This window comes from Leucoraja erinacea, chromosome 18 (genome assembly GCF_028641065.1).
Source record: "Leucoraja erinacea ecotype New England chromosome 18, Leri_hhj_1, whole genome shotgun sequence".
In the NCBI taxonomy this organism is placed as follows: Eukaryota; Metazoa; Chordata; class Chondrichthyes; order Rajiformes; family Rajidae; genus Leucoraja; species Leucoraja erinaceus.
In genome coordinates this window covers 6,854,422-6,926,510 of record NC_073394.1, presented here as the reverse complement: position 1 = coordinate 6,926,510, position 72,089 = coordinate 6,854,422, and the positions used below count along the sequence as shown (strand labels likewise).

At 46.9% G+C, this 72,089-nt stretch overlaps 2 protein-coding genes across 3 annotated transcripts in view; one reads left to right on the top strand and one right to left on the bottom strand.

Annotated features, from left to right (window-relative positions):
• shank2b (SH3 and multiple ankyrin repeat domains 2b) overlaps positions 1–4,498 on the top strand; it is a 463,010-nt gene extending 458,512 nt beyond the window's left edge. The window contains exon 22 of the mRNA XM_055649215.1: positions 3,081–4,498. Within this exon, the coding sequence (XP_055505190.1) occupies positions 3,081–3,654 (574 nt within the window). The 3' untranslated portion in view covers positions 3,655–4,498. The remainder of the gene's footprint in view (positions 1–3,080) is intronic.
• Positions 4,499–28,319: 23,821 nt separating this feature from the next.
• On the bottom strand, positions 28,320–69,890 carry LOC129705600 (src substrate cortactin-like). Of its 2 annotated transcripts, XM_055649213.1 has the most exons (16): positions 69,730–69,890; positions 60,446–60,529; positions 57,760–57,833; positions 55,196–55,325; positions 51,063–51,173; positions 50,182–50,236; positions 46,187–46,297; positions 44,495–44,605; positions 38,321–38,431; positions 36,698–36,753; positions 35,859–35,928; positions 34,661–34,809; positions 33,704–33,871; positions 32,919–33,081; positions 30,702–30,773; positions 28,320–29,087 (listed from the first exon to the last, which is right to left on the bottom strand). In XM_055649213.1, exons 2-16 carry the CDS (start codon positions 60,527–60,529, stop codon positions 28,951–28,953), a joined length of 1,602 nt encoding a protein of 533 aa, XP_055505188.1. In that variant the 5' UTR covers positions 69,730–69,890; the 3' UTR covers positions 28,320–28,950. The 2 variants fall into 2 exon arrangements, with proteins under 2 accessions (XP_055505188.1, XP_055505189.1); XM_055649214.1 differs by lacking the exon at positions 38,321–38,431.
• Between the last annotated feature and the right edge of the window lie 2,199 nt (positions 69,891–72,089).

Below are 72,089 nucleotides of genomic sequence, written 5' to 3'. Positions count from 1 at the left end.
CTGTGGTGGCTTGTTTGCAATCAAGTACAGTCTTTCCGCTGACTGGATAGCATGAAAGAAAAAAGCTTTTCACTGTACCTCGATACACGTGACAATAAACTAAACTAACTACCGTTGCAGAGAATTGTGGACGCAACCCAAACCATCACACAAACCAACCTCCCTCCCATTGACTCCATCTACACCTCACGCTGCCTCGGCAAGGCCAGCAGCATTATCAAGGATGAGTCGCACCCTGGCCACTCCCTCTTTTCCCCTCTCCTTTCGGGCGACTATTTTTGATTGGACTTTATTGGGTTTATCTTGCGTGAAACATTATTCAAGCTATTCCCTTGATCACGTATCTGTACACTGCGGACGGCTCGATTGGAATTGCGTACAGTCTTTCCGCTGCCTGGGTAGTGTGAAATGAAAAAAACTTTCACTGCACCTCAGTTTCCCGACAATAAACTAAACTAAATGATATTGTCACATGGGCCTCAAATTATACAGCAGACCTCATCTAGGCAGTAAACAAATATAGCCATGTTTTGGTGCCGATAAAGTTAAGGGCCTGTCCCACTTACGCAACTATCACAGGCGACTGCTGGCACACGTGATAGGTCACCAAAATTTTCAACATGTTGAAAATTCAGTGACGACCAGAAAGACGCGGCGACTCTTTGGAGAACTCTCACGACCATAGAGGCTGAGAGGTCTCCAATGGTGGTGGGAGGTCTCCTATGGTTGTGATAGGTCTCCAAAGAGTCGTAGCGTCTTTCTGCTCGCCGCTGAATTTTCAACATGTTGAAAATTTCGCCGACCTTTGACGGGTGCCGGCAGTCGCCTGTAAAGGTCGCGTAAGTGGGACAGGCCCTTTACAATGCACTGGTACGTGAACCAATGTCCAGGCCAATGGTGAGTTCAGAGTTTTTATTGTCACGTGTACCAGGTGCAGTGAAAAGATTTTGTTGTGTTCTAACCAGTCAGTGGAAAGACAATACATGATTACAATCGAGCTGCCCACGGCGCAGTGTTCAGATACAGGTATAGAAGTGTGAAAACGCACACCTCCAGATTCACGGACATTTTCTTCCCAGCTGTTATCAGGCAACTGAACCATTCTACCAACAACTGGAGAGAATCCCTGGGCTACCATCTACCTCATCGGAGACCCTCGGACTATCTATGATTGCACTTTACTGGCCTTATCTTGCACTAAACGTTATTCACGTAATTATGTATCTGTATATGTCTCCATTGTAATCATGTATTGTCTTTCCGCTGACTGGTTAGCACGCAACAAAAGCTTTTCACTGTACCTCAGTACACGTGACAATAAACTAAACTAATCTACATTTTGTTCCATTGCGGTTTGGATGAAAATGGACAAAATAAGGCAAATTTAAAGGATTGGACAAGCTAGATGCAGGAAAAATGTTCCAGATGTTGGGGGAGTCCAGAATCAGGGGTCACACGTTAAGAATAAGGGGTAGCTCATTTAGGATAGAAATCATGAGATATGGGAAGAAAGCAGGAATGGGGTACTGATTTTGGATGATTAGCCATGATTGTATTGAATGGCAGTGCTGGCTCGAAGGGCCGAATGGCCTACTCCTGCACATATTTTCTATGTTTCTCTCTTTTTTCCATTTTCTTTCTTTATTTTCTATAACGGCGCCAAAACATGCTGCCTCTTGCATGCGGGATCAGTGGACTAGTTCTGTACACTTTGCTAAACGGGGATACGCTTGGGTATGATGTTACTGCGCTCGAATGCTTGTGCGTATACAGTTCGCACACGTGACAGTAAAAGCCCCCTTGAACCGTTGAACGTGATAAAGGGAATAAGGTGAATAATGTTTAGTGCAAGAAAAATAGGAATATTTTAATAGGAATCCGAGGGGTAACTTTTTTTACACAAAGGGAGCGAGCTGAGAGAGGAAGTTGTTGAGGCAGGGACTATCGCAACAGTTGGACAGGTACATGGATAGGACAGGCTTGGAGGGGAACATGCCAAACGCGGGCAGGTGGGACTAGTGTAGATGGGACATATTGGCGGTGTGGGCAAGTTGGGCCGAAGTGCCTGTTTCCACGCTGTATGACTCGATTTCATTTGGTCCATATCCCTCCAAACCTCTCCTATTCATGTAGATGGTAGTGTAGGCAGGAACTGCAGATGCTGGTTTAAAACAAAGATAGACACAAAAAATGCTGGAGTAACTCAGTGGGACAGGCAGCATCTCTGGAGAGAAGGAATGGGTGACGTTTCGGGTCGAGACCCTTCTTCAGACTGGCAGTCAGGGGACTGGGAAACGAGAGATATAGACGGTGATGTAGAGAGATAAAGATCAATGAATGAACGATATGCAAAAAAATAACGATGTTGAAGGAAACAGGCCATTGTTAGCTATTTATAGGGTGAACCGACCCGAAACGTCACCCATTCCTTCTCTCAGATGCTGCCTGTCCCGCTGAGTTAAGGGCCTGTCCCACTTGGTCAACCTAATCCACCGGTTTGCCCTCGACTCATACTCGCAGCCTGGTCGACACGAGGTCGTAGGAGGTCTTTGTAACTCTCCTTCATGCTCGAGAGTGGTCTTTGCGCACTCGAGGCCTCAGCCAAGTCGCGGCGTATTTTTCAACGTTGAAAAATGCCCGCGAGTAAAAAAAGGTCGCCATGGAAAAAATCGATACTTTTTTACTCGTATGTTTAGTCGTAGTAGGTCGGCATGTTAGTCGTAGATAATCGAGGGTAGTCGAAGGTAGTCGTAGATAGTGTTCATAGTCGAAGGGAGGTCGAAGGAGATCGAAGGAGGTCATCTTCACTCTCCACTATTCGGTGTCCAATTTTCCCCAAAGTTAAGCGTAAATAGTTGTAGCTGGTCTTCAACATAGTTGAAGGAGGTCTTCAACATGGCATTTTTTTTCAAACTCTTCTAAACTCGTCAATTGGGTCGCCCAAGTGGGACAGCCCCTTTACTGCAGCATTTTGTGTCTACCTTCCACGTAAATGTTAGTTCGGGACTGCTCTCTCGTTGTGTCTTCTGCTCAGTGTATAATGCCAGTGACTTCACCTTGCTGTGTCGATTATTCCACAGGGCAGCCGACGGAGCAGTGAGCACCGGCCCGGGCTTGCAACGCAACGCCACCGTCACCTTCACCATCCGCCCGGGCAGCAGCCAACCCATCACCGTGCAGAACCGGACGTCGGACTTTGACAGCATGACCATTTTGAAACGGGCCCCGAGTCCTGTGGGCTCTCCCACGGACGCTGGTCAAGCTGCCCGGCCGACCTCCTCTCTGCCCGCCTCCGCCCTGTCGCCCACGCTCACCGACGGCTTCGGCTTCCAGAGCCCACCCATCCCGGGAGAAGGACACTTCGGCGGGCAGCCGGTTCGCAGTCGGTCCCCTTCCCCGGCCACGCTACAGCAGCCGGCCTCCAACAAACCATTCGCATCCAAGGGCGTCCCACTTTGGACTAAGCACGACGTGGCGGACTGGCTGGACACGTTGAACCTCGGAGAACACAAGGACGCTTTTTTAGACAATGAAATAGACGGGACCCACTTACCCTCGCTCCAGAAGGAGGACTTAATCGACCTAGGCGTGACGAGAGTTGGACATCGAATGAATATAGAACGGGCTTTAAAACAGCTCCTGTCGGACAGGTAGACAGATGCTTTACAAAGTTACTCAAATATCTCTCATTATTTTTGACAGCAGCCGACACTCGCCGTAAATGGCTGGGATATAATGTGCCATTGGACTATTTTTTGAACAGAGAGAAAAAAAAAAGCTCAGCATGGACATATTTTCCGACGAAAGCCGCTGGTACCTTTATAAGCACAACAGGCTGTCAGTATCAGTGGGCCGCCACTGTTTCTCTGCCACTGGCGTGCTGGGTTGAGTACAAAACGAGCGAGCGAAGACCCCTTTTCGCGATGTAAATACACTACAGCATAATAATAATCTATATTTTGAACAATGATCTTTTAATATTGACCTCACTTGGACAGGTGTCGCTATGATACTGTAGTCAAACCAGCAGAGCTGTGTTATATACTTTCTATCTTTGCTAGTACAATATTTCTCCACGTGGATGACATTAATGTAGACTATGTGCAGCAGAACCGTTCAACTCCTCTCCATGCCCCACTCCCCCCCGTCCCCCTTCGGACAAGGAGCAATGCGGACTCATTTTTCTGTTTCTGTTTCTGCTGAGCAGTCTAGCCATTCCCGGTGTATGTGATAAGCGTCGGTCCAGTTCTTTCCTTAAGAGTTTTTTTAAAATGCAGGTTTGTTTCTCGTGTTTTTTTTAACTTTCACTTTCACTTCCCGAGCTGTGGTCGACAGCTCCTCCTGGGAGAGGTGTTGAAACTAACCATTTAACGTCTTCCACTTGTGATTCACCACCATCGGTTACCGAGAGGAATTGGATGGATAGGGCTTCGGGAATGGGGGCTGTAATATGTGCATTCAGTTTCACAGCTTCAGTTCTGGAGCTGGGAGGAGGGAGGGAGGGGAAGCCTGTGTTCGATTATTGGAAACTTGCGAAACGAAAGTGGGGTGGGGGTTGGGAGGGACATCTATGTGTCGTTTTGTTTTAGCTGCTAATTCTTTTTCTACGGTCACACGAAAGCGTTACATGAAAACGAAAGCGAACCTTTTGGCATTCCCAAGAGCAAGGACACTGGGTACATGGTTTTGCACCGCCCACTGCCCAGAGACATTCTCGGGGCTCCGGTGTCAGCGGGTGATTTTAGTCCCGTCCTGATTCCTCCGAGATTGTTCACAAAACCACAGACCCAACAACAACAACTCTCTCTATATCTCTGCCATTTAAACACATTCACTCCTTTCATGTACAGCTCAGTGGTAGAGCATAGATCAGGAGGTCCCTAGTTCAAATCCAGGTTGCTCCTCAAATTATCTTCCAGGTCTGCATTTCTCGTTGCAAATTGTGACTAGGACTGGGCGGGCTCACACCGCGCTTTCGTTTTGTGTACCAATAGCGTGTACAGCACCGAATCTCAAGAGGTGTATATTGTGTGTAACATATAGGAGGACGTGCCGATCGTGTGAGATTTGTGTGTGCACTCGAGTCTATTAAACATCAGCATAGACAATTATATGTGATTGTTAGGGACACTTTAAATTCACAGGTGTTAGAAGACCTAGCCCTGCTCCAAGTATTTTTTCCCCCTGTGTGGTATTCATCATTTTGCTATCTAGCTGATCCACTGGTGACTGCCGAAATTGCAGAGAAAAGCTGCCGAGTTATCCCATTGATCTGGCAATGATTACATCAATGAGCCTACAATATAATTTTCTTTACAAAAAAAACGGCGATTTAATTCTCTTTTCTTTTGATAGAGCGTTAAGATGTATCTCACTATGATTTGTGCAAAAAGAAAAGACTTGTGTTCAGGTTAAATAAAATTGATGTAACCTTTGTGATTTATATATCTTCATCTAGATTCCATGACAAGGTCCTGTAATTTGCACTTTCCCGACTCCTCGATAACTTGTATGGCAACCAAAATTATTATTATTATTATTATACGAGAAATAAATATTATAACGGTGAATAAAGGTTGTGTTCGTGACTATGGAGGTGGCTCCCATTCACCAAGGATCAATACTTTCCGTCTCTCCTCACCTGTGAGGTTCAGACTCCAGCAAACGAGATGGAATTTTGTTTCTTTTTTACTTTATTTCGAATCAAGCCATCTTCTTTCAACATTCCTCTGTGTCTCCAAAGTGCCACATATAGACCTGAGGGGCCTCCACCCAGCCACCTTGCCCTTTCTCGCACTTCCACTCTCTCTATCTCGCTTTTCACCACTTGCCTTCCCCCCCAACATCTCTCCCCAGCATCTCGCCCTCTCCCCCTGCCCCTCTCCTTACCTTCCCTTCGCTCTCTGCCCCCATCGATGGGGGACCTGCCTTTTTACACCTCCCCTCTCTCACACCCCCTCCTTCACACCCACTCCTCTCTCCCTCTCTTTCACTCACCCCTATTTTTTCTCACTGACCCCTTGTTTATTGCCTTTCATTCTTTCAACTTCTCTCTCCCTCTCTCCTTCTCTCTTCTCATCTGTCTCCCACTCTCCTCTCATTCTCTCCCCCTCTCTCATTCCTCTCTCACCCTCTCTCCTCTCTTTCTCCTCTCTCCCTCTCTTTCTTTCTCTCTCTTTTTCTCCCCCCTCTTTATCTCTCTCTCCTCTCTCCCCTCTCTCCCACTCCCTCCCTCTCCTCTCACCCTCTCTCCTCGTTCGCTCCCATCTTTCTCATCTCCTCCTCTTTCTTTCTCTCTCTGTCTCTCTCTTTGTCTCCCCTCCCCTCACCCCTATCTCTCTCTCACACTCCCTGACCCCCCCCTCTCTCTATCCTCTCTCTGTCTCTCTCCTCTCTCACGCTCCCTGACCCCCCCCCCCCCCCCCTCCCTCTCCCCCTCCCCCTCCCCCTTCCCCCCTTCTCTCTCCCCCCCCCGACCTTCCTCTTTGCCCTCTCCCCCCCTCTGACCCTGACTATTACACCCTATGCTTATCGCTCATTCCAACACCTTCTCCATCAACTCACAACCCCACCATTCCCTGCCCCACCTTTTCCCACCAATCCAGCGTTTTCCTGTCTATATTTGCCACACAAGTCTTCAAGGGCCAAGAATTCCCCACCTCCAGTCTCAAGAGAGGCTGCTTCAGGGTGCCATATGTAAACTAAAATCTCAGAGACTTGCTTAAATGACGCACTTCTACCTTCTTCAGAGAGCTGATTAAAAGCAGTGGCTGAGAAAATGTATTCCCCCAAATGGAAAGGAACACACTAGTTCTGGGAGATATCTACTGCTCACTTCAGTTTGGGCAACGCTCCACACTTTAACACTTTGGAAAAGCGGTAACTTGCGGTTTTGACAAAAAGCTGTACAATACTTTAGAAAATAAATGTATGTAATTTTCTGAATGTAAATAAAATGAAAGAAAGAAAAAGAAAAGCATTGGTCTCTCATGAATCGGACAGCAGAAAGTGACGCATGTTATTGAATGTGACAAAGGCGGCCATTCGGCCCATTAATCCCATGCAGGTAATTGCCTCCACTGGAATTATTCCTGGTCCTTCTCAACAGAAAATGAACTAAATCACTTTTTAAATCATATTTAGAGTGGAACTTTGGTGCAGCGGTAGCGTTGCTGCCTCACAGCGCCAGTGACCCGGGTTCGATCCCGGCTACGGGCGCTGTCTGTACGGAGTTTGTACGTTCTCCCCGTGAACTGCGTGGGTTTTCTCCAAGATCTTCGGTCTCCTCCCACACTCCAAAGACGTGCAGGTTTCTTGGTCAATTAGCTTGGCATAAGTGTAAATTGTCCCTAATGTGTGTATGTTAGTGTTAATATGCAGGGTTCGCTGGTGGGCCGAAGGGCCTGTTGTGTTTCCGCGCTGCAACTCCAAACTAAATTGAATGAATCATTCCCGGTCGTTTTCATTATTTCCCCTTTTTGCAAGTAAATAATCAGAATTGTTTTTTAAATCATTCAACAATTACCAACCTACTTTATAGACGATTTTTTTTCAGGTCACCAGCATCCTCTTTCATTTCTGGCTCCATCTCTTTAATGCGTTTGTGAGGCATTCCGGGCGGCACGGTGGCGCAGTGGTAGTTACAGCACCAGAGACCCGGGTTCGATCCTGACTACGGGTGCTGCCTGTCTGTACGGAGTTTGTACCTTCACCCCGTGACCACCAGAGGGCCTGATTTTGTGCTGTACCGTTACCAACTTTATGCTTTAAAGCATTTTAAGCAGATCCCCCAATGTCTCCTTTCAACCCCCATTTGGCTTTCAATGGTGGCAGCAAAGAATTTCATTCATTCCTCTCTTTCTCACTAATTTTCACCCATCCCCCATTTTATCCCTTTGCCCAGGTCTATGGATCTGCTGAGTTACAAAGCCAGATACTGTAACAAACTGTACCGAATCATCCCCATACTTGTACACTCCAACTTCATAAGCTCATAGGATCTAGGAGCAGAATTAGGCCATTCGGCCCATCACGTCTACTCTGCCATTCAATCATGGCTGATCTATCTTTCCCTCTCAACCCCATTCTCCTGCCTTCTCCCCGTAACCCCTGACACAGTTACTAATCAATAATCTGCCAATCGCCACCTTTAAAATATCTATTGACTCGGCCTCCACCGCCGTCTGTGGCAATGAATTACGCAGATTCGCCACTTTCTGACTATAGAAATTCTTCCTCATCTCCCTTGTAAAGGTATGTCCTTTTATTCTGAGGCTGTGCCCTCTGGTCCCAGACTCTCCCACCAGTGGAAACATCCTCTGTATCCAAGCCTTTCACAATTTCAATGTAAGTTTCAATGAGGTGCCCCCTCATCCTTCTAAACTCCAGCGAGTGTCCCTGTGCCATCATACGCTCCCTGCCCACCAGTTTAATCCTGAGTCTGCAACAATATTTTAACCTTAAATCGTAGAGTCAGTCTGCACCAAAACAGGCCTCTCGGCCCATCCAGTCCATGCTGACCATCAAGATTCTATCTACGCTAATCTCAGCTACCAGCATTCAATCCATGCCCAATTATGCATTGAAAATTCAAGCACTAATATAGATTAATTTTAAATGTTGCGAGAGTATCTGCCTCTACTACTTCAGCCTTTAGAGACACAGCGCAGAAACAGGCCTTTCAGCCCACCAAGTCCTACACACTAAGGACAATTTACAATTTTAACAAAGCCAATGAACTAAATAGTTCCATTTACAGTTTTGGACTTTAGTGATACAGTGCAGAACGAGGCCCTTCGGTCCACCGAGTTCGTGCCGTCCAGCGATTCCCCCTGCACGAAGCCAAGAAAAGGAAGCAATACCACAGACACAGTTGCTTGGAGAACATCAAGGACACTTGGAAAAGGGCGGCACGGTAGCGCAGTGGTAGAGTTGCTGCCTCACAGCGCCAGAGACCCGGGTTCGATCCTGACTACAGGTGCTTGGCTGTACTTCGTTTGCACGTTCTCCCCGTGACCTGCGCGGGTTTTCTCCGGGATATCCGGTTTCCGCCCACACTCCCACAGAGGTACAAGTTTCTCGGTTAATTGGCTATATATAATTGTAAAGCATCCCGAGTGTGTGGGGATAGTATTAGTGTGTACGCACTCTGTGGGGCCAAAGGGCCTGTTTCCGCGCTGTATCTCTAAACTACAACCTGGAAAACCTCTCTTCAAAAAACAGGGAGATCAGTATAATGTACAGTATGTAGCTAGGAGGTGTATGTGGATGGCACATTAATACATTTAGTTTTAGTTTAGAGATACAGCGCAGAAAATGACCCTTTAGCCCACCGAGTCCGCACTGACCAGCAATCCGTGTACACTCGCACTATCCTACACACTAGAGACAATTTACAATTTTTACCAAAGCCAAATTAACCTTAAAAACCGGTGTGACGGTGTGGAGGTGTGAAAACGCACACACCTCCAGATTCAGGGACAGTTTCTTCCCAGCTGTTTCTTTGTCAGGCAGCTGAACCATCCAACCAATAACTAGAGAGCAGTGCTGAGCTACTATCTACCTCATTGGAGACCCTCGGACTATCTTTGATCAGACTTTACTGGACTTCACATTTGCACTAAGCGTTATTCACACTATTCCCTTTAGCATGTGCCTGTACACTGTGGACGGCTCGATTGTAATCATGTACCTGTATTGTCTTTCCACTGACTGGTTAGCACGCAACAAAAGCTTTTCACTGTACCTCGGTACAAACTAAACTAAACTCAACATCCTCATGAATTACTTCTGCACTCTTTATAATGTCGCCACATCCTTCCTGTATATAACACTCTACAAGTGCGGTCTCATCAATGTTTTGACCAGCTACACCATGATGTCCCTACCCTTAGACTCCATGCCTCGGCCAATGAAGGCACGTTTGCTGAATGAATTTTTCACTACTGAACCCACCTCCATTACCATTTTCAGGGAGCTTTAGACTTTAGACTAGAGATATTGCTTGGAAGCAGGCATGCCGAGTCCCCACCGACCAGCGATCCCCGCACACCAACACTATCCTACACACACTGCGAACAATTTACAATTTTATCAAAGCCAATTAACCTGCAAACCTGCACATCTTTGGATTGTGGGAGGAAACCGCAGCACCCGGTGGAAACCCAAGCGATCACAAGGGGAACGTGCAAACTCTACACAGACAGCGCCCGTAGTCGGGATCGAACCTGCGTCTCTGGCGCTGTAAGGCAGCAACTCTACCGCTGCGCCACCGTGCTGTTGTGAACTTACTCCCCAGGGTTCCCCTGTTCCTCAACCCTCCCGAGGCCCCTGACTTTGCTCCACACATGGAGTTCACTGCCACAGCAGGCTGTGGAGGCAATGGCAATGGATATTTTTAAGTTGGATTATTGATTAGTACGGGTCAGGGGTTATGGGGATTAAGCAGGAGACTGGGGTTATGTGGGAGAGATAGATCAGCCATGACTAAATGGCAGAGAAGGCTTGATGGGCCAAATGGCCTAATTCTCTACTCCTTTCACTTATGAGTGACTGTCTTGGTTAGTATGTGACACCTCGAAATAAGCCTGGATTAAACTTCATCTGCCAACCTTCTGCCCAAGCGATGAAGGGAGGACCGAGGCGGTGGTGGACTCCTCAACAAAACAAGGTGGAAAAATGCGGAGGAGAGATTGGTCGAGATCACGCTCACTGTCTGTAAACCTGAAAGCATCGGCTGAGAAATGATGATGGGCAAAGCCAGCGGTGAAATGGGAGCTAAAGTCAGATGCGATTTATCAGGAGGGAAAGAGTCAGGAGGCTTGAAGAGGGAACTGCCAAATTTAAAACCTACCCTCTCAATTAAAAATTAATTTGTAATGAAATTTATACTCTCCAAAGATGATAAATAAGAGCATAATTATTGCCCAAGATCACTTCAACATTCAATGTAGATCCTGGCCTCTAATCTATGTTCATACCAATTCCCTTAGAATCTGCCTGCCAGTTTTTTGCTGAAGGCTTTCCAAATTATTTGCGGCTCTGGCATGTGTGGTTTGTATGAAATTCCGGGCTGTTACATCTTTATGCTCTGTGTACTTTTGGAAAATGATTCTCTCTCTCTCTCTCTCACCCTCTGGAGTAGTGACTTATGACTGCCACCTGGTGATCATCAAACATATCACCACAGGTGAAATATTGCAGTAGCTGTAAATATGGGCTATAAAGCTTAGATAGTTGGCAAATACTCTGCAGGTGATGAAGGATCCGTGGAGAGAGATGCAGAACTAATGATCATCGCCTAACGCATTCATTCTTCTTTATCTGAAGAAGGGTTTCGACCTGAAACGTCGCCTATTTCCTTCGCTCCATAGATGCTGCCTCACCCGCTGAGTTTCTCCAGCATTTTCTGATGTTCCAGCATCTGCAGTTCCTTCGTGAACATTCTTCTTTATCGTTCAACATCACCATCTATATCTCTCGTTTCCCTGATCCCTAACCAGTCTGAAGAAGGGTCTCGACCCGAAACGTCACCCATTCCTTCTCTCCAGAGATGCTGCCTGTCCCACTGAGTTACTCCAGCATTTTTGTGTCTACCTTCAGACAGCGCGGTTGCTCAGCTGGTAGAGCTGCTGCCTCACAGCGCTGTAGACACACGGGTTCAATCGTGACCAAATAAAAAACAGTTCAATGCGCCGACCAGCGATCACCGCGTACACTAGCACTATCCTACACTCTCGGAACAACGTATAGTTTTACCGTAGTCAATTAACCTACAAACCTGTACTTCTTTGGAGTATGGGAGGAAACCAGAGCACCTGGTGAGGGTTCTCCAGATTCCTCCCATATCCTAAAGACCTGACGGTTTGTAGGTTAATTGGTCTCTATCTATTGACCTATATTGACAGGTTTGGTATCGGATTGGTGTCATAGAGTGATACAGTGTGGAAACAGGCCCTTCAGCCCATCTTGCCCACACCAGCCAACATGTCCCAGCTACACGAGTCCCACCAGCCAGGTTTAATTGACCTCTTTGAATTGTTCCTATTGTGTAGGGAACGGAAGAGAAAGTGGCCCAACTCACCAATGCCAGCCAAGATGGCCATCGGTTATCGAGTGACATTTTTTGTTTTGTATGCAAAGAGTCTCCACGTAAAGGGCGCAGACAAAGTTATACCAATCCAATTGTCTCTTTTGTGGGATAACGCAGAGCGCGTGTGAACGGGTGATCGATGGTCAGCATGGACTTGGCGGGCCAAAGGGCCTGTTTCCATGCTATATCTTTCATCAATCAATCCTGCTTGGCCACTCAGGCTTCTTTGTCTTTGGTGCTGGTTGCCATGGATTGAGAAGTTTCCCATTGTTTCTGAAGATCATCTCTACGCCCTTGGGAAGTTTACTAAAGGATCTTGAACGAGAAAAATTGGGGGGGAAAAAAATGTTATTGGCCCAGATGTGCTGAGTAAAAGCTTTTGTGCTGATTGCTTGTCAACTGCACACTTTGAAGTCAAATTGATGTTCAGATGTCAGTTCGAAGGCTATTTGCCAATCTTGATTGAGGATTCTTTCAGCTTCTGTCAACATCAAAAGCCAGAGCTGCTATATATAGTGAAACCAAAATTAAACCTTCCCGAGAAGATCACTTCTGAGATTTTTGTAGACCTGACCACCATTTGGTTTTAGTTTAGTTTAGTTTAGAGATACAGCGCAGAAGCCGGCCCTTCACCCAACCAATTCCGTGCTGACCAGCGATCCAACCAGATGCAACTAAATTTAAAGTAATAATAATAATAAATTTTATTTATGGGCGCCTTTCAAGAATCTCAAGGACACCTTACAAAAATTTAGCAGGTAGAGGAAAAACATGTAAGGGGAATGAAATAAATAGTAGAGACATGACTAGTACACAAAGTAGATACAGAATTCAATACAAAACACAGTATGAGGCAATTAATGCACAGATGAAAAGGGACGGCACGTGGTTGCTAAGGATAGGCAGAGGTGAAGAGATGGGTCTTGATGCGGGACTGGAAGATGGTGAGGGACACGGAATTGGGGATCAGTTGGGGGAGGGAGTTCCAGAGCCTGGGAGCTGCCCTGGAGAAGGCGCTGTCCCCAAAACTGCGGAGGTTGGACTTGTGGATGGAGAGGAGACCAGCTCTTTCTTCCCAATAACCTTTTCTGGCTTAAGCCCTCCCTTCACCACCTCCAGTTTAAATTCCATTTGGAATATTTTGGAGGACCAAGAAACCAAGAACCAAGATCCCCGCACACTAACACTGGGGACAATTTTACATTTTATACCAATCCAATTAACCTACAAACCTGTACTTCTTTGTATTGTGGGAGGAAACTGAAGATCTTGGAAAAACAAAGTACAAACTCCGTACAGACAAGCACACGTGGTCAGGGTCAAACCCGGGACTCTGGCGCTGTGAGGCAGTAGCTCTACTTTAGGCAGCGCCACCTAGCTGCCAATTCTGAACAAATGTCAAATGAAGGGAAGAAAAAAAAAATATTTTACTGGGATATATTGATAGATAGCCACATACAATAACTAACAACCTCAGGGTAGACACAAAATGCTGGCGTAACTCAGCAGGACAGGCAGCATCTCCAGAGAGAAGGAATGGGTGATGTTTCGGGTCGAGGCCCTTCTTCAGAAGAGTTACTGCTGAGTTACTCCAGCTTTTTGTGTCTGCAGTTCCTTCCTCCACAAACAACCTCAGGTGATGTACGTGAATATAGAAGTCCCTAAATTGTGGGCGACTGCTCCATGTAATTCTTACCGGCTGCATCGAGTAAACTTGAATATTTTCAACCTTTTAATTAGCTTTACGTTCTTAATAATTAGAGTATGTTACTAAAGTTTCCATGTTTTTTTAAAATATTTCAGCATGTCAGAAATATTCAGATACTTTGACAGGTTTGGTATCTGACTAAAATCAGGACTGGTGTCATAGAGTGATACAGTGTGGAAACAGGCCCTTCGGCCCATCTTGCCCACGCCAGCCAACATGTCCCATCTACACTGGTCCCACCTGCCTGTATTTGGCTAATATCCCTCTAACCCTGTCCAATCCATGCACCTGACTAATTGTTTCTTAAACATTGCGATAGAACTTGCCTCAACGACCTCCTCTGGCAGCTCGTTCAATATATCCACCACCCATTGTGTAAAAAGGTTACTCCTCAGGTTCCTATTAAATCTTTCCCCCTTCACCTTCAACCAAGGGTTCCCAACCTGGGGGTAAATAGCACCCACCCAGGGGGTAAATGTGTTGATTCTGGATTTGTACATATTTTTCTCATTGACTGACTGTGTTTAGTTCTGGTATACTGGTATCTGTTCATCATTAGTTGTTCATAAATGTGAAATATCATTGTGGTGTGCTATTAAAGTTGCCAGGGGTAAGAAAAGGTTGGAACCCCCTGCCTTAAACCTATGTCCTCTGCTTCTCGATTGCCCTACTCTGGGCAAGAGACGATGCATCTACCCGATCTATTCCTCTTATGATTTCATACAACTCTTTAAAATCATAATCTGTGTACTCTGTGATCTTATGCACTATCCCTTCATATCGTAGGTTAACATTAGTTGGTATTGGCTCATTATTGTTACGTGTACTGCGATACAATGAACAGGTAACCAAAATGTCCCATCCATGTTAGTCCCATTTGGCCCATATCCCTCTAAACCTTCCCTATCCAAGTCCACGTATGACCCATATCTCTGTGTCTGGCTCGGATAATTGCTATGAATGAATAAGTTTATTGGCCAAGTATTCACATACAAGGAATTTGTCTTGGTGCTCCGCCCGCAAGTGACAACATGACATACAGTGACAGTTAGGAATGACACATAAAACATTAAACATTAATAATAAAACATTATCGATTAAACATGTGAATTAAATAAAATACCAGAGCAAAAGGAGGCTACAGATTTTTGGTTATTGAGTAGAGCTACTACTCGTGGAAAAAAAGCTGTTTTTATGTCTGGCTGTGGCAGCTTTGACAGTCCGGAGTCGCCTTCTAGAGGGAAGTGATTCAAAGAGTTTGTGGCCAGGGTGAGAGGGGTCAGAAATGATCTTGCCCGCTCGCTTCCTGGCCCTTGCAGTGTACAGTTCATCACTGGAGGGAAGGTTGCAGCCAATAACCTTCTCAGCTGATCAGACGATTGCTATCATTTACCGCCTTTCTGATCTTCCCGTGATCAGAGTCCGCTGTGAACAGGGGGTAATTTCTTTCCTTCATCGTTTTCTTTGATTTACCGCGATTCTGAAAGAGATATGTAAATGACTCTGGAAAACATCCTGCTTCGATGGGGTCCAAATTCTCAGGGAAACATTTCTCCCATTCGCAGCACTTTGGTACAGATAGATGATAACAAAATGTACAAGATATTCCACTCCCCTTCGCGATGTGCGTGAACTAAGCCAAGACGGTTATGAATGAGAATTTGATTTCCGGCATGTTCACAATTTGGCACTGGTCAACCTGAGCAGCACCTTCAGCAACAGACTGGTTTAAGTTAATGATGCCCGTAACCAACGTGTTCACTCTCAATGTATCTTGAATTCCATACCATACTCAATTCTCCCCTGGGGGCACTTAGATCAATCCCACCTCATTACACAGAACCATATCTAAAATAGTCTGCTCCCAGTTGATTCGGAAGCATACTGCTCTCGGAAAACCATCCCTACTCAAACCTCACGTCAAAAACCTCGGCGTGATATTTGACTCAGCACTGAAATTTGACAAGCAAGTCAATGCCGTGGTAAAAGCTAGCTTACATAGAAACATAGAAACATAGAAATTAGGTGCAGGAGTAGGCCATTCAGCCCTTCAAGCCTGCACCGCCATTCAATATGATCATGGCTGATCATCCAACTCAGTATCCCATACCTGCCTTCTCTCCATACCCTCTGATCCCTTTAGCCACAAGGGCCACATCTAACTCCCTCTTAAATATAGCGAATGAACTGGCCTCAACTACCCTCTGCGGCAGAGAGTTCCAGAGATTCACCACTCTGTGTGTGAAAAAAGTTCTTCTCATCTCGGTTTTAAAGGATTTCCCCCTTATCCTTAAGCTGTGACCCCTTGTCCTGGACTTCCCCAACATCGGGAACAATCTTCCTGCATCTAGCCTGTCCAACCCCTTAAGAATTTTGTAAGTTTCTATAAGATCCCCTCTTAATCTCCTAAATTCTAGAGAGTATAAACCAAGTCTATCCAGTCTTTCTTCATAAGACAGTCCTGACATCCCAGGAATCAGTCTGGTGAACCTTCTCTGCACTCCCTCTATGGCAATAATGTCCTTCCTCAGATTTGGAGACCAAAACTGTACGCAATACTCCAGGTGTGGTCTCACCAAGACCCTGTACAACTGCAGTAGAACCTCCCTGCTCCTATACTCAAATCCTTTTGCTATGAAAGCCAACCTACCATTCGCTTTCTTCACTGCCTGCTGCACCTGCATGCCTACCTTCAATGACTGGTGTACCATGACACCCAGGTCTCGCTGCATCTCCCCCTTTCCCAATCGGCCACCATTTAGATAATAGTCTGCTTTCCCGTTTTTGCCACCAAAATGGATAATTCGCAGCACTTTGGTACAGATAGATGATAACAAAATGTACAAGATATTCCATCCCCCTTCGCGATGTGCGTGAACTAAGCCAAGACGGTTATGAATGATAATTTGATTTCTGGCATGTTCACAATTTGGCACTGGTCAACCTGAGGAGCACCTTCAGCAACAGACTGGTTTAAGTTAACGATGTTCGTTACCAACCCCAGGTGTTCACTCTCAATGTATCTGGAATTCCATACCTTACTCAATTCTCTCCTGGGGGCACTTAGATCAATCCCACCTCATTACACAGAACCATATCTAAAATAGTCTACTCCCAGTTGATTCAGTAGCATACTGTTCTCGGAAAATCATCCCTACTCAAACCTCACGTCAAAAACCTCGGCGTGATATTTGACTCAGCACTGAAATTTGACAAACAAGTCAATGCCGTGGTAAAAGCTAGCTTCTTTCAGCTTCGGACGATAGCTAAAATAAAACAATTCCTCCACTTTGATGACCTCGAAAAGATCATCCACACATTTATCTCCTCCCGCCTAGATTACTGCAACTCCCTTTACACTGGCATCAGCCAATCTTCCCTGTCCCGCCTGCAACTGGTCCAAAACGCCGCAGCGAGACTCCTGACGGGCACCCGAAAAAGGGACCACATCACCCCGATCCTGGCCTCTCTCCACTGGCTCCCTGTGCGGTTCCGTATACATTTCAAGACCCTCCTCTATGTCTACAAAGCCCTCAATGGGCTTGCCCCCTCCTACATTAAAAGTCTTCTCACCCACCACTCCACCTCCAGGTCCCTCAGATCTTGTGGCTGCTGAATATCCCGCGGTCTAGGCATAAGCTTAGGGGCGACAGTGCCTTTGCGGTTGCAGCTCCTAGACTGTGGAACAGCATCCCCCTTCCCATCAGAACTGCCCCCTCCATCGACTCCTTTAAGTCAAGACTAAAATCTTATCTATACTCCCAAGCCTTTCCTGACGTCCACTGAGCGAGGGCTATATGTATATATGTATGTAGTTTATTTGTTTATACTATTCTTATAACAAATGTAAAGCACTTTGACCAACGAGTTGTTTTTTTAAATGTGCTAAATAAATAAATGTGACTTGACTTGACTTGACTTGACTGACACACCCTACAAATTCCTCTGCCACAGTGATTAGTCCAAGAAGGGTCCCAACCCGAAATGTCGCCTATTTCCTTCGCTCCATAGATGCTGCCTCACCCGCTGAGTTCCTCCAACATTTTTGTCTCCCTTCGATTTCCCGGCATCTGCAGTTCTTTCTTAAACAGTCCAATCACGGGCAGCATGGGGTTGCATAAAGTTAGAGCTACTGCCTCACAGCGCTGGAGTCCCGGGTTCGATCCCGACTACGGGTGCTGGCTGCACGGAGTTTGTACATACTCCCCGTGACCTGCGTGGGTTTTCTCCGAGATCTTCAGTTTCCCCCCGCACTCCAAGGATGTATAGGTTTGTCGGTTAATTGGTTTGTCACAAAATGGGAACTGTCCCTAGTGTGTAGGATAGTGTGCGTGTGCGGGGTGATCCCTGGTCGGCACGGACTCAGTGGGCCGAAAGACCTATTTCCGTGCCTTAAATGTAAAGTTCATTGAACATAAACTGGAATTCTCTGCCACAGAAGGCAGTGGTGGCCAATTCAATGGAAGTATTCAAGAGAGAGTTAGATATAGCTCTTTGGGCTAATGGAATCAAGGGATATGGGGAGAAAGCAGGAACAGGGTACTGATTCTGGGTGATCAGCCATGATCATATTGAATGGTGGTGCTGGCTCAAAGGGCCGAATGGCCTACACCTGCGCCTATTTTCTATGCATGTTTTTATGAATTGCAGATACAGGATTCTCAAGCAAAACACAAAGTGCTGGAGGAAATACGAGGGCCAGGCAGCATCTGTGGAGGCAAATAGACAGTCTGGATTCAGATTCAGATTCAGATTCAGATTCAATTTTAATTGTCATTGTCAGTGTACAGTACAGAGACAACGAAATGCATTTAGCATCTCCCTGGAAGAGCGACATAGCAAATGATTTGAATAAATAATAATAAGTGTCCGGGGGGGGGGGGTGGTGATTGGCAGTCACCGAGGTACATTGTTGAGTAGAGTGACAACCGCCGGGAAGAAGCTGTTCCTCGACCTACTGGTTCGGCAACGGAGAGACCTGGAGAAGGGAGGGACGTGGCCCTAAACCTGTCCTCTGCAGATGTTGCTTGACCCACTGAGTTCCTCCAGCACTTTGTGCTTTATAGCGTGTTACTTCCCTTTAAAATCTGAACAAATACTTTGAAAGAACTGCAGCCAAGCTTACTCAATATCGCCATCATGAGGAGTCCATTGGAACTGCAAGGAAAGCATCTAAAATACATTTGAAATCTTGGAATTTGAGATTATTATGTAGGCTAGCTGGTAATTTTAGGTAGACAAAAGTGCTGAGAATCTCAGTGGGTGCAGCAGCATCTATGGAGCGAAGGAAATAGGAATGTTTCAGGTCGAAACGTTGCCTATTTCCTTCGCTCCATAGATGCTGCTGCACCCGCTGAGTTTCTCCAGCACTTTTGTCCACCTTCGATTTTCCAGCATCTGCAGTTCCTTCTTAAACGCTGGTAATTTTAATTGTTTGTGGTTCTGCTAAGACAGGACTTCCAGGCCTAATTAAGCATCCACAAAGCAGCGGGAAAAATAAGTGTTAGAGTCAATTTGCTCAGTTCAGTTTAGTTTATTGTTACGTGTACTGAGGTACAGTGTGCTAACCAGTCAACAGCAAGACAATACATGATTACAATCGAGCCATTACAGTGTATACTCAGAGTCAAAACACTGTTATCAGGCAACCAAACCACTCTACCAACAACTAGTGTGCCGTCCTGAACTACTATCTACCTCATTGGAGATCCTCGGACTGTCTTTGACGGGACTTTGCCTTGCACGGAACTTTATTCACATTATTCCCACTATCATGGAACTGTACACTCTGGACGGCTCAATTATAATCATGTATTGTCTTTCCGCTGACTGGTTAGCACGCAACAAAAAGCTTTTCACTGTACCTCGGTACACGTGACAACAAACTGAACTCAAAGTGTCATTCAGCACCGAAAGAAGCCCTGTGACCCAACTAACTCATCCATGTCGAACAAGATGCCCCATCTAATCTAGTCCCAGTTGCCCACATTTGGCCCATATCCCACAAAACCTTTCCCATCCATGTTATTTGTCATTGAATTGGAGATTATGTAGCGGCACCTAGTGGTGGGACTGGGAATTCACAACCCGCAGTCGTGGTCCAGTCTGTCACGTGACCCGGGGGTACGTACGCGGGCTTTTGAAGAGTAAACAGTAGCTCGCGCTCCTCGCATCGACAGGAGCTGGAATCATTAGTTCTAGACTGGGTTCGCAGTGTATTGAGTATTTGTTTTGCTAATAAATATTTCGCTCAACCTTGTCTGGTTGAAATTAATCCTCAAATGTGGAATGCTGTGTTTACACGCCCCTATTATAATAGTACAGTATATATATGGATGTGTGTCGGTTCTAATTAGGCAGGAGTCCCATACCTATCACACTAGAACATTGCATGCAGTGTTTCCTTGCTATAAAGCAGGGAAACTTACCCAACCAAAGTCTTGGCAAGGAGCCAAAGAAAGGGAATTAAGAGTGATTAGATAGGAAATCCCTTAATGTCTACGTGAGATCGAGCAAGTGCTCAAGTGGAAGAATTATGATTTAACCTTCTGGTAAATCAAGTATGTCATGAAACCATTGACATATTTTTAGTGTTGTGTAAGTGATAGATCGACATGGTGACATAGCTGGTCTGAAGTCTGAAGAAGGGCCTCCACCCGAAACGTCACCCGTTCCTTCTCTCCAGTGATGCCGACTGCGCGGCTGAGTTACCCTAGCATTTTGTGTCTATCTTCGGTTTAAACCAGCATCTGCAGTTCCTTTCTGCACACACCTAATAGAATTGCTTAAGAAGGAACTGGAGATGCTGGAAAATTGAAGGTAGACAAAAATGCTGGAGAAACTCAGCGAGTGAGGCAGCATCTATGGAGCGAAGGAAATAGGCAACGTTTCTGGTTGAAACCCTTCTTCATACTTTCAGCTCCAGAGAGCCAGGTTCGATCCTGACCTCGGGTGCTGTCTGTGTGGAGTTTGCACGTTCGCCCTGGGACCGCGTTGTGTTTCCTCCAGGTGCTCCGATTTCCGCCCACATCCCAAACATGCGTGGGTTTGTGGGTTAATTGGACTCCGATTTGTAAGGTCACCGTAAATTGCCCCTGGTGTGCAAGGAGTGGACACAAAGGTTAGGATAAGGTAGAACTAGTGTGAACATGCAGCCATGTTACCCCACTCTCTCATCCACACAAGGGGCAATCTACAGAGCTCACATTTCCAAAGCCCAATATGAACTCATAACCAAAGGTGAAAGTGCAACCAGCTGAGGTGCAGTTGATGCCGAATTGTGCAAAGGTTTAAGTGATGGGGGACTGTGAAAAAGCACGAATATCATGCAAAACCAAGCATGAAATAGATGGGCTGAATGGCCTGATTCAATGCTGTTCATTCTACCATGCAGATTTATGCCTGTAAGCAACTATCATGGATAATGACCACAGGCTCTTAGCAACAAATGGTGTTTTATCATTAATGTTTTATTATTATGTTTAGTGTTTTCTGAGTCATTCGTAACTGTCATGGTATGCCATGCTGTTACTTGTGGGCGGAGCACCAAGGCAAATTCCTTGTATGTGAATACTTGGCCAATAAACTTACTTACATACTTACTGTCAGCAAATGTACTGTCTGTATGGAGTTTGCATGTTCCCCCTGTGACCGCGTGGGATTTCTCCATTTTCCTCCCACATTCCAAAGATGTGCAGGTTTGTAGGTTAATTGGCTTCTGTAAATTGCCCCTAGCATGTAGGATAGAACCAGTGTACGGGATCATTGGTTGGCACAGACTCGGTGGGCCGAAGGGCCTGTTTCCATCCTGTATCTCTAAATTAAATTAAACTAAACAAAATGCCCCACCCTGTTAGATATTTCAAATTTCATAAGTTATAGCAGCAGAATCAGGCCATTCAGCCCATCAAGCCTACTCCACCATCCAATCATGGCTGATCTATCTTTCCCTCTCAACCCCAGTCTCCTGCCTTCGCCCCATAACCCCTGACACCCGCACTAATCAAGTATCTGTCAATCCGCGCTTTAAAATTACCCAATGACTTAGATATATTTCCTTGTTTCATCATCGTTTTCGAGTCTAAATTCTGGAAATTCTTAGGTAATAGTTCTCTGGGAAAACCATTCCCCATCAAAGGTCCTGTAAAAGAATCTCCAAACAGTCTACTTTTGGATATTCGCAATAGTTACCGCTTTGGCACATCTGAGAAAATCTACTGACCTTCACTAAGATTTGTACTGCCAGAGTAAGCATGCCTTTAAAAGCTTACGATCCATATAAAGAGTTCTACAATACAGGACTGTTGCAGTTCCACAATTTTAATGAATTCATTCACGGAGATCGCGTAGGCTGTGGGAGCTGCTGGAAGTAATGTTGAATGTTTGTTCATCTCTTTTTTTTTTTTTTGTTTATTTTATTAGAAGTTAATACAGCACAAAACAGTACAGTGGCACCTAATTTTAGGTGCCAACTATGTAATACCGTAATCCATTCTATGTACAACCTCTAGTTTTATGTTATAAGAAGGAAGTAAGCAGGACAAGAAAAAGAAAAGAATAGAAAGGGGAAAAAGTGGAAAAATAGATGGTAGAGAGTAGAAAAACGTGAAGTGTGTATATAAAAAATAAAAAAAGGAAGAGAGAAAGTGGAAAGTAGAAATAGAAGAGAAGGCCCCTTAAAAGAGAATTTTTGTTCATCTCTCCATGAAATCCATCCACCGTTCATTCACACTCATTCTCAAAGGTTTCTGTGCATTACTGTTCCTCTCTGTCCCCACAGTAGCTCAAATGCAAACAATTTTCTCCAAAGCAGACGTATAGATTTTGACTGCAGATGAGAATGGCTTTCTGTTGCATTTGATCAAAGGGAATAACTGCATTTGCATAAGCAAAGCACAAAGTGCCGAAAGAACTCAGCGGGTCGGGCAGCATCTGTGGAGGGAATAGACAGGCCTGACCCTTCTAGGTGTTGTTGTAATGTAATGTAAGCCTTGCACAGAAGAACGTAGCATCAAATGGTCTTGATGCTAACTGGCGATTCAATTCCATTAATCCAAGAGGTGGTGCAGCAGTAATGTTGCTGCCTTACCACACCAGAGACACAGGTTCGAATCCTGGCTACAGATGCTGTCTGTATGATGTTTTGTACGTTCTCCCCGTGACCGCGTGGGTTTTCTCCATGTGCTCCTGTTTCCTCCCACACTCCAAAGACGTCCAGGTTTGTGGGTGAATTGGCTTTGGTAAAATCGAAAATTGGCACTAGTGTGTGTGGGTAGACAAAAATGCTGGAGAAACTCAGCGGGTTCGTTTCCGTTTCATCATCTGGGTGAGGCAGCATCTATGGAGCAAAGGAAATAGGCAACATTTCGGATCGAAACCCTTCTTCAACTGATGTGAGGGTGGGGGGGGGGAGGGGGGGAAGAAGAAAGGAAGAGGCATAGCCTGTTGTCTGAGGGAGAGCTGAGAAGGGGAGGAGAAAGCAAGGACTACCTGAAATTGGAGGTCAATGTTCATACCGCTGGGGTGCAAACTGCCCAAGTGAAATATGAGGTGCTGCTCCTCCAATTTATGGTGGTCCTCACTCTGGCCATGGAGGAGGCCCAGGACAGAAAGGTCAGATTCGGAATGGGAGGGGGAGTTGAAGTGCAGAGCCACCGGGAGATCAGGTTGGTTATTGCGAATCGAGCGGAGGTGTTCGGCGAAGCAATCGCCAAGCCTGCGCTTGGTCTCACCGATGTAGAGCAGCCGACATCTAGAGCAGCGGATGCAATAGATGGAGGAGGTGCAGGTGAACCACTGCCGCACCTGGAAAGACTGCTTGGGTCTTTGAATGGAGTCGAGGGGGGAAGTAAAGCGACAAGTGTAGCATTTCCTGCGGTTGCAAGGGAAAGTGCCCGGAGAGGGGGTGGTTCGGGTGGGAAGGGACAAATTGACCAGGGAGTTACAGAGGGAGCGGTCTCTGCGAAGAGCAGACAGGGGAGGAGATGGGAAGATGTGGCCAGTGCTGGGATCACGTTGGAGGTGGCGAAAATGTCGGAGGATTATCTGTTGTATGTGACGGTGAGGTAGGGGTGGGGGGTGAGGGGGGGGCTCTGCCCTTGGGTGGGGGGGGGGGGGTGGTGGGGAGAGAGAGCAGTCACAGGGTATAGAAGAGACCCTGGTGAGAGCCTCATCTATAGTAGGGGAGGGGAAATCCCTGAAGAATGAGGACATTTCTGATGCCCTGGTTTGGAACACCTCATCCTGGGTGCAGATGCGGCGTAGACGGAGGAATTGGGAGTAGGGGATGGAGACTTTACAGGAAGCAGGGTCCTTACAGTACACCTTTCTGTACCTTTTGCCTGATGGGAGAGGACATTTCTGACTGCTTTTGTAGACGTTTGTGAGAATCATGGAAGACTTGCTGAATTTGGTTTAGTTTAGACAAACAACATGGAAACAGGTTTTTCAGCCAACAGAGTCCACATTGATCATTGATCATCCATACATGCACTAGCTCTGCTATCTCACTTAGTTCAGGTTTAGGGATAGAGTACACAAACAGGCCCGTCGGCCCACTGAGACCATGCTGACTATCGATCACCCGTCCACACTAGTTCTATGTTATCCCACTTTATCATCCATGCCCCACACACTAGGGGAAACTTACAGAAGCCAAGTCTGCCGACTGCCTGGGATGCGGCAGGAAACTGGAACACCCTCGTGTTCACAAACAACACGAGAACACGCAAACTCCACACAGACAGCACCCGTAGCCGGGATCGAACACGGCTCTGTGAGGCAGCAGCTCGACCCGCTGCGCCACAGAGCCGCCCACGTTGGTGAACATTAGCGCTAAACAATAATCACAGAATGCCACACGCAATACCAGATCTGTAGATAACTAGTGATTAGATGGACTCTTTCAGGCAACTTGTTCACTGATTGCAGCTTGGTTTCTTCTTGGTTACTTGGTCTTCCAAAATATTCCAAATGGAATTTAAACTGGAGGTGGTGGAGGGAGGGCTTAAGCCAGAAAGGGTTATTGGGAAGAAAGAGCTACTTTAAATTTAGTTGCAACATACATATAGTTGGGTGGAGATTATTCCATGCTTTAATGGTGCGGGGGAAGAACGAATTGCTGTACACATCTGTCTTTGTAGCTGGGATCACAAATTGGATCGAATGCCCTCGTCTGCTCCTAATTGGTTTGGGTTTGGCGTAGGTCCTGTAGTCTACGTCGAGCTGACCATTTAACATTTTGTAAAAACAGGTCAAACGGTGAGTTTCATGTCTGTCTTGGAGAGGGTTCCACCCCAGAGAATTCAGAAGTTTGGCGACACTCGCTTCTCTCTCTCATAGGTGTTAGTAACAAATCGAGCTGCCTGTCTTTGGACACTTTCGATGGAAGATATGTTTTTATTTGTGTATGGGTCCCATGCTGCAACTGCGTAGTTCAAGTGACTTCACACTGAAGGGGAAGTCATGTGAAAGACCATCAGCAATTACACAGGAAAAGACAGCACGTCCTGGGGAAATCCGTGCTTACTCATAGCGATAACTACACTTCAATCAAGAGTCAGATATGTGTGGGTGTGTGTATACATATATATGTCCTGCACATTAACACTACCCCACACACACTTGGGACAATTCTACATTTATAGGGTGATTTCACCAAAGGTCAAATGAGCGTAGATCCCCCCCCTCACATGACCGAAAAATTTAACTGGAGGACATATGTCACTTCGGTACGTGTTAGTGAATGGGGAAACACGCACTTTCACACCCGTTAAAACCATGGAGAACGGCCGATTTTTGTGCTGAAATTTTCTGTGCTAGTCGGGGTGACCGTGAAGCACAGCGACCTAAATTTTCAATAATGCCTTACTTTTGATGAAATTCAGCGAGCAAACGCGATAATTCCCGATATTTTGGACCTTTAAATCTCCACGGCAAATGTCTGCTGTCCAAAATAAACGCGATAATCCCCATTATTTTGGACCTTTAAATCTCCACGGCAAATGTCTGCTAAGCACTTCCGCTGTTTTTCCACCTTCAGTTCCCTCTTGTAATTACCTTACTTTCTATCTTTTTTTTTGCCTGAAAATTTAGGTCGCTGTGCTTCACGGTCACCCTGACTAACACAGAAAATTTCAGCTCAAAAATCGGCCGTTTTCCATGTTTTTAACGGGTGTGAAAGTGCGTGTTTCCCCATTCACTAACATGTACCGAAGTGACATATGTCCTCCAGTTAAAGTTTTCTGTCACATGAGGGGGGATCTACGCTCATTTGACCCTTGGTGAAATCACCCTATACCAAGCCCATTTACCTACAAGCCTGTACGTCTTTGGAGTGTGGGAGGAAAACCAAAGATATCAGACAAAACCCACACAGGTCACGGGGAGAACGTACGAACTCCGTACAGACAGCGCCTGTAGATCTCCGGCGCTGTGAGGCAGCAACTGTACCGCTGCGCCACCGTGGGCAATTTAAACCCAGGTTGCTCGGGGGAAAACTTAATGTAATGTTCCAACAACTGAAGAAAAGCATTGCCATTGGAGCCAACATCAGCAGAGTTAAAGGGTTGCCAAGCAACCAGATGAATCACAGATTCTGTACATGCCAAAATCACAACAATCTAGACGTTCGCAGCAAAGACTCCACGTCCTGGTTGTTATGTCAATTGGCACAGTGGGGCATTGCCAGAAACAATAAGAGAATACAGCAGGGGAAACATCAATATTAGGAGCAACACAGCTCACCAGGTCCCATGCAGTCTTAGAAAGATCCAAGCTGTCGAATTTGTAGATTTAATCCCAAGCATTTTTTGGGCTACGAGTCACATCCAACCTCTTCACCTTCCAGCTGATTTGCTTTAGTTTAGTTTAGAGATACAGCGTGGAAACAGGCCCTTCGGCCCACCGAGTCCGTGCTGACCAGTGATCCCCGTACGTTAACACTGCCCTACACACACACACACACACACTGGGGACAATTTATAATCTTTATGGTGGCACAGCGGTAGAGTTGCTGCCTTACAGCGCCAGAGATACTGGGTCAATCCTCATTACCGTACCGTGATGTCTGCATTGAGTTCGTGCGTTCTCCCTACGACCGCGTTTCAATGGGTCAGGCAGCAACTGTGGAGGGAATGGACAGATAACGTTTCAGGTCAGGACCCTTCTTCAGATTAGCAACCCGACTCAAAACATCACCAGCCGGTCCGAAGAAAAAAACGTCGCCGGTCCATTCATTCCCCAGTTGCTGCCTGAGCCCGAGTTCCCCCAGCACGTTGTGCGTTTTGCTCAAGATTCCAACATCTGCAGTCCCTTGCTTCTTCTCCATGCCACGATTAAACGCGTGGCTTTGCCAAATGGTAGCTGACGAAGCCGAGTGCTCAGTTTGCCATTGTGTTTTGTGTCCTCTCACCCAGACGGTGTCCACGCTTCTCTGCAATTTCTTGCGGTCTTGGATGGAGCTGTTCCCAAACCGTGCTGGGATACATCCCGATAAAATGCTTTCTCCGGCGCATCTGTAGAAGCCTGGTGAGGGGAGCCAGTGACACCGGATGCAAGGGCCGGTAGGAGAGTGAACCCCGGGGTCTTGCCGTCCACGACTGCAGGAGGCAGGGAATTCCACAGGGTCTTGTCCCGAAACGTCACCTATTTCCTTCACTCCATAGATGCTGCCTCACCCGCTGAGTTTTCTCCAGCATTTTTATCGACCTTTGATTTTTCTAGCAACTGCAGTTCTTTCTTAAACACACCTATATGTAACTCTCTGTTGAAAACATCCAGTGAATTGGCCTCCACTGCCTTCTGTGGCAGAGAATTCCACAGATTCACAACTCTGGGTGAAAAAGTTTTTCCTCATCTCAATCCTAAATATCCTACCCCATATTCTTAAACTGTCCGACCTCTGGTTCTGGACTCCCCCCAACATTAGGAACATTTTTCCTGCATCAAGCCTGTCCAATCCCTTAAGAATGGTATATGTTTCTATGAGATCCCCTCTCATCCTTCTAAATTTCGGTGAATACAAGTCCAGTCGACCCACTGTCGATCAATGATTAGATCGGTCCATCAGAGGAATCTTGATTTCATCTGGACTGAGATTTAAACCCCTGTCCTATGGTGCGAGTTCATTCCAAGAGTTCTCCCCGAGTTTGCCCTGATCGAACTCGGAGATTTATGGTAATGGCCACTCGTCGGTACTCAGGGCTCTCGTGGACATTTTTCACCATGTTGAAAAATCTTCACGCGTCTTCCCGTGCTTACCTGCCGTTAGCGCTAAGAGACGTCCCCAAGCTCCGACGTACGCGCTATGTTCATTCTCCATGCTTACCACGAGTTAGATTTTTTAAAAACTCGGTAGAGCTCTTGGAATGAACTTGCACCGTGGGCCAGGGCTATTAGTGAAATCAAATACCGGGAATTATTTTGTCTTGGGAATGATCTGGCATTGTGAAATCAGGAATATTTATGCAAAATTAAGAAACCAAAGTAAATGGGGAAAAAAAGCACAAGAGATCCCATGAGGGTAGTGCAATAAAACCAGTTTAATTCTTGATGAACAGTATTGAAAAAGGCAACTTTTATTAAAAAACCCAAAGCCATTTCTGATGCAGAGAACACAGTTCTAAGCAGAAAACAAGTCTCCAAAACAAAGGCAAAGAGGTAAAAACTAAAAGATAATATGAATTCAATGCTTTCACTATTAGCAAGTGGGACAATAAAGATTTCAAATGAAAGGCAAGGCTAAAACTAGGAATAAAGTTAGCAATGATAAACAACCGTATTCATTTCAGTTAAACACCTAAGTTGGTCATTGAGAAGCATTTGGCTTTGATGTGCAGTAAGCACCCATTGTTGACGTCAGACTTCCCATGTGGATGCCATGTTGGTACTACTGGTAGATGTTGCCCTTGATTAGAAAGTGCATTCAACCTTTCTCTGTTGGTCAGCAATGCTCCCCTTTCCAAAGGCAAGTGGAACATTAACCCGAAGCTCCCAGCCCTGGGGCTTTTAAAGACGTTCTTGTGATGACGCGATGCATAATTGCAACTCTCGGGAGAAAAAGAAAAAAAAACTTTATTCCCAAACTGAACACAATTCATGCCGCATCGATTCGGAATTGCACATTCGAAGGACACCAGCGGGGAAAAGCACTTCACTGCTTCAGCTCAACGTAGTTTGCAGGGAAGAGTCCGTATCTGCCTCTGCATTCTCCCCGCCACCACCCCTCGTCGATCATCTCAATGCTGGTAATCATGTCGTCCGGGTCAAAGGAAATCTCATCGTCACCAGCTGGAAAAAAAAAAAAAAAAAAAAAAAAAAAATTGGAAGCAATATTATTTTTTCACAAGAGGTACAGACTGCTTAAGGGCCTGTCCCACTTTCACGAGGTAATTCACGAATTCTCCCGAGTTTTCCCCTCGATTCAAACTGGCAGAATGTTCGTAATGAGCCCATAGGTGATTGTGGATATATCGTAGCGGCTTGTTATGCCAGCTGTAGGTACTCTGGGCATCAGGCAAGTCGGGACTATTTTTCCAGCCCGATAAAAAATATCCACGAGTAAAAAAAAAAAATGTCGGGATGAAAGAAATTGCAACTTTAACTCGTAAGGAGGGCATCGAACTAGTTGTGGGAATTCGTAGACATATTTGTAGGAGTTCATGAACATAGTCGTGGAAGGTTATAGGAGTTCGTAGATTACCACAAACTTGTTTTTTTTTTGTTTTTTTTAGGTCCTTTAAACTCGGCAGAGGTCTTGAATTAAGTCGTGAAAGTGGGACTGGCCCTTTACGTTGAAAATTCATGATGTAGACACAGACTGTTTGATCGATTGAAAGATACAGCGTGGAAAGATGCCCGTACAATGATCTCGACAGCTACCTTGCCCGGTAGTCATCACAGGCCCAGAGTCCAGGGCGACCATCGAACGATCACCCGTTCACTCTCGTTGTGTTATCCTATGTTCAGCCTGCACCCCTTGCACGCCAGGGCCAATTAACATACAAAACCCACACGCCTTCGGGGTTGTGGGAGGAAACCGGAGCATCCGGAGGAAACCCTTGCGGTGGTCGTGCAAACTCCACAAAGACAGCGCCCGGAGTCAGGATCGAACCCGGGTCTCTGGCGGTGCGAGGCAGCAGCTCTACCTGTTGCGCCACCGTGCCGCCCAAGTCGGGCTGGCGTCCATTCCAGCCTCTTGTCATCCTATCTCTATCAGTCCCATCAGCACATTAAATCCAGACTTTGGCATTTCATAAAGTTTGACTACTTTATGGCAAAACATAGAAATACCATTTAAAAGGGGCAAGCTATTATTAACACAAAATTCAAATGCATTTTTCGCCCATATTTGATACATACACCCAAGGCATTGGTACTTTACTTTGGTATTTTGCCATCATTTCTGCACTTTGCTCTCTTCATATTTATAATGTTCCCAATCGAGGAAAGAAGTTCAATCTATTTCATCTGCCTCGATGACTAGAAATCAAGTCCTGGAATAAACCTAACAATTTCCTTTTAGTGGAAACAAGGAACTGCAGAAATGCTGGTTTACACAAAAGGACACAAAGTGCTGGAGTAACTCAGAGGGTCAGACAGCATCTCCGGAGAACATGGATAGGTGACATTTTGGGTCGGGACTCTTCTTTGCACTCATGAGTCTGAAGAAGGGTCCTGATCCGAAACGTCACCTATCTACCTTCTCCAGAGATGCTGCCTGACCTGCTGAAGTTCTCCAATTCCTTTTAGTAATCCTTCATACTACTTTTAGTAGTCACTCCTTGATGTATTATACACAGACCAGCATTATTCACTGGATACATAGCCGCATTGTATTAAGGAGAGGAGTTATGATGGAAGTCGACACCTGTGCAATAATCTCGAGAACGGCCTTGTACTCACCAGCTTGGTAGTCATAGAGGGCCACTGCAGTTATTCCATACTCATTCCCATACTCTGCATAAGTGGGCTCATCTGCAACAATAAACAAAGGCTGAATGGTTTCTCCTTAATAGTTCAAAGAAGAAGTACAAAAATACATTTATGGGGGGGAGGAGGGGGGGGTTGATTTTTAAAAAGACAGTCTTACCAAACCAGATCCTTTAATATCAAGTATAGGAAGGAATTGCAGATGTAAACGGCATTCGGATAGAACATGGAAGGAACAGCAAACGGTGGTTTACACCGAAGATAGACACAAAAAACTGGAGCAACTCAGCGGGTCAGACAGCATCTCTGGAGAAAAGGAATATGTGACTTTTCAGATCCAGTCCCTTTTTCAGAAAGGTCTTGACCCGAAAAGTCACCTATCCCCTTTCACCGGAGATGCTGTCTGACCCGCTGAGTTACTCCATCTTTTTAAGTTTATCTTTCTTCAATATTAAGCCAGTTACAATATGATGGTCCTTGGGCAGGTTTGGTTTAGCTCAACACTAAAGCATGGAAACAGGCCCTTCGGTCCTCCCACTCCATGCTGCCTCGGCAAGGCACCAGCGAAGAGCCTCACCCCGGTCACTCCCCCTTCTCCCATCAAGCAAGAGGTACAGAAGTGTGAAAACACACACAGCATCAGATTCAGGAACAGTTTCACCATATCAGTAGAACCTTTATTCGATAGAATCTATCGATTCTACCAACAACTAGAGAGCAGTCCTGAGCTTCCCACCCCATTGGAGACCCTCAGACTACCTTTAATCGGACTTGATCGTGTACTAAACGTTATTCCCTTTATCATGTATCTGTACACTGTGGAGGGCTCTGTTGTAATCATATATTGTCTTTCCGCTGGCTGGTTAGCACGCAACGAGCGCTTTTCACTGTACCTCGGCACACGTGACGATAAACGAAACTCGGAACTCACCGCTGGTCGGGAAGTAAGATCCCACATCTAGACAATGTACAAGACACTTGTACACTGTCTAGATGAGTGGTGCTGTGCGATTTTACCGAGTTGAATGCAAAACAAAACATGTATTTCACGTGACAATAAAATATAACTAAATCACTGAATTATATTTTATGCAGATTCTATAATAGTTTTCGTGAAAGTAGTGAGTTTAGTTACACCGAGCTACAGTGAAAATATTTGTTTCATGTTATCCAAACCGCAGAAAGACAATACTTGATTATAAACCACATACATTGTGAGGAAACCAGCGGTTTAGTTTAGAGATACAGCGCGGAAAAAGGCCCTTCTGCCCACCGGGTCTGCACCGACCAGCGACCCCCGCACATTAACACTATCCTACACACACTGGGGACAATGTTTACATTCACACCAAGCCAATTAACCTACAAACCTGCACGTCTTTGTGGAGTGTGGGAGGAAACCGAAGATCTAGGAGAAAACCCACGCAGGTCACGGGGAGAACGTGCAAACTCTGTACAGACAGCACCCGTGGACGGGATCGAACCCGGGTCTCCGGCGCTGCAAGCACTGTAAGGCAGCAACTCTACCGCTGCGCCACCGTGGTCTGGAATTACGATTACGTACCAGTGTTTACATTGGTTCCAACCTCTATAAAGTAGTTAGTTACTTTAGATTATTGTCACATGTGCGGAGGGAGGTACAGTGAAAAGCTTTGTTGTTTCATGCTATCCAGTCTGCAGAAAGCCGATACATGATTACAACCAAACCATTCACTGTGTGCAGACACAGGCCAAAAGGAATAATTTTTAATGCGAGATAAAGTCCAGTAAAGTCCGATTTTTGGGTTCTCCAGTGAAGTAGATAGTAGTTCACCACTGCTCTCTGGTTTTGATAGGATGGTTCAGTCACCTGATAACCACTGGGAAGAAACGGTCCCCGAATCTGGAGGTGTGAGTTTTCAAACTTCTGTACCTCTTGCCTGATGGGAGAGGGGAGAAGAGGGAGTGACTGGGGTGAGACTCGCCCTTGGTTATGCTGCCGGCCTTGCCGAGGCAGCGTGAGATGTGGATGGAGTCAACGGAAGGGAGACTGGTTTGCGTGATGGTCTGGGCTGCGTCCACAATTCTCCGCAGTGTCTTGCGCTCTTGGGATGGAGCCGTTCCCAAAGCCGTGCGGTGATGTAAAGCAAGGACAACGGGGAAAGTGGTCAGTGAGTTTACACTGAGATAGAGATGACTGTGAGCAGTTACCTTGTTGGTCGACCTGACTTTCATCAGGCATCTGGTACACTGCCTCCTGCTCGTACACAGCCTCCTGGTACTGCGGCTCCTCCACATCTGCCTGGAGTTCTGCGCTGTAGATGTCCCCATCATACCTCTCTTCCGCAGCTTCCTCGTCTTCCTTCAAGGGCGTCTGCAGATAAAAAAAAAAGTTTAGAAGCCTCTTTCAACTAGTAGCCCTTGTACAATCCTCCCAGCGCACATCTCCGCTCATGGAGGTTAAATACCACCAAGCAACTGACTGTCCGACAGGCACTGCTGATCTAATCCCTGGAGACTCCATGGATTAAAGATTAATGCATAAAATACTGTAAGGTATTCGGGGGGGGGAGGCAGTTCCCAGAGAAGAACAATTAGGCCATTCGGCCCATCGAATCTCCTCCGCCGTTCAATCACGGCTGATCTATCTCTCTCTCTCAGCTCCATTCTCCCGCCTTCTCCCCATAACCCCCGACACCCGTACCAATCGCGAATCTGTTCTAAAAATACCCAATAACTTGGCCTCCACAGCCGTCTGTGGCAAAGTATTCCACAGATTCACCACCCTCCAGCTAAAGAAATTCCTCCCCGCCTCCTTCCCAAAGGAGGCTGCTCACCTTGAGGTTATTCCAAGGTCGTGCCCTCTGGTCCGAGGCTCTCCCACTGATGGATCCGGTTGCAACCCGAGACGTTCCCTATTTGAATCCACAACATTCACACACACAGACACACACACACTGTGCATCAAATGTCCAGTGCAATTGATCACAACGTACCTCGTAAATAGTGTTGGGCACTCTTGGTTGCTCCACGGGTGCAGGAGTGGGAGATGGAGTGATCACAGGGGCTGGAGCAGGGGCAGGGGCAGGGGCTGGAGCAGGGGTGGGTGCGGGCGCTGGCACTGGCACGGACACTGGAGACGGCTTCCTCACGGATTCTTCTTCCTGTGGCCCCAAAAACAAAAAATAGTCCCCATTATGGAATGGGATACTTTATTGTCACATGGGGCAGGGCTCAGTGGAACTCTTTGCTTGTTCACCCAAGGTATACAAATAGTGGCTACATAAAGGGCAGTGATATAAAGTCACAAATCACGCTGGCTCCTCCTTTGTCAGTGTCCCCTCCCCCCCGCACCGAGGTTCCACCAGGCCGGGTCCCCATTGTCCACTGTTTTATGAACCCCCCCACACACACACACTGGGATCTCCATTGTTCTTCCCCCACGAAGGTACAGGAGCCTGAAATCTGCAACATCCAGGAACAGCTTCTTCCCCACACCCATCAGACTATTAAACACAACTTCAAACAAACTGAACTATAACAGCACTTTATCTGTTTATTTATGTATATCTCTATATACACACACACACATATACTCTGGTATATGGACACACTGATCTGTTCTGCATTTATGCCTACAATATCCTGTTGTGCTGCAGCAAGCAAGAATTTCATTGCCCTATCTGGGACACATGACAATAAACTCTCTTGACTCGACTTAGTGTTAGTGAATAATTTCAGGCAGCGGAAGCTTACTGAGTGCACTGTAGACTCACCCACTGGATGAGTTGGCCAGAGTCTTGACAGACCCCAACATTATACATCTTTGCATTCCAGAAAGCAAAGCCTGTGACACCGCCCTAACACTGGTATGACCTGCAACGGGAACTGCAGTGGTGGGGGGGAGAGGGGTTACATGCAAAACATGTCTTCAGCGGAGCCTCCCCTCCTACCTCCAGTTTCCTCTTGGCCTCTTCCTGTTCTTTCCTCTCGCCAGCCTGGCGCCGAGCTCGCTCCTCTCCGACCTTCTTCCGATCTTCCTCCTCCTTCGCTTTAGCGATGTTCTCAAACTTGGAGCGGATGCTGCTGGCACTGGCGTTGGCTGCAGAACAAACGAAACCCAGAGTTGCAAACCGTCTCTCCGGCACCGGCGAGCGCACGCGGAGATAGAAACAAAAACGCAAGCATCGTCGATCTCCCCCGCGGCAGGGCGATGCAACGGTAGAGTCGCCGCCTCACACCGCCCGAGACACGGGTTCCATCCTAACCACGGGTTGCCGTCTGCACGGATTTTGTTGTTTGTTCTCTCCAAGGATAAGGGGTCGGCCATTTAGAACAGAGACGAGGAAAAACAATTTTTAACCCAGAGAGTTGTGAATCTGTGGAATTCTCTGCCTCAGAAGGCAGTGGAGGCCAATTCTCTGGATGCTTTCAAGGGAGAGTTGGATCGAGCTCTTAAAGATAGCGGAGTCAAGGGATATGGAGAGAAGGCAGAAACAGGGTACTGATTGGGGATGATCAGCCATGATCACAGTGAATGGCGGTGCTGACTCGAAGGGCCGAATGGCCTACTCCTGCACCTGTTGTCTATTGACCATGTGGGTTTTCTCCGGGTGATCGGTTCCCCCCCCCACGTTCCAAAGACGTGCACGTTTGTAGGTGAATTGGCTTTCTGTAAATTGTCCATAAAGCAAAACATGGAACTTGTGCGAATGGGTGATTGATGGCCGGCCGGGGACTGGTGGGCCGAAGGGCCTGCTCCCATGCTGTATCTCTGAAAATAATCTAAATAGTGGTGTGGGAAGGAACTGCAGGTGCTGGTTTCAACCGAAGGTAGATACAAAATGCTGCAGTGACTCAGCGGGGCAGGCAGCATCTCTGGAGAGAAGGAAGGGGTGACGTTTCGGGAAGGGTCTCGACCCGAAACGTCACCTAAAAGTTTGCAGACCGCAAAAAAAAAACAAGCATTAACAGGACCAACAAGTCAAGAATCAGGATTGGTGACAAGACCAGGACCAGGGGGAGGGGGAGGGGGGAGGGGAGGGGGAGGGGGAGGGGGAGGGGGAGGGATGAAGGACCATGTTGCAGCATCAGCAACAGATAACAAATTGTAATGAACAGGGTCATTCATGCAGTAATGTTCACACAGACCTGCTTCCACTGGCTTAGTCTTCTGATAAGCTGGTGACAGCCGCTCTATATCATCAAAGGAGGCTGCACTCTGTAATCAGAATGTTCGATAATTAGATGCTGAGAGATCGAGAGAGGGGAGAGATGGAGGGGGAGAGCGGGGAAATGAAGAGAGAGGAGAGATGAAAGAAGAGGGAGAGAGGGGGAGAGCAAGAACGAGGGGAGAGAGGGCAAGAGAGAGAGAGATAGAGAGAGAGACAGAGAGAGGGCAAGAGAGAGAGAGGGAGAGAGAGAGGGCAAGAGAGGGGGGAGAGGGGTGGAGAGGTTAGAGGCCAGCTAGGATCTAAAATCTGGCTTCACCCACCCCGTGGGGATCATACAGCTTGGAGCAGAGTGGAGACCCTCTAGAGTCAGCACGCTAGCACTACTAGAGTGAAACAGACTGGAGGGCCCAGCAGCTTTGTCTGCCCATTATCGAGTCTGAACTCAATGCGAGCACAGCACTGCTCTGGGGTAAACAGACAGGAGCAGCTCATGCCACAGAGTCATAGAGTGCTACAGTGTGGAAACAGGCCATATGGCCCAACTTGCCCACACCCGCCAACATGTCCCAGCTACACTAGTCCACCTGGTCCATATCCCTTCAAACCCGTCCTATCCATGTACCTGTCTAATTGTTTATTAAACAATGGTACACTCGCTGCCTCAACTATCTCCCCTAGCAGCTTGTTCCATGCACTCACCATCCTTTGTGTGAAAAATTTACCCCTCTTTATTCCTATTAAATCTTTTCCCCCTTCATCTCGGACCTCTGTCCTCTGGTCCTCGATTCCCCAACTCTGGGCAAGGGGCTCACTCACCTTGTCCATCCGGTCCTTCTGCACTCCGTATTTGCCACCGAATCCCTTCGAGTAATCTGGAGTAAGAGACGGATAAGATAAGTCTCGCTGCCCCAGATGAGATACTCGGGAACAATGAGAGTGGCCATGCATAACTCAAAGATGGCGGCCGGACTAGATGCAAGAAGGCCAAGGGGTTGATTATGTTCAATTAGCTCAGCCATGAGAGGGGAAAAAAAGACCGACATACTGCCAGAGAATATTAATCCATCGCTTTGTTTCGTGCCTTTTGATGTCAATAAGCAGAGTCGGCAACACATCACGGTAAATGAGATGCTGAAGTGAATTGCCTTATTACTTTAGACATGCTTAATCAGGCGTTTAAAGAGGTACTGATGGTTTGAATGGGATAAACATGTACATGCAAAAAAGCAAAACACAATCCACAGATAAAGACAGGACAATGACAGTGAAATGCTTCCACTTTGCCACACAGACCTTCTCGGCGTTTCACAGTGATGCCAGGAGCTCGGTGGGGGTGGGGGCGAGGGCAGCGAAGCCTCGCGGGTCAGTGGGAACCTCGTGCAGTCGATGAGGGAGGACCACCCTGAGCGGGGGGGGGGGAAGAACACTGGAGGACCCAGCATTGTGGGACCCCCTCCATGTGGGGGGGGTGGGAGAGAACAATGAACAATGGAGGATCCGGCATGCGGGGGGACTTGGACAGAGTGGATGTGGAGAAGATGTTTACACAACTGGGAGAGTCTAGGACTAGAGGTCACAGTCTCAGATTTAAAGGACGTTCTATTACGAAGGAGGGGAGGAGACATTTCCTTAATCAAAGGGGGGTGAATCTGTGGAATTCTTTGACACAGGAGGCTGTGGATATTTTTACAGCAGAGGTAGATAGATTCTTGATTAATGTGGGTGTCAGGGGTTATGGGGAGAAGGCAGGAGAATGGGGTTGGGAGAGAGATAGATCAGCCATGATTGAATGGCAGAGTAGACTTGTTGGGCCGAATGGCCTAATTCTACTCCTATTCCTTATGGCCTTTTGACCACTGTGAGCCACTATTTGTATACCTTGGGTATGTGAGCGAAGTATTGCACGGTGACTTGTCCCATGCGACAGGAAAGTATTGCATTTTATTCCATTGACTGTTATCCCAGAAAACAAAACCCTTGGCTTTATTCTGACCCCACCCCAGAACAAGATAGTCCGAGGGTCACCAATGAGGTAGATGATAGTTCGGGACTGCTCTCGGATTGTGTGTGGTAGGGTGGTTCAGTCGCCTGATAACAGCTGGGAAGAAACTGTCCCTGAATCTGGAGGTGTGCGTTTTCACACTAGTTTACCTCATGCCTGATGGGAGGGGGGAGAAGAGGGAGGGGCCAGGGTGGGGCTCGTCCTTGATTGTGCTGCTGGCCTTGCCGAGGCAGCGCGAGGTGTAGATGGAAGCGTGGAGCAACGCTAATCTGCGCGGCCAGGATTCGGATCACTCGCCAACGCTAGGCAACGGGATGTTACGTTACAATTGTGGGGCCCGTTCCCACGCTGTATGGCCCCAGCTGCCGAGAAGGTCTGTGCTGGAAGGTAGAGCATCTTTGCACAACCCAGGAGCACCCTGGCGATGGACCCCGTGCCTTGTTGAGACTCGTGCTTGGACAGCTCCTCCTTGTACTCGAAGCCCACCGCAGATTTATCCTGATTCTCGGTGTCAACACCGTACTTCCCGCCGAAACCTCTCTTATAGTCTGTGAATCCACAAGCAACCAAGATCAAGAATGACAACAGCAAAACAAGCCAAGTTAGGTCAGACATCCAGAGCCATGAGGAACTGCAGGCGCTGGTTTACAAAAAGGGACACAAAGTGCTGGAGTAACTCAGCAGGTCAGGCAGCATCTCTGGAGAACATGGACAGGTGATGGTTTAGGTCGGGACCCTTCTTCAGGCTGATTGTATTAAGGAGGCGTGTTGGCGGGTGGAGAGAAAGCTGTGGGAGAGGTGAGGGTGGGACAAAGACAAGTGGATACAAAGTGAGGGGGGGGGGGGGGGGGGGGGGGGGGGAGGGGGGTTCTGATTGTCGGATGCTTGGACAAAGGCCAAAGATGACAGGAGAAGAAAGCGCGAGATGAGGATGGCGGTTGATAGGGTAGGAGCGGGGTTCAGAAGCGAGGACCCTTCTTCAGAAGAGGGGGTCCCGACCCAAAACGTCGCCAATCCATGATCCACGAGATGCTGCCCGACTTGTTGAGTTACTCCAACACTCTGTGCCCTTCACTTCAGGTCAAACGCACGACAGGTTAGAAAAGAGAACAATAACAGCACAATACAAAACAGATCACATCATAAATTAAAACTCATTCAATTTGTCTTGCTTTTTAAAGTTAGAAATATTTAGTTAAATGGCAACACCTTAAGACACAAGTTTGTAAAACGCCGTGCGGAGATCACCTTGCATGTGCGGCAAAAAGGCACCAAGGCCTACACAATTAAATGGTTAGAGGTGAAAACCGCACACACACACACAGTCAGTCTGATTATTCCTGCCCCTGAACAGCAGGAGGTTCAAATTCCAAAGACGCCATGGTCAGAAGAATCGACGGAGAGGGGGGAAAAAAAATCAATTTGAAAGCACGCATATTAAATATTAAATAACAAGACATTGCCACTTTCATTTCACTACACATCTCGTATGTGTATGTGACAAATAAACTTGACTTGACTTGACTTGGAAATGTTTCAATGCTCAGCAGGTCTGGCATCATCTGTGGAGAGTTGAACGCACATAATGTTTCAGGACTGACAGAAGTCACATTCAGACCCGAATCCTCGCCATAGTGCCATGGAGTCAAACGGCATAGAAACAAGCCCTTCGGCCCAACCTGTCCATGCCATCCAAGAAAGACTTGGAACTGCATCCATGACTTGTCGCAGCCGTAATTCCTTCTAATCCACGCTCCAGTCAGGCAGAAGCTAAATAGCGCGCACCACCACTCAGGAACAGCTTCTTCCCCATCGTCCTCGGGCTACTGAACGGTCCTTCCATACGTTAGGGTGCTGTCCGATTCACCTCCACCCCACACTGGACATTGTATGTGGATCGGGTGTGCTTCAATGCTGAGAAATCTACTCTTCACTCTGTATCTTCCCATCCGCTCTATTGGACTCTAGTTTGATACGAATGTATTCAAGTATAATATTATCTGATCGGATTGAATAGCATGTAAAACAAAGCTAGGAACCAACGTTGTATAACGTTAGTACCTCCACCAATGTAAAGCACTTTGGCCAACGAGAGTGGTTTTTTAAATGTGCTACAGAAATAAAAGTGACTTGGCTTTTCACTGTACTAATAAAACATGACCATTATAAAATTTAGACTTTAGAAATGCAGCACAGAAACTGGCCCTTCGGCCCACTGGGTTCATGCTGACCAGCGATCACCCCGTACACTAACGCGATCCTACACCTTATGGACAATTTACAATTTTACTGAAGCCAATTAACCTACAAACCTGAGGTGGACACAGAATGCTGGAGTAGCTCAGCAGGCGAGGCATCTCTGGAGAGAGGGAATGGACGACATTTCGAGTCGAGACCCTTCTTCAGACTGATGTTAGGGGAGGGGGCGGGACAAAGATAGAATGTAGGCAGAGACTATCTTTCTATCTGTCCCGCCCCCTCCCAACATCAGGTCTCAACTCGAAACACCTCTCATTCCTTCTCTCCAGATATGCTGCCCCGCACACCAACACCATCCTACACCCACTAGTGACAATTTTTACATTTACCAAGCCAATTAACCTACAAACCTGTACGTCTTTGGAGTGTGGGAGGAAACCGAAGATCTCGGAGAAAACCCATGCAGGTCACGGGGAGAACGTGCAAATTCCATACAGACAGCACCCGTAGTCGGGATCGAACCCGGGTCTCCGGCGTTGCAGTCGCTGTAAAGGCAGCAACTCTACCACTGCACCACTGTGGCTGCCCAGAAACAGGGTCAATTAAATCAATTCAGCACAATAACAATTTAAAAGACCCTTGGGAGAGGCACACAGTTAGGAAGGTTCTTAGATGGATACGGTCAATTGTGGGCTAATGGGACGAGGCTGGTAGGTCAGCTTGGACCAGCATAGCCAAGTTGGGCCAAAGGGCCTGTTCCTGTGTTGTTCTGTGATTGCAGAAAGTTGTGACCACTGCCCAGTCCATGATCGGCTCTGACCTCGCTACCATCGAAGGGATCTATCGCAGTCGCTGCCTCAAAAAGGCCGCCGACATCATCAAGGACCCACAAAACAATAAATAAATAAAAAGGCGCGGCCCTGTCCAGTCGCCGTTGTGGCAGCTCTGTGAAAATTGTGTGTTTTTAACTTTCATGTTCCTTTAACATATTTACATTCTGTTTGTAGTTTGTTTGGTTGTTTGTTTGTTTGTCTTTTTGCACCATTGCCACTTTTCATTTCACTGCACATCTCGTATGTGTATGTGACGAGTAAACTTGACTTGACACCATCCTAGCCACACACTCGTCTCTCCGTTGCCATTGGGAAGAAGGTACAGGAGCCTGAAATCTGGTACATTCAGGTTCATGAACAGCTTCTTCCCCACAGCCATTAGGCTATTAAACACACCATCAAACAAACTCTGAACAATAACAGCCTATTGCACTTTATCTGTTTATTCATTATATATATGTATATGTATATACATGGTCTATGGTATATAGACACACTGAACTTTTATCTCTGTATGTTTACATATTCTGTTGAGCTGCAGCAAGCAAGAAGATGTCATTGTCCTATCTGGGACACACGACCATAAAACTCTTGACTCTTGGCTCTGACTCTATGACTCAAAAAGCAAGTTAGGTTAAGTTATTAGTGTTTGCTTAGGAATGACACCATGTGACTTCAGCAGAGAACTCGGCAAACTGGTTTAACCGGCAGGAGGGATGGGAGGCAATTCATTCCTTTCTATTTGTCAAGTCCTCACAGAAATTAAATCCTTGTTACACAAAAAAGCTGGAGAAACTCAGCAGGTGCAGCAGCATCTATGGAGCGAAGGAAATAGGCAACGTTTCGGGCCGAAACCCTTCTTCAGACTTCGTCTGAAGAAGGGTTTCAGCCCGAAACGTTGCCCATTTCCTTCTTCGTCTGAAGAAGGGTTTCGGCCCGAAACGTTGCCCATTTCCTTCGCTCCATAGATGCTGCTGCACCCGCTGAGTTTCTCCAGCTTTTTTGTGTAACCTTCGATTCTCCAGCATCTGCAGTTCCCTCTTAAACAATTAAATCCTTGTGTCCGATTTCAGAGTGGATTTACAGGAGTCGCCTTTGCGGGGGGGGGGGGGGGGGGGGGGGGGGGGAGTAACAATACAGCACAAAACCGACTGAAAGATGATTTTACTCAGAGTTTTTCTCCCTGCAGGGGAAGCAGTGCTGGAACTGTCTGAAAGTAGGACTGGCAGGAATAGTACAGCAGGGCTTTCAAAAGGGAAGATAGATACAAAAATCTGAAGTAACTCAGCGGGTCTGGTAGCATCTCTGGAGAAAAGGAATAGGTGGCGTTTTGGATCGAGCCCCTTCTTCAGCCATGATCACATTGAATGGTGGTGCAGGCTCGAAGGGCCGAATGGCCTACTCCTGCACCTATTGTCTATATGGACCGAGTTATAAATGGAAATTGCAGTGATGCAGGGCGGCACGGTGGCGCAGCAGTAGAGTTGCTGCCTTACAGCGCCAGAAACCCAGGTTCGATCCTGACCACGGGTGCTGTCTGTAGGGAGTTTGTACGTTCTCCCCCTGACCTGCGTGGGCTCCGTCTGGGTCCAAAGACGTACAGGTTTGTAGGTTAACTGGCTTGGTAAAATCCCTAGTGTGTACGATAATGTTAATGTGCGGGGATTGCTGGTCGGCGCGGATTCGATGGGCCGAAGGGCCTGTTCTGTACCGTATCCCTACACTAGACGTACACTCCTGTCTCTAATTAAATCTACTTTACTTTTATTGAATGGTATAGAATATGAAATGCATTCACCACGGGGATAAAAATAAAATGACATGAACTCTTCTAGAATGGCTGGAACAGGCGCTGTGTTTGAAGTAGCCACATCGAAGAATGAAGGAGAACAGGGCTCTGTGGTATTGCATCCCAGACTAAAGCCCTTTATTGTCTTGTTTCCGCCAGCTTGCATTTTCATTGCCAGCATTTGCTAATCAACACCAGCTGCTTTGTTGTCTGTTATCCCGATAATCTTCCTAGTCAACCCGTGCCTGATATCCGCGGCCAGCCTTGGGCGTCATCACTACGCGGTTCATCGGGATTGTTCTACTGGAGGCTACAACTAGCTGAGCGCCGCAAACAGCAAACGCGTCACCAGACAAAAAAGTCTTCAGTCCGGTTAAAACAAGGGCTTTTCCTGTTCCAAACCCTTGCTGTGGCTGAACACTGTAAACCCTCACAATAACGTAATTCCACGCAGCGGATTTCCGTTAGAGCGGACAAATGCTCCCGATGCACCATCCCCTCCACTTCCGCCAGTTACCCACGTGGCGGGAACCTCCGCTCGCGGGAACGGGGAGAGCTTGCAGCATGAGCACCGGGCCCGTCCCGAACGGCCAAACTCCACACAGACAGCAGCTGTGATCAGGATCCAACCGGGGTCTCTGGTGCTGTCAGGCAGCAACTCCACCGCTGTCTTGGCATCTTATTCGGCACAGACATGGCTGGCTTTAGGGCCTGTTCTTGTGCTGCACCGTTCCATGTTCTACGTTCTCACCCAATAACCAAATCCAGATGATGAAACATTTCAGGAGCTTTAAAGCATTTTAAGCAGATTCCTCAATGTCTCCTTCAAACCACCATTTGGCTTTCAATGGTGGCAGCAACGAATGTCATGAATTCCTCCCTTTTTCACCTATTTTCACTCATCCCCCATTTTATCCCTTTGCCCAGGTCTATGAATCTGCGGAGTTACAAAGCCAGATATTGTAACGAACTGTACCGAATAATCCCCATACTTGTACACTCCAACTTCATAAGCTCATAGGTTCTAGGAGCAGAATTAGGCCATTCGGCCCATCACGTCTACTCTGCCATTCAACCATGGCTGATCCATCTTTCCTTCTCAACCCTTTTCCTCATAACCCCAGACACAGTTGCTAATCAATAGTCTGTCAATCTCTGCCTTAAAAATAACCACCGACTCAGCCTCCACCGCCTTCTGTGGCAATGAATCACCTTCTACAGATTCACCACCCACTGACTATGAAGAAATTCCTCCTCATCTCCTTTCTAAAGGCGAGTCCTTTCATTCCGAGGCTGTGGCCTCTGGTCCTAGACTCTCCCACTAGTGGAAACATCCTCTCTACATCCACTCTATCCAGGCCTTTCACTCTTCGGTAAGTTTCAATGAGATTTCCTCCCCCCCACCCCCTCATCCTTCTAAACTCCAGCGAGTGCAGGCCCAGTGCCTTCAAACGTTCATCTTCTGTTAACCCACTCATTCCTGGGATCATTCTCGTAAACATTAAATGAGCATCGATCAGGCTGTTTCGCACCATGTCTTGTGTTGGTGTTTGGGGCCAAATAAATTGCAAATTAAAACTTCTGTGACATTACCACATCCACTTTATCCAGGCCTTTCACTATTCAGTGAGTTTCGATGAGCTTCCCCCCCTCCCCTCCCCTCCCCCCCCCCCCCCCCCCCCCCCCCCCCCCCCCCCTCCTTCTAAACTCCAGTGAGTACAGGCCCAGTGCCTTCAAACGCTTGATAGAGTCAGAGGCTACACTGTGGCATTGAGCTGCCCGCCGCTCACCTTTCTGCGATTCGTGCAACTGAGTGGTCTCCTGGTGGTCCCAGCCAAAGGCGTTTTTGTCTTGTCGATCGGTCTGGACGCCAAACTTCCCACCGAAACCTTTGACGTAATCTAGTGACATCAAACGCCGTTGATTAGTACAAAAGCAAATTCTGGTTCTGACCTAATACACACACACACACACACACACAAAGATTGTCCCTAGCGTGTAGGAGGTTTGAAAGGCGATCAGAGGTCTACAAACATACGGGTTTGTGCCCCATATCATGGGGACACGGTACAATGCTGGGTGGACAGATCTCTGTGTGAAACTGGTTGAGAAGCAGCGGGACTTATTCAACATTCACTGGCACTCTCAGTCAATTCAACATCATCGTCCACATCCACCTTCCAAACCAACGCCTGCAAGTCCATCAGCCTTAATGGGTGGCACAGCCACCACCTCATGGCACCAGAGATCCACCTTCAATTCTGTTCCTCGGGTGCTGTCTGTGTGGAGTTTGTACGTTCACCCTGAGACTGCGTGGGTTTTCTCCGGGTGCTCCGGTTTCCTCGCACATCCCAAGGGCGTCCGGGTCAGCAGGTTAATTAGCCCCGTGTAAATTGACCCGGGTGTGCGGTGGGTGGAGGCGATGGTGGGGTAACAGAGCTTGTGTGAGTGGGGTGGTCGATGCGGACTCGGTGGGCTTGTTTCCATGCTGTGACTCCAAACTAAATGGGGACATGTTTAGTGTCGATCAATGATGCAGCAGTTAGTGACTCCAAGAATCCAAGTTCAATCCTGACCTTGGGCACCGTCCAAGCAGGCTTTACATTTCCTCGACGACTGCCTGAGGTGCTTCCGAATGCTCTAATTTCCTTCCACGTCACAAAAGAGGCCAATTAGCTACAATAAGTTACCTTTTATTGTGGATTAACGTCAAAGCTACCTCATTGGAGATCATCGGACTATCATCTACGTCATTGGAGACCCTCGGACAATTTTTGATTGGACTTTACCTTGTACTAAACGTTCTTCATTTTATCGTGTAAACTGTGGATGGCTCGCTTGTAGTTGAGTTTAGAGATAAGCAGTGGGTTGCAAACCAACACCATCAACGATCACTGAACTCAAGCCGACACTGATGAATTAATCAAGTGAGAGTCAAGAGTGTTTCATGTCCCAGATAGAACAATTAAATTCTTATTTGCAGCAGCACGACAGAATATGTAAACACAGTGCACTGTAAACTATAGACAGTCCAGCATCGGCTCTGACCTCCCCGCCATCGAAGGGATCTATCGCAATCGCTGCCTCAAAAAGGCAGCCAACATCATCAAGGACCCACACACTCATCTCTCCGCTGCCATTGGGTAGACGGTACAGGAGCCTGAAATCTGGCTCATCCAGGTTCAGGAATAGCTACTTCCCCACAGCCATCAGGCTATTAAACTTGCCAACAAACAGACTCTAAACTGTAACAGCCTACTGCACTTTATCTGCTTATTTATGTGTATATTGAACTGAACTGTTCAGTATTTTTGCTTACAATATTCTGTTGTGCTGCAGCAAGCAAGAATGTCATTGTCCCATCTGGAACACATGTCAATAAACATATATGCGCACACACAAGTACACACACAAAAATAAACATATATTATAGTTCATCCTAGCCCACTGCACCCATGATATGACCACAAAAACACACCAACCTTTCTGCGACTCGTGCTTCTCAGTTTTCCCTTGGTATTCAAAGCCAACGGCACTCTTGTCCACCTTATCCTTTTCCACTCCATACTTGCCACCAAATCCTTTGGAATAATCTACAGTAAAACACACCTTTTGTTAAATCAAAGCAAGAGAGTTAAATTTAAACGCAAAACACCTCACAAACTGCAGATTCACTGAAGGCCACGGGGCGAAGGGAAGCGCGTTCACGTGGCGGCCCTGTTTCCACCACCACCACCACGCACAAGGCAGACACCATTGTACGCAGATGCTGAGAAGCATGTTCAACTCTGGCTGAACAACTTCTGATCTTGTGTGTGGACTCGATAAGAAGAACTGAAGGCCCTTCAAGATGGCGGCTGCGAGAACTGAAGGCCCTTCAAGATGGCGGCTGCGACAGATGGAGGAGAGGAAAGGGGGGGGGGGGGGGGGTCCACACCCTGGGAGGTGACGAGTGTACTGGGACGGATGCGGGACACACTCAGGGTCACAGAGGCCGAACCGCGGTCTTGGGTGACGAGGGACGGTGCGTTCGCGGGTGGTGGTGTCCAGATCGAGGGGTCGGCAGTGTGGGCCGCCGGAGGTCTGCAACAGCCCGGAGCTCGATTGGATCGGGCTTCGCCGCGCCAAGAGGCCGAGCGTGCAGATCATGCGCGGCCTGCAGCGGCACGGAGCGGCGGCGGAGAACATCGAAAACATCGCCTGGCCAGGCCGACCCCTGCAACTGTGACCCAGTGCCGTCGCCAGGACAACGGGCCTTTATGTTCAAGTTAAGATTAACGTTAAAAGAAATATTTCAGACTGGAAGACTACAAGACGGGGCTGGAACCGCGTCCACTCTTGCGTATGGTCTCAGTGCAATTTACTGTTCTTACACAGTCTCAAGTGTCGAATTGGTCACACAAGATAACTATGTGTAGGGGCATCAAGCAGTAGCCTCAGACAAGTCCTACTTGTAGTCCGAGTCTCCCACACTCCCCCCTCATATTCTTTATTTCCAATCTCCCCAGGGGTAGGGAATTCCAAAGGGTCACCACCTCTGAGAGAACTTTCTTTTCAACTCTGACGTCAGTGGGCAATTTCTTAATCGGAATCTCAAAGTCAAAGTCTAAAGTCAAGAGAGTTTATTGTCATGTGTTCTTGACAGGACAATGACATTCTTGCTTTGCTTCAGCACAACAGAACATAGTAGGCATTCACTACAAAACAGATCAGTGTGTCCAAATACCATTATACACGTAAATACACACATGAATAAATACAAATCTGTACTTCCTAGTTGTGGATTTGAGCACTAGGGAGACATCTCCCCCCCCAGACCCTCCCCCATCTCATATACTCCCACCTTTTCATACAATCACCTTTTTTGATCCGTAAAAATATCTTGTCTTCAAAATTATATTGATCTCATTCTTGAAAGTAGTCAAAGCCTGAACATTGGATACGGAGGTTCTTTAAGTCAATTGTCCCCAGTCTGGAGGACAGTGCGGGGATCCCTGGTTGGCGCGGACTCGGTGCGCCGAAGGGCCTGTTTCTGCGCTGGATATCCGTAAACTAAACTAAAAAAACAAAACCATTTCTCCTCTTCTGAGTGCTCTATTGCCCATTCGCTTATCTCCTGAAAACTCCCAAGGTTAAGGCACTCCCACTAAAGGAACTAGCTGGAGTCAAACTTGCCGTGCGGGAGTATTAATAGGCATGGAGCTAATGATTAACAAGGTACAACAATCCTCATCCAAGTTATAATTAGTTCTATATCAGGTGTGGTTGCTACAGTTTGGATACTGGACTTAGCATGAAGATAGACAAAAAAAAATGCTGGAGTAACTCAGCGGCCAGGCAGCATCTCTGGAGAAAAGGAATGGGTGACATTTTGGGTCGAGGCCCTTCTTCAGAATGAAGTCGTCTGGAGGGTCTTGACCCGGAAAATCACCCATTCCTTCTCTCCACAGATGCTGCCTGTCCCGCCGAGTTACTCCAGCATTGTGTATCTATCTTTGGTTTAAACCAGCATCTGCAGTTCCTTCCTACACATACTGAACTTAGCATATTAACTTTGCATAACTTCCCTTTATTCCCTAATGCATGCTCTTCAGTCTGGAAAGAGCAGACATCTTTCAGATATAATATTTCCATGGTCTTGGCCACCAAGAATTTTTGAGAATTGATTTCCATTTGTAGTTTGAGTCCCTTTCACGTCAAGCAAAATATTACTTGAGTAACATTTTGTGAGATTTACGCCTATTGATCAGGTTTTGTGTCTCTCTCCCGTTTAAACCAGCATCTGCAGTTCTTTCCTACACAACCAAGAAGCAGCTTTATACTACTGGTTAGGTTAGATTTGGAGTCATGTGTGTGTAGTTCTGGACACCCCCATTGCAGGAAGGATGTGGCAGCTCTGAAAAGGGTGTGGAAGAGGTTTATCAGAAGGCTGCCTGGATCAGAGAGGGTAACAGCTATAAGGGGAGGTTTACAAACTTTGATTGTTTTCTTCAGACTGACGGAGCTTTGATAGAAATGAATACATTTATGGAAGAAAAGATAGAGGGGGCAGTCAGAATCTTTTTCGCCCCAGCGTGGAAATGTTAAACAGCAGAGGCGGGTCAAGATGAGGGGAGGAAAAGCTTGAAAGCAGATGTACGGGGCATTTTATTTTATATACAGAGAGTTGTAAGTGACTGGAACACGCTGCTTTGGTTGGTGGTTGAAGCGGACATGCCAATAGTGTTTAAGGTAGACACAGAACGCTGGAGAAACTCAGCGGGTGAGGCAGCATCCATGGAGAGAACGAATTGGCAACGTTTCGGGTCGAGACACTTCTTCAGACTGATGTCAGGGGAGGGGGGGTAGGACAAAGAAGGAATTTGGTGGAGACAGTGGGACAACTGGGAAGGTGAGGGTGGGAATGAAGAGAAAGCAAGGGCTACCTTGAAGTTAGTGAAGTCAATGTTCATACCACTGGGGTGTGAGCTACCCAAGCGAAATATGAGGTGCTGTTCCTCCAGTTTGCGCTGGGCCTCACTCTGGCAATGGAGGAGGCCCAGGACAGAAAGGTCAGATTGGGAATGGGAGGGGAAGGGGGGAGTTGAAGTGCTGAGCCACCGGGAGATCACCCTGGTTAAGACGGACTGAGCGGAGGTGTTCAGCGAAACGGTCGCTGAGCCTGCGCTTGGTCTCGCCGATGTAGAGAAGTTGCCACCTGGCAGTACAATAGTATTTAGAGAGGCTTTCAGACATGGAAAAGGGAACATGGAGGTAAATGGATCACATGCAGGCAGAAGGGATGAATTTAATTTGGCATCTAGCAGAGATACTGTGGGCAGAAGTGCCTGAATCTTCTGTACTGCTGTACAATTGCAAAAAGAAAAAAAAAAAAAGTGGTTTTAGATTGATGGCCTATTACTTTTCGTAATTCAATTAATTCCAAATTTTGAAAAAATGTATCAATTAAGTTGAAAAGTCTGAAGTAAGGTCCCAACTGGAAAAATCACTCATCCATATCCCCCTTAGGGTGGCTCAGCGCCAGAAACCCGGGCTTGATCCCGACCACGGGCGCTGTCGTTACGGAGTTTGTACGTCGTTCCTGTGACCTGCGTGGGTTTCTCCGGGCGCTCCGGTTTCCTCCCACACTCCAAAGGCGTGCAGGTTTGTCCGTCAATTGGCTTTGGTGAAATTGTAAATTGTTCCCAGTGAGTGTAGCACCGTGTTAGTGCGTGGGGATCGCTGGTCGACCCGGACTCTGGAGGGCCTGTTTCCGTGCTGCATCTCTAAACCCAACTAAACCTCACACAATCCATCGATTCTAATTAAACTAAAAACTAAGCTAAAAGAGGCTGCTTGACTGGGCTGGGCTGAAGGACCCGTTTCCACGCTGTAACGCTAAAGTGCTTTGAGATCATGCAGCAGTAAAAAGCAGATTTCCACATTGCATCAACAGTTTTCCAGTCTAAAATCCAAACAGTGAAAGCACCATACATACCTTTCTGCGATGAGTGTTTGACGGTCTTGCCTTCATATTCAAAACCCACAGCAGACTGGAAGAGAAGAGAATCGTTACATCACACAATGCGGATGCAAGGAACCGCAGACGCTTGTTCATTTATAAAGACACAGAGTGCTGAAGTAACACAGCGGGTCAGGCAGCAACTGTGGGGAACATGGATAGGCGACATCTTGGGACTGCCCATTAAAAGGTTCCCGACCCAAAACGTCACCTATCCATGTTCTCCAGAGGTGCTGCCTGACCCGCTGAGTTACTCCAGCGTTTTGTGTCTTTATTTTCTTCACACAATTTGCAGTGGGAGTACGAGCATATCCGATTCAAGAATTCAGACAAAGTGGTGAAGTGACCAGTCAGAAAGCTGGGGGCCATAGCCTTATGTGTAAAGGCAATAGCGCTCCAGCTGGTGGCACTATCATTAGAACCCATAGCGTTGTTTGTTTAAATTCCCACGCGCAAAAACTGACAGCGCCGTTTAAACCTGTAACGGGACAGGTAGATCAAAGCTTAAAAAAAAATCAGCCAGCTTGAAATTTAAAATACTAATAGATTTAATCTGCTATAATTTTTAGAATTACAGTATGACTTGTGTCCTTGCATTTAAGCAGCAAGAAACAGGAAGTCGGGCAGATTTAAAAAAAAATCCGTATTTTACTAAGCAAATCCATACATCCGTATTCTTATGGCAAATCCATACAACTTGGCAGCTCTGCATCATGTGTGTACAGACAATGTGGGCCGAAGGGCCTGTTCCTGTGCTGTACAGTTCTATGTTGTATGTATGGCCGCAGGGGAGGGGGGGGGGGGGGAATGTATATTGCAGAGTCAATTAATTAACCGCGGGCAACTGGAGTACTTGCCTTGTCCACCCGGTCCTTCTGCAAGCCAAACTTCCCTCCGAATCCTTTCGCCGAGTCCGTCTGAGAACAGTGCTTGGAAAGTTTGGCGATGTACTCGTGCCCGACAGCTGACTGGAAAGACAGACGGGTTCAACGTTAAAAAAAACAATTGCGTTAAACTCAAATAAAAGTGAGAGAGTCTGAGAATGGACAGGTTTCACCCCATTGTTCCTTTGTGTGGGGGGAGGCGGGTAAGGGGGAAACTGCTTTGGTCGCCTCCTCCATGGAGAGGCGACTTTTTCCAGGTCGCCTCCCCCATGGCCTAACAACGAGGATCGGCGCGGCCTTTCCCAGAGACGCGCCCGGGGCTTCAGCGACGGACTCTTGGCGTGGAGCGGGCGAGCCCTTGCTGGGGCTCGCCGGAGGGGAGCGCACCGTTTCGCTGGCCCGCGGCAGCCTGAAGAGTAATGCTCCAGTTGGCGCGGCGTCTGCAGCCCGGGATCCCCCTCGTGGGGGACCCGGGAGAAGAAGAAGCCATCACTGCCGGCCCGCGGCCAACTTCTACCGCGGACCTGGCATGGACTTACCATCACCCCTGGAGGGGAGCTTCGACTGCCGGCCCTGCAGTCTGCGGTGCTTCTGGCTGCGGCGGGGACTTTAAATCTTCGATCGCCAGCCTGCAGCCTACACCAACTTAAATCCACGGTCTCCGGTGGGGAAGAGCCGACTCTGGACTGGTCTGGACTCTGGTCCCGACCACGGGGGGAAATGGAGGAGGACCGGCCAAATTTGGTGCCTTGTTAAATTTTTATTGTGTATTGTGTGTTCTTTACACAGAGGTGACCACAGAGAGGAGGTACAACAACTCATCAACTGGTGTGATATCAATTACCTTCAACTCAATGTCAATAAAACAAAATAAATAACTGCGGACTTTAGGAAGAAACAGACAGCACACACCCCACTCACCATCAATGGCAGTGCAGTGGAGTCTGTGAAAAGCACCAAGTTCCTGGTAGTGCACATCACAGATGATCAGACATGGTCCACCAACACCATCTCCCTAGTCAAGAAAGCACAGCAACGCCTCCACTTCCTTTGACGGATGAGGAGAGCCGACCTCCCCCCTTCTGCCCTCACCACTTTTTACAGGGGTGCCATTGAGAGCATTCTTACCAGCAGTCTCTCAGTCTGGTATGGCAGTTGCTCTGCTGCTGACCAGAAGGTCCTACAGAGAGTGGTGAGGACAGCGGAGAAGATCACCAGATCACCCCAACCAGCAATCCAGGACTTATACCAATCTCGCTGTCGCAAGAGAGCAACCAATATCATCAAAGACACCACCCACCCAGCACACAAACTGTTCACCCTCCTACCATCCGGCAAACGCTACCGCAGCATACGGAGCAAAACCACCAGATTCAAAAACAGCTTTTCCCCTCAGGCCATCAGACTACTCAACACACTCAAGAAAATTCCATGAACATTACACAAACAATGACTGTCAAAATAACTTTAACTCAATGTCTGCAGTATGCTATTTGCACTTTTCTATATTGCACCTTTTATTATTGCACCTTAATAACATACCTCAAACTTTTACTACACTCTGGCACACTGTGAATATCTTATATAATGTATATGTCCATTGTCTATCTTTATTGATATGTAGTCTGTCTTTGTTATAAATATTACTTGCACATTTGGAGTATGGGGAAACGCAATTTCAATCCTCTGTGTAACTACTTGTTGCATTATTTGAATTGACAATAAAGTTTACTTTGACTTTGACTTTCTCATTGTACCGCTGCTGACAAATTCATTTCACTTGCACTTTATGTGCAATGTGACAAATAAAACCGTATTGTATTGTATCGTCCCGGACAGAGAGCTCAGCAGGTTTAGACTCGGTCATCTTTAGCTTAATTTAGAGATACAGAGCAGAAACAGGCCCTTCGGCCCACCCAGTCCGTGCCGACCAGTGTTCCCCGCACATTCACACTATCCTACACACACTAGGGACAATTTACAATTATACCAAGCCTACAAACCTGTACGTCTTTGGAGTGCGGGAGGAAACCGAACGTCCCACGCAGGTCACAGGGAGAACGTACAAATTTCGTACAGACAAGCTCCCGTAGTCAGGATTGAACCGTGGCGCTGTAAGGCAGTAGCTCTACCGCTACGCCTCCGTGCCGCCTCCATGCAGGAAGGAACTCCAGATGCCGGTTTACACCGAAGATAGACACAAAATGCCGGAGTAACTCAACGGGACAGGCAGCATCAGGAGAGGAGGAATGGGTGACGTTTCGAGTCGAGATCTGTCTTCAGACTCCGAGTCCCCTCACCCCAACTTGTCCATGAGCAGAGCTGTATGGGAGTCCCCGCCATGCTGAGAGACCCATGGGCTGAATTATCTTGCGTTAACACTGGAATCAAACAGTGCAACTCAGTCATACGGAATCCCCAACATTGCGCTGGCAACAGGTAGGAAAAAAAAAAAAACTCCTCCCTGATTCCACTGAAGATCAGAGCAGGCCAGTGCGAGGCGCATGGAATGCAAGGATTGTAGGCTTAAGGCCCGAGAGACAAAAGGGGAAGTCAGGTTAATTTTAGTTCATTATTTTGCTCAATGTCTTTATTTTTGTCTAAACGTTGATCTTCAGATTAAAAGGCCACGGACCCCAAATGATAACTTAAGTTTCTCTCTCCACGGAAGTATCGAGTTTGGCCAGAATTTCCTGTTTTATTTTTACAAACATTATTTTTAGTTGCACAAATTTGGTGTCTCGATTTGATCAGGGCACGAGAATGCAGCTGCCATGCTATAACCTCGTGAATGCTGCAGCAGTTAATAGACAACTCAGTCGTCAGCGGCAAGCTTCATTCAACCAACACGGGGCCTTACAGCACCAGGGACCCGGGTTCCATCCTGACTGCCAGTGCTGTCTGTACGGAGTTTGCAAGTTCGTCCCCTGATCTTGTGGGTTTGCCCCAGGGGCCCAGTTTCCTCCCACACTCCGAAGACGTGCAGGTTTGTAGGTTAATTGGCTTCGGTAGGAAGTGTAATTTGTTGTGTGTGTGTGCGTGTGTGCGCGCGTTAGAGTAATCGATGGTCGGCACGGGCTCAGTGGGCCAAAAGGCCAGTTTCCATGCTGTGTCGCTGTGTGTGTGTGTGTGGTCTTCAGCCTGGAGAAGGGGCCCGCCCCAAAATGTCATCCATCCTTTTACTCCAGAGATGCTGCCTGACCCGCTGAGTTACTCTAACACTTTGTGTCCATCTCGGTATAAACCAGCATCTACAGTTCCTTCCTACAGACCGTTTACACGCGATTTGGGAAGTGTTGGGTGGGGGAAAAAAGGAAATTTGTTGAAATAGCAAAAGAAAAACAAAATTGTTTCATTAAAAAAAAAAGTCATTGCAAAGATAACGAGAGTTCACTCTATAACACCACACTGGTTTATAGCAAGCAGATCCACTGTTCCTCTTCAATACGACTTCCATTTCTATCGTGTCCTGCCTTGCCACAAAATTCATGGTCTAGGAGCAGAATCAGGCCATTCAGCCCATCAAGTCTACTCCGCCATTCAATCACGGCTGAATTATCTTCCCCTTTCAACCCCAGTCTCCTGCCTTCTCCCCACAACTACCCAACACCCACACTATAATCAATAATCTATCAATTTCAGGCTTGAAAATATCCATTGCCTTGGCCTCCACAACAGTCTGCGACAATGAATCACACAGATTCACCCCCCTCTGACTAAAGAAATTCCTCCTCATTTATTCCCTTTCTAAAAGTACGTCCTTTCATTCTACGGCCTCCGATCCTGGACTCCCCCACTAGTGGAAACATCCTCTCCACATCCACTCGATACTGGCTTTCCGATGACACAGAGACACAGAGACACAGAGACACAGAGACACAGAGACACAGAGACACAGAGACACAGACACACAGACACACAGACACACAGACACACAGACACACAGACACACAGACACAGCGTTTGAAGAGTATTCCAGGATACTGAACAGGAGAGAAACAAAGAACTGCAGATGCCAATTCTCAACAAAAAAAGCTCTACAGGGGCTTAACAGGATTGGGATCTGCTCAAGCGCCGAAAATGTGTTTCAAAGTCCACATCCTTACCTTATCCATATGATCGTCCTGGACGCCAAATTTCCCGCCGTATCCGTGCGAAGCTTTAGGCCCGTCTGCTAATTCTTTCTGTTTGAGTGATTTATGCTCCTGGGAGACATTTTCTCTGAGCTCCTGCAAGCTGAGTAAAGCAAGGTATAGAATGATAAAGATAGGACCGCAATGCAAACAGGACAATAGACAATAGATACAGGAGGAGGCCATTCGGCCCTTCGAGCCAGCACTGCCATTCAATGTGATCATGGCTGATCATCCCCAATCAATACCCCGTTCCTGCCTTCTCCCCACATCCCCTGATTCCGCCATCTTTAAGAGCCCTATCTAGCTCTCTAGGAGAGCAAACATTGTCAAACCTTGCAGCCAGATCAAGCCCAACATTTGTGTGAACTCTGGGTCCATTTCAAGAGTGTTTAACCAACAAGGGGAGCAATTCAATCCTTACCTTTTTTAGTTTGGTTTAGAGATACGGCGCGGACTTGGTGAGCCGAGGGGCATGTTTCCATGCTGTATCTCTGACGATCCAGCGATCCCACCGTACACTAGCACTATCCTACACACAAGGGACAATTCACAATCTTTTACTGAAGCCAATTAGCCTACAAACCTGGATATCTTTGGAATTTGAAACCAGAGAACTCGGGGAAAGCCACGCAGGTCACGGGGAGAACACACAAACTCCCGACAGACAAGTGCCCGTAGTCAGGATCGAACCCGGGTCTCTGGTGGCGCAAGGCAGCAACTCTACCGCTGCGCCACCGTGCCGCCCTGCAGCAGCACAACGGGGCTGTTAACACAAGACTCGTAGATAACATAATAAACAACACAAACTCAATGTATTAGTAACCTACAATATCGATGCATAGACGTCTATTACTGAGCCTTCGGTTCCGTTTGTACCTTCCCTCTGCTGCTGCCTCGGCTTGCTCTCACACCCCAAAGACCACAGTGACGCAACAATAGAGCTGCTGCCTCACGGCGCCAGAGATCCTGACCGCAGGCATTCTGTGTAGAGTTTGTACCTTCTCCCCGTGTCCAAATATAGTTTTCCTCCCACACTGCCCAAGGCCTACAGGGTTTGTAGGTCACACAAAAAAGCTGGAGAAACTCAGCGGGTGCAGCAGCATCTATGGAGCGAAGGAAATAGGCAACGTTTCGGGCCGAAACCAAGGGTTTCGGCCCGAAACGTTGCCTATTTCCTTCGCTCCATAGATGCTGCTGCACCCGCTGAGTATCTCCAGCTTTTTTGTGTAACCTTCGATTCTCCAGCATCTGCAGTTCCCTCTTAAACAGGGTTTGTAGGTCAACTGGCTTCTCATTAAATTGCCCCTAATGTGTAGGGAGTGGATGAGAAAGTAGCGTGGACGGGTGATCGATGGTCGGCATGGACTCAGTGGGCCGAAGGGCCTGTTTCCATGCTGTAACTCTAAACTAAAATAAACATGACTGCTGCAAAACGGGTTTAATATCCAGAATTTGTCGTACGTTTACACTAAAGTAGAAAACGTAGACTCAATCACACTCTTTTAAGTGCTCGGATCAACCATCATCATGGAATAGTATGCGTAGGAAAGAACTACAGACTCTGGTTTAAATCGAAGGTAGACACAAAATCCGATCAGTAGGTGAAAAGCTCACTGAAGTGTGTAGGAAGGAACTGCAGACTCTGGTTTAAATCGAAGATAGACACAAAATGCTGGAGTAACTCAGCGGGACAGGAAGCATCTCTGGAGAGAAGGGTCGTGACGTTTCAGGGTCGAGATCCTTCTTCAGACATGGAATAGTCTGGTTGGTGATTGCACGCACGGCAGTTTAGTGTGATCTCGGGGCACATAATGGGTGGAGCAGTGTCGGACACTTCCATTGTAAAACAATTTCAGGATGCAGCAATATTGTGGCCAAGCCCAAATCAGTCTCCAGTCTTCACCAAACTCTGGTTCTCTGGTTCTCTCTCTCTCTACAGATTTCAATCGTGGCACAAGTTCCAGACATTGGGCACTCAATAGATAGAACACATACAGCACTGGCGTAACCAAAAAAGGTCTGAAGAGGGCCCCCCCCCCCCCCCCCCCCCGACCCGAAACATCACCCATCCTTTTTCTCCGGAGACGCTGCCTGACCCGCTGAGTGACTCCAGTGTCTATCGCGGGTATAAACCAGCTGCTGCAGTCCTTTATTTCTGCATTGAACACTCAATCCTTGCTTCCTGCTCGACAAGCAACATTCCATCCAGGAAGCAGCAAATCACTGAACACTTCCTGCCACAGAGCCACACCGAATGTTAGTAAGTGAAACGCACAAGTTTAGAAACGTCACCCATTCCTTCGCTCCAGAGATGCTGCCTTGTCCCGACTCTCAGTCCGAGGAAGGGGCTTGACCTGAAACGTCACCCATTCCTTCCTTCTGTCCCGCTGAGTTACTCCGGCATTTTGTGTCTATCTTCGGTGTAAACCAGCGTTTGCAGTTCCTTCCTACACATTTCGGTACGTTACCTGCAAGAGTAGAGAGCGCCAGGCAGGGCAGCATTACGTGCCACACTCCTGGAGAAGGATACTCACTTTATGTGGGCCTGGTGTCCGGATCCTTGCACCGTCTTGGCACCCCATCGCTGCTCCTTTTCAGACAAGTCGTTCTGGTTAACAAAAAGCAGGACAATAACTCTTTGACCCCGACTGACGTGCCGGTCGTCGATAGAAAGGAAACAGAAAAAATGGCGGTGCAATTAGCTCCGCTATAGCGTGCATTTCCACAACCGGAATTAGATAGAACGCCAGAGATGAATGCGGGAACACCATTGGGGCAGCATGGTGGTGCAGTGGTAGAGTTGCTGCCCTACAGCGCCAAAGACTCGGGTTCGATCCCGACTACGGGTGCTGCCTGCATGTAGTCCGTACGTTCTCCCCGTGACCTTGTGGGATTTGCTCCGGTTTGCGCTCAAACTCAAAAGATGTACAGGTTTGTAGGTAAAGGGCCTGTCCTACTTGGCGATTTTATTTCGGCGATTGCCGGCATCACAGCAGGGTCGGCAAAAGATTTCGAACATTTCAAAATCCAGTGGCGGCAAAAAAAATGTTGAGACACTTGAAAAAACACAGCGCGTCAATACGCTAATTTTTCGGTGACCTGATACATCGGCCAATGATGCCGGCAGTTGCCGGAAACAAAATCACCAAGTGAGACAGGCCCTTCAATTGACTTTGGTGAAGATTGTATATTGTCCCTAGTGTGTAGGATTGTGCTAGTGTGCGGGGATTGTTGGTCGGTGCGGACCCAGTGTCCATGCTGCATCTCTAAACTACACTACTTTGCATTAAATAGTCTGAATTGGTTATAAACAGTCCTTTTGTGTTTAGTTTATTGTCACATGTACATAGTGTACAACAGTGAAAAGCTTTTTGTTGCGTGCTATCCAGTCAGCGGAAAGACAATACACAATTACAATCAAGCCATCCACACTGTGCAGACACACGATAAAGGGAATTACATGAATCATGGACAGATTAGACTTCAGAGATAGCATGGAAACAGGCCCTTCGGCCCATTGAGTCTGCACAGAGCAGCAATCACCCCCCCTCACACCAGCACTATCCTACACACTAGGGATAAATTACAATTTACAGAAGCTAATTCACCTACAAACCCGTAGGTCTTTGGAGTGTGGGAGGAAACGGAGCACCCGGAGAAAACCCACAGCAGGAATGTATAAACTCCGTACGTGGCCATGATCGAACACGGGTCTCTGTCGCTGTAAGGCAGCAACTGTGCCACCCCTAATGCTGCCTTCTATTGGCACTTCTATTAGACAATGTAGCATAAAGCCTCCAGTATTTTTAGCTTGCAAAAACAAACAATAAAAACTTATTGCCGTTGTAAAGATCTTCACTTATTGAAATCCTGCGGAAATATAACTTTGTTACTGCGAGTCTGGAACTCTCGAAGTCCCTTTCCCTCATTGACACAATTGTTTTTCCAACCCGTTCTTCTATAACATGAGGGTTCTGATCTACACAACACAACTAAAGCAGAGCTACCTCTGCCTCTCAAATCACTGATGACACTAAATGCCAAGCTAGCTTCTCCTTCATAATCAGATAAGGAGTGCCATTGGCTACATTTAAGAGGCATTTAGACATTAACAAGCCAGGCATAGAAGGACACAAATTGCTGGAGTAACTCAGCGGGAAAGGCAGCATTTCTGTAGAGAAGGAATGGGTGACGTTTCAGGTCAAACGGATGTCAGGGGAGTGGGAGGTACGGAGATAAGGAAGTGTATAGATAAGAATGTGTTAGGTGTTAAAACAGGTCCCAGGGAATGGAGATCAAGAACCATGTAGAATAGATCACGGTCAGCTGGGAGAAAGTAACAAAGCAAACAGGGATAAAATGTAGTCGGAGACAGTAAGACCGGTGGGAGAACTGGGAAGGGGGAGGGGATGGAGAGAGAGGGAAAGCAAGGGCTACTTGAAGTTAGAGTAGTCAGTGTTCATGTCGCTGGGTGCTGCTCCTCCAATGTGCACTGGGCCTCACTCTGACAATGGAGGAGGCCCAGGACAGAAAGATCAGTGTGGGAATGGGAGGAGTGCTGAGCAACCGGGAGTTCAGGTAGGTTTAGGTGGACTGAGCGGAGGTGTTCAGCGAAACGATCGCCTCCCCTGCGCTTGTCTATCTTCGATGCAAACCAACATCTGCAGCTCTATCCTGCACAGATATAGGAGATGGTCCTAATGTGTGCAAATGGGATTAGTGCAGATGGGCAATAAGGATGGCATGGGCATGGCAGGCCGAAGGGCCCATTTACGTGCTGTATCACTCTGCAATTTCATTGACTGCTCTTGGACACACCAGGATGTTGAAAGCCAGTGTATCAAATCCAATCAAAGCTTAGTTTAGTTTTGTCTAGAGATACAGCATGGAAACAGGTCCTTCGGCCCATAGCCCCCATGCTGATGAACAATCACCCTTTCACACTAGTTCCATGTTATTCCTCTTTTTCATCCACTCCCTACACACATGGGGCAATTTACTGAGGCCAATTAAACCTACAAAATGTGCACGCCTTTGGAACGTGGGAGGAAATCGGAGCACCTGGAAGAAACCCGCGCTATAATAGGGAGAACGTGCAAACTCCACAAGGACAGCACCCGAGGTCGGGATCGAACCGGGGCCTGTGGCGCTGTGAGGCAGCGGCCCGGCCAGCTGCACCACCGTGCCGCACAGTTGTAAAGGAAACTCATAAATTCTTACCACAAAGTCAGGATCTGTATCCCAATCATCGCCATCATCTGGTGCTGACACAGAAATAGTCCGGCCTGCAGCTGCTTTCCACATCTGGAAAAGAGATTTCGTTCAGTTTAGTTTATTGTCACGTGTACAGAGGTACAGCAAAAAGATTTTCTTGCGTGCTAACCAGTCAGCGGAAGGACAGTACACGATTACAATCGAGCCATTCGCAGTGTACAGATAAATGATAAGGGAATAATATTTAGTGCAAGGTAAAGCCAGTGAAGTCCAATGAAAGATAGTCTGAGGGTCCATGATATGGTAGATAGCAGTTCAGGACTGCTCTCTGGTTGTGGTAGGATGGTTCAGTTGCCTGATAACAGCTGGGAAGAAACTGTCCCTGAATCTAGAGATGTGCGTTGATTTACATCAATTACTACAAAACACTGAGCAAACTGAATAAAAGATGCATTTGTATAGCGCCTTTTACATCCATCCAGGACATCCAAAGGTCCTTTGTAGCTAATGGTGCACTGGCAATTGTAAAACTGCAGACATGTCCAACACAAACACGAAAATGAAGGGATACCCTGTCTTCAACAGGTAACTGTGCAGGAAAGAACTGCAGGTGCTGGTTTACACCAAAGTTAAACCCAAAACGCTGGAGTAACTCAGGGGGTCACGCAGCATTTCTGGAGAACAGGAATAGGTGACATTTCAGGTCGAAACACTTCTTCAGGCTGATCAATAATACCGATCAATTTTGGCTGGAAGACCCAAACAATCGAGGAGAGGAGAGGAGAGGAGAGGAGGGGAGGAGGGGAGAGGAGAGGGGAGGAGAGGAGAGGAGAGGGGAGGAGAGGAGAGGAGGGGAGGGGAGGGGGGAGAGGAGAGGGGAGGGAGGGGAGAAGGGGAGGGGAGAGGAGAAGGAGAAGGAGAGGAGGAGAGGAGAGGAGAGGAGAGGAGAGGAGAGGAGAGGAGAGGAGGAGGGGGCGAGGACAGGGATGCGAGTGGTCTTAGATCTTGGAGTGTGGGAGGAAACCGAAGATCTCAGAGAAAAGCCACGCAGATCACGGGGCGAACGTACAAACTCCGTAGAGATGGCACCCGTAGTTGGGATTGAACCCGCGTCTCCGGTGCTGCATTCGCTGTAAGGCAGCAACTCCACCACTGCGCCACCTGTGACCCGCTCGTGTTGGATGCTTTCCCCGAGGCAAAGGGAAGTGTCGCTGGTGTAGGCGGGTGGGAGGCTGGTTTGCGTGATGCACTGGGGAGCTCTCTGCGGATGCAATGTCAAAGATAACTGTAGCCTCAGTGATGGAATTTCTCCCGATCCCAATCACAAATGAGCCAGGTTCATCCTGAGCGGCCATGCCTGGCTGTGGACTGCCCTGCCAGAGGAAACATTCCCCCGTCTCCACCTGTAAAACCAACACTTGACATCTGGACAGTACAGCCGTAGAGATGCTGCCTTACAGCGCCAGAGACCCGGGTTCGATCCTGACCACGAGTGTTGTCTGTACAGAGTTTGCACGTTCTCCCCGTGAGCTTTCCCCCGGTTGCTCCAGTTTCCTCCCACATTCCAAAGACGTGCAGGTTTGTACGTTAATTGGCTTCGGTAAATTGTAAATTATCCCTAGTATGCAGTATAGTGCTTGTGTACGGGGATCGCCGGTTGGCATGGCCTCGGTGGGCCGAAGGGCCTGTTTCCGTGCTGTATCTCTAAACTAAATTTCACTGCGACATTACAGTGCTCCCTTATACTTCTGTACACCAGCCAACATTTTGTCATCTCCCAGTCTGAAGAAGGGTCTCGACCCAAAACATCGCCCATTCCTTCTCTCCAGAGATGCTGCCCGTCCCACTGAGTTACTCCACCAATTTGTAAACCAGCGTCTGCAGTTCCTTCCTAGATATTTTGCTGCTCGAGTCTCAGGAATGGGAATGAACCACACGATTGTTTGACTCCGTGCCAAGAAAACAGATGGATAACATAACAGAAACCAACATTATTAACCTGCGGCATTGATTCAAGCATGCCACTCAAACCTTTTAATTTGGCTTGATCTCGGTGGCATGGCAGAAATTTTAAAGAGGCCATTTAGAAAGAGATTCGTACAGCGTGGAAACATGCCCCTCAGCCCAACTTGCTCACACTGGCTAACATGCCCCATCTACACTAGTCCCACCTACCTGCGCTTGGCCCATATCCCTCAGAACACGTCTTATCCATGTACCTGTCTAAATGTTTCATCAACGTTGCGATAATCCCTGCCTCAACTACCTCCTCTGGCAGCTCGTTCCATACACCCACCACCCTTTGCGTGTAAAAAGTTACCCCTCGGATTCCTATTAAACCTCCCCCCCCACCGCCTCCACTTGAAACCTCTATCGTCTGGTTCTTGATTCCCCCGAATCTGGGCATTTATTTCATCTTTTCCGGTAAGTCAGTAATTTATGCGATTATCACCCGTCGGCAGATCCAGTGTCACACTCCTGGCCAAGCTCCAGGCGTATCTGGGAGGATCACATTTCAAACATTGTTCTTCCGCCCCCCCCGACCAAAGAACGGCAGTCCATAAGCAAAACAGAAATCCTTACCAGTAAAGAATTTTCACCAAACCCACAATTGAAAAAAAACAACCAAAACCACACACACACACACATTCTTCTGTGCAGTAGCTGGAAAGGGACCTGACCGGCAGCCTTTGGTGACTAGGTTTTGCTGTTAGTCATTCTAATCCACAGAGCTAGCTGATGGGAGGATGGGGAAGGCAGCACTGAAATGTGCAGCTGCCTCCCACAAGGAAGAAATTATAGAGAATACTAACTAGCAGATTCTTCAGTGTGGGTGTCATCTGGAAACTCACCGAACCAGACACCTCAGGTTCGAGGCCCAGTGCAGGCAGACTTGAATTCTGTTTAATTTAAAGATGATGTGTATGGGAAGTCTTTTTTCCCTTTTACACAGAGAACAGGTGGGTGCCAGGAATACACTGCCAGGGATGGCGGTGGAGGTCGGTATGATGAGGGCATTTAAGAGGCTTTTGGATAAGCAGGGAATGGAGGTATGCTGGGATCAAGTTCGTGAGTTTATTGTCATGTGTCCCTGATAGGACAATGAAATTCTTGCTTTGCTTCAGCACAACAGAATATAGTAGGCATTGACTACAACACATGAATAAATAATCTGATAAAGTGCAAATAACAGATAATGGGTTATTAATGTTCAGAGTTTTGTCCGAGCCAGGTTTGATAGCCTGATGGCTGTGGGGAAGTAGCTATTCCTGAACCTGGTCGTTGCAGTCTTCAGGCTCCTGTACCTTCTACCTGTAGGTAGCAGGGAGTGGAGTGGGATTCGTTTAATTTGCCATCATATTTGGCACATGTGGCGGCACGGTGGCGCAGCGGTAGAGTTGCTGTCTTACAGCGCCAGAGACCCGGGTTCCACCGCGACTGTGGACGAGGGGCACGGGGCAATTTGCAGAGGACCAATTAACTAACAAACCTTTGGGATGTGGGAGGAAACCGGATCACCTGGAGAAAACCAACACGGTCACAAGGAGAACACGCAAACTCCACACAGACAGCATCCGTAGACAGGATCAAACCAGATCAGGCGCTGTAATAGCCCTGTCCCACAGTACAAGTTCATTCCAAGAGCTTTCCCGAGTTCTAAAAAAAAAATCAAACTCGTGGCAAGCACGGAGAATGAACGCAGCGGGTACATCGGAACTCGGGGACGTCTCTTAGCGACTCGTAACGCTAACGGCAGGTACCGGGAAGACTCGCTAATGGCAGGTAAGCACGGGAAGACGCGTGAAGATTTTTCAACATGTTGCAAAATGTCCACGAGAGCCCCGAGTACCGACGAGCGGCCATTACCGTAAATCTCCGAATTTGAATCAGGGCAAACTCGGGGGAACTCTTGGAATGAATTTGTACCGTGGGACAGGGGTTTAAGGCAGCAACTCTACCGCTTATTATGGTGCCAGGTGGAGACTCTTTCATCGCTCCATTCTAGACACTTGCCATATCGCACAGCAGAAGAGGAGCCTTTCTGTGTCCTGTCCAACACTATCCTGGATGAAAGTTAGCCGTTCATTTTCTCCCCCCCCCCATCATTGATGGCCTTCGCTGGTGGGGGCCAACTGGCTGAAATGGCGTCTAAACTTCCAAAGGACCTCCACTGTTTGCAGAGCGGCGTGGAGAGCAAGATCGCCCCGATATCCTGGCCGCTGAGAATGAAGGGGCATCTGGCTGGATGGGAGCTGGGGTTGTGGTCTGCACCCACACGCCACAGGCAGCGGACAGGACTGTTCGGTGAACTTCTGTAACATTGTCGGTGGCAACACCTGTGTGCAGCCTCGGTGAATTAAGTCTGCTGTGTGATTTTACCAGGTTGCATGCAAGAACAAAGCATTTCACTACAGCTGCAATAATGTATCACTGAGTATCATTGAAACATTGAAGATGCACAGAAACTCAGAGGGTGCAGTAGCATCTATGAAGCAAAGGGAAAAGGCAACGTTGCCTATTTCCTTCGCTCCATAGATGCTGCTGCAACCGTTTCTCCAGCTTTTTGGTGTACCTTCGATTTTCTAGCATCTGCAGTTTCTTCTTAAACACATAGAAACATTGAATCCTGGCCATCAAATCCTTCCTCCAATCCAATTCTCACTGCATCCAAAAACCCATTAATGTCACCAGCAAACATGCACGTGGACTAAACATTTTAGATTTAACTGCCAATAAAACTGAAAAATAAAACTCCACAGAAAAACGGCCAACAAAAGTTTGATTTGATTTTCCTCCCACTGACAAAACTCTGATGGCAGCACTGTGGGTAGAGCTGCTGCCTTACAGCGCCAGAGACCCGGGTTTGATCCCGACTCCTTGTGCTGTCTGTGTGGAGTTTGCACGTTTTCCCTGTTAATGCGTGGGTTGCATCCGGGTGCTCTGGTTTCCTCCCACGTTCCAAAGACATGCAGGTTTGTAGGCTAATTGGGCTCAGTAAATTACCCCTACCTAGTGTGTAGGGAGTGGATGAAAAGGGTGGATGACAGAACTAGTCGATGGTCGGCGTGGGCTCAGAAGGCCGAATGCCTCGTTTCCATGCATGAAATTTAAACCAAAACACCAGATATGTTGCAATATATTTTTTAATTTTTTTAAATTTTATCGTTTTTATTTTATGTGTGAAATGTTTAAGTTTTTATGTGCGATGCTCCGGTATTCCCTGGGAAACATCTTCTCATTTTGCACTGTACAACTGTTGCTTTGCAAGATGACAACAAAGGATGATAATGATAATATATGTAGCAATATATGTTGCAAGGTTGCACAGCAGTAGAGTTGCTGACTTACAGCATCAGATACCCAGGTTCAATCCTGACTACGGTCGCTGCTTGCATGGAGTTTGTATGCTCTACCCGTGACCCCGTGGGTTTTCTCCAGGTGCTCCTGCTTCCTCTCACATCCCAAAGACGTACAGGTTTGTAGATGAATTGGCTTCGTTAAAATCTGCCCGAGTGTGTGTACGATAGCACTAGCGCTCAGCGCAGACACGGTTTGGCCGAAGGGCCTGTGTCCACACTGTATCTCTAAATGAAAGCATGTCAGTTTTTAAATGGAAAGATTCATTCTACATTAAGAATTAATCTTTCAGTGTACGGTGTGGTACACAGGCCACCTAACCAAGCACATATGTTTCAGGGCTTGACAGGATTAGCTCACAGCGATGTGGCTGGATGACTCATGGTTGGAGTGCAGGAACCCAACTGGTGTAAGAGAGCAACGCTTTTGAAGATCCAGGTATTACTTCTCGTTCACAATGTAGTTGTAATTTATTATAGAGAATAAAAAATCACTTTGATGTATCAATGTAATCACATCAATATTTTGTTTTCTTTCAATAACCATAAGCATTTGATTTTGCTCATCAACTATTAAATGAATATCCCTAAGCAGCAGGCAGTAAAATAATGCTGCATCGTACAGCCCACAATGACTGTTCCGAAAATGATGCCAAGTTATAGAAAGAACTGCAGATGTTGGTCCAGACCAAGGATAAACACAAGACCAAGCAACTCAGCAGGTCAGGCAGCATCTCTGAAGAAAAAGGATGGGTGATGTTTTGGGTTGGTACCCTTCTTCAGACTGAAACCTCTTCCACCACCTCCAAATTTGCAATCTGAAGGAGGATCCCAGAGCGACACGTCACCTATCCTTTTACTCCAGCAATTCTGCCTGACCCGCTGTGTTTACTCCAGCACTTTACATTTACAGTATCTATGATGCCAAGTTAAACTGCTCATCTCTGTATGTACATGATCCATATCCCTCCACTCCCTGCACATCTTCCTGCTTATTTAGAGTCATGGAGTGATACAGTGTGGAAACAGGCCCTTCGACCCAACTTACAAACCCCGACCAACATGTCCCAGCTACACTAGTCCCACCTGCCAGCATTTGGACAATATCCCTCCAGATCTGTCCTATCCACGTCTAACTGCTTCTTAAATGTTGGGCTAGTCCAACAGCCTTTTAAAAGCCTTTTATACACCACTATATTATCTGGTTCAGCCCCTATGCCTGACAGCATGTCCCAGCTACCCACCAGCCTCTAAACAAAATAAAATGTAACCCCTCTGACCTCAAAGCTATGCCGTCCAGTATTTAACATTTCAATCCTTTGAATAAAAGATTCTGACTGTGTATCCTATTTGTGCATTTCATCATTTTATAAACTTTAATCAGGTCATTCCACAGTCTCCGAAGCTTCAGGAAAAACAATCCAGGTTCATCCAACGTCTCTGTACAGCTCACACTCTCTAATCCAGGCAGATTGATGACTAACAATGATCTATTCTACATTTTCCTTCGTCATCTCCTTTGACGTCTTGTTTCCCCCTCCCGTGACTCTCAGTCTGAAGAAGGGTCTCGACGCAAAACATCACCCATTGCCTTCTATCCAGAGATGCTGCCCGTCCCGCTGTGTTACCCCAGAATTTTGTGTCTAGCTTCCTGGTAGACCTCTACTGCACCCTCTCCAAAGCCTCAACATCCTTCCCGAAAGGAGCGGGCCAGAACGGCACACAACACTCCACATGAAGCCAAAGCAAAGTTTTAGGGGTGGGAGATTGCAACCTTCACGTGGTCCACCCTGTTTTTCGAAGAATGCAATCAACCTGGCGTGCACCAACAGAAGATCAAACAGAACAAGTTGTCTTAGGCTGAGCACACCATGCGCAAGAAGACCAAAGTTTTATAAAGTTGCAACTTGTCCGAATGACTCTCATACTCATCGCCCCAAAATACAAACGAGTAATTCAAGCATAGAACATTGCTCAGCATACAGTCTTCTGGGGCTGAGAATTCTAAAAACTATTTGATTTTGCTTATGATAAGTGTGTACCCATTTTCAGACTTGCCCATCACACAGGAATAGTTTCTAGGCAGCAACCCTATCAATCCCACTTACATTCTAGAAGGGTTCTCAAAAAGATTATATATAAATGCAAGCCAACTCGTATTAAGACCAGATCCTAGAGATTCATTTAAGCTCAACATGCAAAATTGTTGCAGTTAAACTTAGTTAGAGCTGCTTTAAGCTTCATGAATGCACCTAACACATTTACAACACAGAAGATTGAATTGAATTAACATTATTTTAAACTAAGTTTATATTTCCTGCTGATACGTTTGTTTCTCACACAATATGCATTGTCTATCCCCCTGCTAGCTGGCACGCAACAGAAGCTTTTCACTGTACCTCGGTACACGCCACAATGAATATCCAAAACATTAATTCCAAAAAGTTAGGAATGGCTTGCCTTCTTAAAACATGTACAGCCACAACCAGAGAGCAGTGCTGAACTACTATCCACCTCTTTAGTGACCCTCAGGCTGTCCTTGATCAGACTTTGCTGGCTTTACCTTGCACTAAACGTTATTCCCTTATCGTGTATCTATCTATACACTGTAAATGGCTCGATTGTAATCATGTATTGTCTTTCCACTGACTGCAACAAAAGCTTTTCACTGTACCTCGGTACACGTGACAATTAACTAAATGGAACTGAAAGTGAACTGAACTCTCCTGTCTCTAATAGTAGATAGTGTGCATATTCAAAAACAAGTGAATCATTATTGACAATGATCCAACATATACAAAGTAATTGTGTGCAAAGCAGGCTGTGCACTTTTATGCAACAAAGTACTATTTTAGCATTGTCAGAGGTATGAATGCTATAAAGTTAGCGTTCTCACCCTTCGCTGTAACCCTCCCCTCAAATTGACATTTTTTAAATTCCCAAGAAATACAGTAATTTGAACAGTGGAGGAGTTATCTTGATGTCTGAGCCAATGTTTCTCTCTCAAATGGACATTGCAATAACAGATTGTCTGCTCATTATCTCCACCGCTCTTTGCTGGAATTTGGTGTACACAAACTGCCTGCCCCGTCTCCTAGGACTGACCTTCTTGAGTGGGGCGGAAAGGCGCTATGCAAATGCAAATCTCTCTCTGATAGTTCCCAAAACGTTGGTGTAATGTGTTGATTCTCTTGCGCACCCGGAATTATTAGCAAAACATAGCAACACATTGTGCAATTCTATAATAAGACACAACTATGCAACAGGAAAGTTGTTTTCTTTAAATAAGCTAACAACAGAGGTCAGGGTCCCCCAATTAACTTCACGTTTGGAAATCCAGTTGTATTCAGGCGGCTTGTCGCGTTTGCAACAGGAGTCGGCACATTTCAAAGGAAGAAAGGTGGGAATTAAATGTGTTTTCCCCACCACCCCCACCTTGTTGCAAAGCGCTGACCGCACTGGGACTGCGCTGCTGTTTCCCAGCTCCAGCCCCACCCTAAGCTCCCAGGCTGGGCATCGACAGCTCACAAAACCCACCTCCTCTCTCCCTTTCCCCCGGAGTCTCGGCTCCCAGACAGAGGGGATGAAGCGGCCACGGTGAACCAAAGCCAGACAACAAAGCGATTGTAGCCAACTCCACAGCGCAGTACTTGGAGGCAAGGCGAGGGGAGGGGGAAGAGTGAATCTCCTCGGGTAGAACACACACCCACCCTGTAGATATAACAACCATGCTTCAATCACATTCATGATCATGAATACAAACAGAATCAATCAGGAATTGAAACAGAAAATATAACCCATGGCAGGCATTGCACCTTCCCATCTTGTCTCAAGGTATGTAGCAAGACTACCCACCCAGAGCAAAGTGTATGGATCTCTCTCTGTGTGTGTCTCTGTGTGTCACCTCCAAACCACAAGCCTGCATTCACTTACCTTGCACTCAAAGTTTTGCTGGGTTTCTCCCTTGCTTCTCCACTTCTCTTTTATTCTCTTTCTCTCTCTCTCTCTCTTTCTTCCCAATCTCCCTCTCTCATTATGCTGGATCCTTTGGTCGCAGTTTCCGTCTCTGCCCCGCACACACTTCCTGCACGGATCACGTGTGGGAATCAGCTGTTCCCATTTCCAGACCTCCCTTTCTCTCTCTCTCTAACTAATATCCCTCTGGCTTGCAGAGAGAGAGAGAGAGAGAGAGCTCCATGCATCCATCGTCCATTCAAAGACCTGCCCGTCTCTTCTCTCCTTGGTATAAACACGAAATGGAATTCAGAGATTTATAAAATGAAGTTGCAAATATTTTTTTTTCTTGAGTGCCTTTTGCAGCATCTAACTGAACAGCTAGCTCAGAATTTAGAGGTTATTTCCCCCCCCCCCCCCAAATATATTTTGTTTTTAATCTCTAATGCTTAATGTTCAATTTTATTTTTATTTTTTTTATTCTGGATTTTAATTCATGTATTGTGTGTTTTTAAATATATAATTTATGAAGCTTTTATAAGTGATATACTAAGATTTGATATGTATTTTATAATGTTTTTATATGCAATGTATGTTTATGTAATGTTGTTCCTTATCTGGACCTTGAGTCTGAAATAAATCAATAAGGTTTTTTTAAAATTATTATTATTATTATAGCAAGGTACGGCTGGTTGGTGGATCTGTTGCCTCACAGCACCAGAGGCCCAGGTTCAGTCCTGACCTTGGCTGCTGTCTATGGAGTTATTATGCATGCATTGTTTTCCCTGTGACCACGTGGGTTTCCTCCGGGCACTCCGGTTTCCTCCCACATCCCAAAATCCACATTAGTCAGAAAATGATGGGACTAAAGGCAGATAAATCCCCAGAGCCGAATGGCCAATTCCCGCACCTATTTTCAATGTATGCGTATGTACGTTACTAGGGCTCCATAAATTGTCCCTAGTGTGCAGAGTGGATACCAAAGTGGTATAGCATAGAACTTGTGTGAACTGATGATCGATGGTCAACGTGGACTCGGTGGGCCGAAGTGCCTGTTTCTATGCTGTATCTTTCAACCTATCAATAAGCCCGGTAAAACACCATTCAATCAGATCTTACCAACTTGCCATTCAAAATTGAAAAAAACAAGCTCTCATATTTGGGCATTTCAGTTACAAGGAAATACAAGGATCTTTTCAAAGATAATTTTATCATTCTGTTAAACCAGATTAAACAGACGCTAACACAGTGGTCACCCTTGTCAATATCACTTGTCGGCCGGATAAATTCAATCAAAATGACCATCTTACCAAAATTTTTGTACCTTTTTCAGGCTCTACCAGTTTTTATCCCCAGGTCCTTCTTTGACCATCTTGACTCAGTTATTTCCTCCTATATATGGAGAGCTAAGCGGCCTTGTCTTAATAAGACCCACCTTCAAAAAACCAAGGCTGCTGGTGGCCTGGCTCTCCCAAACTTTCGTTTTTATTATCGAGCTGCTAACCTGCGCTGCCTTGCATTTTGGTCTTTCTTTCACAGCCAGCCCGATTGGCCTGACTGGGTAGCCATGGAATTACACACAGATGATAATATGTCTATACCTGCACTACTTGGTTCATCACCTCCACCCCCCTCGATTAAATCTGTAAAAAACCCAGTGGTTGAATACTCTTTGAGGATATGGGTACAATTCAGGAAATGTTTTGGGTTGCATAACTTTTCTCTACTGAGCCCTATTGCATCAAACCACCTTTTTAAACCATCAATCCAGGACCCTGTCGTTAAAGAATGGCATAGGAAGGGTATTGTGCGCTTCAAGGAAGTGCTTATGGGTAACACTGTAGCATCATTTGAACAATTAAGCAACAAATTCAATCTTCCAAAGTCAGATTTTTTCCGATACTTGCAAACAAGACATTATGTGTTCCATAAACTGCCCAGCTCTTTTATACCAACAGACACAACCCTTGTTGATACAGTTCTTTCTTTAAACCCATGTCAGAATAGACTTGTCTCAGCTTTATATGGCATGATGTTGGACCTAAGGCGCATGGGAGGAAGACTTGGGCTCCTCTCTTTCAGAAGATCCATGGAGTTCCATTCTTAAACTGGTTAATTCCACCTCTCTATGTGCTCGTCACTGTCCGATTCAATTCAAAGTGGTACATAGGGCCCATATCTCAAAAGCCAAATTATCTACTTTTTACCCTGAGGTTAGTCCATTCTGTGTTAAATGTAAAATTTCTGAAGCCTCTCTTATCCATATGTATTGGTCCAGCCTTAACAAGTTCTGGCTAGAGGTCTTTCATACATTATCTCAGGTGTTAAACATCAAATTG

Bases quoted from the DNA above. Each gene is read 5' to 3' on its own strand.
- LOC129705600 (XM_055649213.1), bottom strand. From the start codon at position 60,529: ATGTGGAAAGCAGCTGCAGGCCGGACTATTTCTGTGTCAGCACCAGAT. The intron at 51,174-55,195 runs GTAAGGATGTGG...CTGTCTTTCCAG, and splicing joins AGGACGATCATATGGATAAG to TCAGCTGTCGGGCACGAGTA. The intron at 50,237-51,062 runs GCAAGTACTCCA...CTTCTCTTCCAG, and splicing joins AGAAGGACCGGGTGGACAAG to TCTGCTGTGGGTTTTGAATA.